This window comes from Procambarus clarkii, chromosome 16 (genome assembly GCF_040958095.1).
Source record: "Procambarus clarkii isolate CNS0578487 chromosome 16, FALCON_Pclarkii_2.0, whole genome shotgun sequence".
In the NCBI taxonomy this organism is placed as follows: domain Eukaryota; kingdom Metazoa; phylum Arthropoda; class Malacostraca; order Decapoda; family Cambaridae; genus Procambarus; species Procambarus clarkii.
In genome coordinates, this window is record NC_091165.1 from 36,453,571 (window position 1) to 36,504,765 (window position 51,195).

Below are 51,195 nucleotides of genomic sequence, written 5' to 3' on the forward strand. Positions count from 1 at the left end.
GTCAATAGATCAATTAGTGTCTTAGTGTTTACAATAGTTTGTTTACATTTTGAACGTTACAAATTAATATTTTTTGTATATTATAATTTCGTATCGATATATTTTCACTTGGTTGTAGTTATGTTATATTTTGACTAGGTTATAATTGACAAGAAAATATGCTGACCAGTGACTTTGGCTGTATTGAAACAGCTTTCATTAGTATTAGTTTTAATTAACATTGGTGTTATCAGTACGGTGGTTGGTGTTATTAGTACGGTGGTTGGTGTTATCAGTACGGTGGTTGGTGTTATTAGTACGGTGATTGGTGTTATTAGTACGGTGGTTGGTGTTATCAGTACGGTGGTTGGTGTTATCAGTACGGTGGTTGGTGTTATTAGTACGGTGATTGGTGTTATTAGTACGGTGGTTGGTGTTATTAGTACGGTGATTGGTGTTATCAGTACGGTGGTTGGTGTTATTAGTAAGGTGGTTGGTGTTATCAGTACGGTGGTTGGTGTTATTAGTACGGTGGATGGTGTTATTAGTACGGTGGATGGTGTTATCAGTACGGTGGTTGGTGTTATCAGTACGGTGGTTGGTGTTATTAGTAAGGTGGTTGGTGTTATCAGTACGGTGGTTGGTGTTATTAGTAAGGTGGTTGGTGTTATCAGTACGGTGGTTGGTGTTATCAGTACGGTGGTTGGTGTTATCAGTACGGTGGTTGGTGTTATTAGTAAGGTGGTTGGTGTTATTAGTAAGGTGGTTGGTGTTATCAGTACGGTGGTTGGTGTTATTAGTACGGTGGTTGGTGTTATTAGTACGGTGGCTGGTGTTATTAGTACGGTGGTTGGTGTTATCAGTAAGGTGGTTGGTGTTATTAGTACGGTGGATGGTGTTATCAGTACGGTGGTTGGTGTTATTAGTACGGTGGTTGGTGTTATTAGTACGGTGGTTGGTGTTATTAGTACGGTGGTTGGTGTTATTAGTACGGTGGTTGGTGTTATTAGTACGGTGGATGGTGTTATCAGTACGGTGGTTGGTGTTATCAGTACGGTGGATGGTGTTATTAGTACGGTGGTTGGTGTTATTAGTACGGTGGATGGTGTTATCAGTACGGTGGTTGGTGTTATTAGTACGGTGGTTGGTGTTATTAGTACGGTGGATGGTGTTATCATTACTTCTGTGATAACTGGACTTGTTCTGAGACAGAGAGACGGACAGATAGACAGACAGACGGACAGGCGGAAGTAGTTATCCTCTAACAATACCGTAGACAACGTTAACGATGCACATTGAGCGAGAATGCAATATTGACGGAAATTTCGTCTTGGTGATCGTGGTGTTCAGGGGCTTGGGTGCGCTGGCCGCTCCCACCAGCTGACACTTATGATATCAGGTATGATATCAGGTATTATGATATCATTTATGATATTATGATATATATTAGGGCAGCTGACAGTGTGTACCCACTGATAGGTGACTTGGTGATGTGAGTATCCACAGGGACAGTTTGGTGATGTGAGTATCCACAGGGACAGTTTGGTGATGTGAGTATCCACAGGGACAGTTTGGTGATGTGAGTATCCACAGGGACAGTTTGGTGATGTGAGTATCCACAGGGACAGTTAGGTGATGTGAGTATCCACAGGGACAGCTTGATGATGTGAGTATCCACAGGGACAGCTTGATGATGTGAGTATCCACAGGGACAGCTTGATGATGTGAGTATCCACAGGGACAGATTGATGATGTGAGTATCCACAGGGACAGATTGATGAAGTGAGTATCCACAGGGACAGCTTGATGATGTGAGTATCCACAGGGACAGATTGATGATGTGAGTATCCACAGGGACAGCTTGATGATGTGAGTATCCACAGGGACAGCTTGATGATGTGAGTATCCACAGGGACAGATTGATGATGTGAGTATCCACAGGGACAGCTTGATGATGTGAGTATCCACAGGGACAGCTTGATGATGTGAGTATCCACAGGGACAGATTGATGATGTGAGTATCCACATGGACAGCTTGATGATGTGAGTATCCACAGGGACAGCTTGGTGATGTGAGTATCCACAGGGATAAAATAAATGCTGGTATATAAAAATGTGTGTACCTGCAGGTATGTTGACGGCATTTTTACGCAGGTACCTGATGTCAGACGTCTGCAGCAGCTGGAGGAGGCATTTGAGCCGAATTCTGTATTAAGTTTCACTTACGAGATGGAGAAGGATGGGAAGCTGCCCTTTCTAGATGTAACAGTCATGGAAAGGAGCGGAGGTTTCCACACTGCAGTCTACACTAAGGAAACAAACATAGGAATGTGCCTCAATGCCAACAGTGACTGCCCGGACAGGTACAAGAGGAGTGTCGTTAACGCTTATGTCGACCGTGCTCTCAGCCACAGCTCAGGATGGAAGCAAGTCGATGAAGAACTCTGTAGGGTAAGGCAGGTCCTAGTCAACAACAGCTTCTCCAATGGTTTTGTTGAAGACATCATAAGAAGGAAGGTGAAACGCCATGCAACCTCTGAAGAGACAACTAATACAACACCTATACCCCTATTAGACTATTTTACAGGAACTTCTTTTCCACAGCTCATAAAATGGAAGAAGGGTTCTGAAAGATATTGCTAATAGAAACGTTATCCCTACAGACAAAAATCAGAGGATACAACTGACGATCTACTATAAAACCAAGAAAACGGCCAGCCTACTCATGAGAAACTCTCCAGACACAAGGCAGAACGATTTAAAAGAGACCAATGTCGTCTATGCCTTTAAATGTCCACTTGGGGACTGTGAGCCTCAAAGAATTCAGTATATAGTCAAGACAACAACATCTCTTTCCAGGCGATTAACGATGCATAAGCAACAGGGCTTCATTAAGGAACATATAATCTCTTCCCACAACCAGACCATCACCAGAGAAGTCTTAACAAAAATCACGGAAATCATCGATAGATACAGCGATAGCAGGCGGCTTGATATCTGCGAGGCACTACACATTAAGAAGTCGACACCAGCACAAGCACTCCGCACCAATATATAAGCATCAAGAAATATGGGCCAATAGGCCCTTTGCAGTTACTTCTATTCTTCCCTTTAACTTACAAAATATTATACCCATTGTTTCGTGTTCTGTCTTGTGTTGAAAGTTTGTTTTCACCTCATCCAAAACTGTTGTAACATATCACCTCACCCAAATGCAGGTATAAAATCGAAGCTGTTTGAACGCTGTTCAGTTAAAGTTGTGTGTGTGTAAACTAATGTCTACAGGAAAGAATGCTACCAAAATATACTAATATATATATATATATATATATATATATATATATGTGTGTGTGTGTGTGTGTGTGTGTGTGTGTGTGTGTGTGTGTGTGTGTGTGTGTGTGTGTGTGTGTGTGTGTGTGTGTGTGTGTGTGTGTGTGTGTGTGTGTGTGAGAAAGCTGCATGAACACGCAAGCCATATATCACTAAGAACTCTTTGACCCGGTCAGGATTCGAACCCATGCCGTCCAGGATCACCCTTAAACGTATACAGTACAGTGACCACTGATCATTGGTGCTTTGGTCACGGTGCTGTGTACGTTTAGGGGTGAACCTGGACGGCATGGGTTCGAATCCTGGCGGGTCAAAGAATTCTTAGTGATATATATATATATATATATATATATATATATATATATATATATATATATATATATGTGTGTGTGTGTGTGTGTGTGTGTGTGTGTGTGTGTGTGTGTGTGTGTGTGTGTGTGTGTGTGTGTGTGTGTGTGTGTGTGTGTGTGTGTGTGTGTGTGTGTACTCACCTAGTTGTGCTTGCGGGGGTTGAGCTCTGGCTCTTTGGTCCCGCCTCTCAACTGTCAATCAACAGGTGTACAGGTTCCGGTGCCTATTGGGCTCTATCATATCTACACTTGAAACTGTGTATGGAGTCAGCCTCCACCACATCACTTCCTAATGCATTCCATTTGTCAACCAATCTGACACTAAAAAAGTTCTTTCTAATATCTCTGTGGCTCATTTGGGCACTCAGTTTCCACCTGTGTCCCCTAGTGCGTGTGCCCCTTGTGTTAAACAGCCTGTCTTTATCAACCCTGTCAATTCCCTTGAGGATCTTGAATGTGGTGATCATGTCCCCCATGTGTGTGTGTGTGTGTGTGTGTGTGTGTGTGTGTGTGTGTGTGTGTGTGTGTGTGTGTGTGTGTGTGTGTGTGTGTGTGTGTGTGTGTGTGTGTGTGTGTGTGTGTGTGTGTTTTTGATGCATTATACATACAACGTTCTTTCTTGCCTGGAACATCTTGAGGTGAGGCATGGTGAGAGGGAATATATACTGGGGTAGTGGCGAGGTGGAGGCTAGGGGCTAGGGGCTAGGAGCTAGGGGCTAGGTGCGTCAATCCCAGGAGCTCAGGAGCTGGCCAATGGGCGGGGATTGTTTTGCCTTGACGTCGTCTTCCATTGGATGGGATCAAGACCTCAGTGTTGGTAGTGAGGCAAAGTCGTAGCTGTGTTGGTATATCTTAGATTTTTTCCTTCTCCTGCCCTTAGTTGCAGAATTAAGCATCTATGTGTGTTCCTCGAACCCTTGTCTAGTGTCACTTCGTGATTAGTTTATGTATGATTTCTTAGAGCTCCTGCTTGTTGGAGACTAGTCATCCAACCCGTTCTCGCAAATTCGTAAAGTCAATATTGACTTATTAAATTTGCGAGAACGGGTTGAGTCATCGTATGATGAATCACTCTTATATCAATAGGGGCACTCCGAGGACGTCCACACACCTGCCCATGTTTCTTGGTGTGGTGTAGACGTCAGTGGTGACGGTGACGTCTCTGGTCTTGACGTGTACGTCCAGGGAAGGGAGTGCACCGTCGATACCAAGTTCATGTGTCAACTGGAGTACCGAGGACTCGCTAAGCCACACTTAATCTTTTCCAGGTTTTGACGGTCCCGGACACAGATGAGAATGTCATCAATATACCAGCAATAATTCTGGGGTTTGGTCATAGTTCTGAAGATCTTCTCTTCCAGGGAGCCGATATAGAAATTAACAAGGAAGGAAGGAAGGAATTATCAAGGAAAAGCGCCAAGCCATTACGACTATATAGCACTGGGAAGGGGGTCAGGATAAGGATTTGGGATGGGACGGTGGAAAGGAATGGTGCCCAACCACTTGGACGGTCGGGGACTGAACGCCGATCTGCATGAAGCGAGTTCTTCTTCTTCTTCTTGAGAGTAGATGCAGTTTGCATGAAGGGTTTAACCTCCTGATGCCTGCATCAGGACAGATGTTGGGAGACACAGTGACGGCGAGGAGGATAAGACTGACAAAAGTGCCAGTAGCGTCGTGCCGTAGATAGAGGAGCGGCGACTAAAACAGTGGTGGATGGTAGAGGGAGACTTGTCGCACAGTAGGGCGGGACATCGAGTTCTTGACGTCAGCTGATCCATGGTATAGCGTTGTGTGTAAGACATCTACTAATATTTCTCCGGGAACTCCTTCACCCGCGGCACCCAGATAGTGGAAGACACGCGATCGGAAGCACCCGGGCATCCCGAGAACAACCCAACACCCGACCCTCAGGGGTCGGGTGTTGGGTTGTTCAACACAGGTCACGACCTCGGCAGCCGGGACAAGGCTCTCCCCAGACCGGGGCAACGAAGGAGGGGGACCCGCCGGGACGCAGGCGCGGCGTTGTCCCCTCCACTGGGCACAGGAGCCAAGGACCCCCGGGGCATATCTTTCTTCAGCACTACGATGAGATCCCGATCATCAGGGGGGCAACCCCCCCACTGCGGGGTTCCAACAGCAGGAGGGGCAGGTGAGGGGGGGCAGGTGATTAAGGAAGCAGGAAGCAATTCGGAGCCCCGCACAACCCCGTCATCTACGTGGGGGACGCGAACGCTTGGAGACAGGCCGCACCACACCACTCCCACCAGGCCCCACCGCAGGCACGGCACCACCTTCACACCCACACGGTCCACACAAGAGCCCATTGTTACTCCGTCGATGTGTGTGTACATGTCTCCCCAAGGGGGAAGGGCGGGGAGGAGAGAAGGGGAAGGGCCATCTTTGGGCACGTCTCCAAAAGGCTTCTAAGTGCAGTTTCTGGGATATCCCACTTTGGTGTCGAGTGATCTCGATAAACTTTGTCCATTCATATGTTGTTGACTGTAGTGTCTACAGCGACATTGGTGACTAAGGATTGAGCGTCAAGTGAGGCTATTAATCCCTCAGGTGTGTTGGCCTGAGGTCAGTGAGTGTTGGTGTCGGTCACAAGGGTATTGAGCCAGGTTGTTGTTGTTGGTGTAGGGGGTAATACTTGCTCTCAGGTTGTTCCCTTGTTTGTGAGTCTATACATTACCACAGACGTATACCAGGTGGTAATCATCTTGGAGGTTTAGCAGGTGCTTACCTCCTTGTGTTCAACTGACTGTGTCAACTATGCTCTTGACTTTCCTTTTACTCTCTTCGATTGGGCTGCAGGAGATTTTCTGGAACTTGGTCTCATCTTGAGAAATGTGATTCAGTTTAGCAGCGTATTCTTGGGTAGAGATGAGAACTAATGCGGCGATCTTTTCAGCTCTGCGTACGGTAATATCCTCCATGGACCTGAGGTGTCTTCATGCTTCTTCATAGTTGTGTTTAAGGATATTGATTTCCAAAATTCCCCTTTCCTTACTCACCTGTGCTAGAAAGTCTCCTTGCAAGGATGCAGCTGCACTTACCTTCATGTCGTCCAATAAAATGTCGATTTAAAACTGCTTCTGATAAGGTTTCAGGGAAAACGGAAAGTGGCAGGTTAGTGCAAAGTTGTGGAATTGTCTTTGTTTGGATGTGGAGTGATAGTTGGTGAGGTTGACGTAGCTATTGTTTGGTCGTGGAATTTTACGGTTGCACTTGTTAAAACTTGTTAACTTCCTCAAGGTTCTCCCTTCGGACTCTACATTATGCCTAGAACTAAGCATGGACAACTTCTCGTCTATATCTGCCCAGAGAGCGTCAGATACATCACAGCTTCTCTAACCGTCAGCGCTCCATCAAACTTTGATGTGGTAGACACTATAAAGGTTTGCGATGGTGGCAGAACATCCATTAAAGGTGATACAATGGTGCCAACCACAACCCGTCCAGTCACTCTGTTAAATGTAATAAAACTATAGCGAGCATCTGACCTCATCCTTGGGCAACACTCTCAGACACACTGACATCCTATTTTCTACATGTAGATTTATGTTCCAGGATTGTTCTAGTGTGTATATGTTCCAGGATTGTTCTAGTGTGTATATGTTCCAGGATTGTTCTAGTGTGTATATGTTCCAGGATTGTTCTAGTGTGTATATGTTCCAGGATTGTTCTAGTGTGTATATGTTCCAGGATTGTTCTAGTGTGTATATGTTCCAAGGTTGGTCTAGTGTGTATATGTTCCAGGATTGTTCTAGTGTGTATATGTTCCAGGATTGTTCTAGTGTGTATATGTTCCAAGGTTGGTCTAGAGTCTGGTATTTATACATTTCAATGCTGCTCCTCAATAGTAGATATATCGTCTGGAATATACCTTGAGTATATTGAGTATATCAATCTGTAAGATTTACCTTCCAAGCCTGGCCTGGAGGCCAGACCTGTCATCTGATAACTTGGTCTAACAGGCTGTTGGTAATACAATAAAATGCCGTGAGAGTGAGCAGTGAATACAGTGAGGAGCAGGAACTGGAAAAAAGGGTTTAAAGTCTAGGGACATTGTGCGCCGTGTTTGACTACTTGCCCCTGGCAGGACCAGAGTGGTGAGGGGCGAGGTGTGACCAGGACCCGCAGGTGTAGTGTGAGAGGAGAGTCATCACCTCACTACACGTCACGTTACACTTCACACTCAGTGGGTTGGTTCTTTGGTTCCTGATCGTAGACAGGTTACGTGTTGGAGGCGAAATGAGTTTCCATGCTGGGTATCCACTAATTACCAGTTAACAAGGGATTGGTGTGATTACAGTGGAAAGTTCTAATTCGATTAAGAGGTCCAGGCTCTGATCGTAAGGGGGGGGGGGGGTGGAAGCAGGGAGATGCTGGCGTGTTTGAGCGATAACGTTTGGTTAGTGACTGGTAGATTTCTCAAGTCTTAGGAGAGCCACACTGAAGTGTGGCTAAGTTAGAGTTTACTAGTAGACTAAGTTATAAATCTATTGGAGGAGATCATTTGTATATTAAGTGGTTAGTTCAGTGAATGATTTTGGAGCGTAAGAATTGGTACGTGTAACAATTTACCAAAATTTACTTAACGTCTACTAAGTAGTCTAATACCCTCGACGGGGACATGCAGCCGCCAGCTTGTCAACGGTCTCCTAACCCCCTTTTCTTGATAATTTTCACTAATTGCATTTCGAACTCTAATAATGTCATGGGATTTATGGTTTTGGCGGGTAGGCGGTTCCTTAGGGTTATAACCCTGTGGGTGAAAAAGCATCTCCTGTTTTCTTTACCATTGTCGCTTGTTGAGCGTGAAGCTGTTGCTCCTGTCGGTGGTACTTGATGTGACCTTGTAACAAGGCCATCTGGACTATTATCCTCCAATTTGTTCAGAATTTTATAAGTATGAGATCCATACTGTCATGTCTGTCATGTCTGTCACGTCTGTCACGTCTGTCATGTCTGTCACGTCTGTCACGTCTGTCACGTCTGTCATGTCTGTCACGTCTGTCACGTCCGTCACGTCTGTCACGTCTGTCACGTCTGTCACGTCTGTCATGTCTGTCACGTCTGTCACGTCCGTCACGTCTGTCACGTCTGTCACGTCTGTCACGTCTGTCATGTCTGGCACGTCTGTCATGTCTGTCACGTCTGTCACGTCAGTCACGTCTGTCACGTCTGTCACGTCTGTCACGTCTGTCATGTCTGTCATGTCCGTCATGTCTGTCACGTTTGTCACGTCTGTCACGTCTGTCATGTCTGTCATGTCTGTCACGTCCGTCACGTCTGTCATGTCCGTCACGTCTGTCACGTCTGTCACGTCTGTCATGTCCGTCACGTCTGTCACGTCCGTCATGTCTGTCACGTCTGTCACGTCTGTCATGTCTGTCATGTCCGTCACGTCTGTCACGTCTGTCACGTCTGTCCCGTCAGTCACGTCTGTCACGTCTGTCACGTCTGTCACGTCTGTCACGTCTGTCATGTCTGTCACGTCTGTCACGTCTGTCATGTCTGTCATGTCTGTCACGTCTGTCACGTCTGTCACGTCTGTCATGTCTGTCACGTCTGTCACGTCTGTCACGTCCGTCACGTCTGTCACGTCCGTCATGTCTTTCATGTCTGTCACGTCTGTCACGTCTGTCACGTCTGTCACGTCTGTCATGTCTGTCACGTCTGTCATGTCTGTCACGTCTGTCATGTCTGTCACGTCTGTCACGTCTGTCACGTCTGTCACGTCTGTCATGTCTGTCATGTCCGTCATGTCTGTCACGTCTGTCACGTCTGTCATGTCTGTCACGTCTGTCACGTCTGTCACGTCTGTCACGTCTGTCATGTCTGTCACGTCTGTCATGTCCGTCACGTCTGTCACGTCTGTCATGTCTGTCATGTCCGTCATGTCTGTCACGTCTGTCACGTCTGTCATGTCTGTCACGTCTGTCACGTCTGTCACGTCTGTCATGTCTGTCACGTCTGTCATGTCCGTCACGTCTGTCACGTCTGTCATGTCCGTCATGTCTGTCACGTCTGTCACGTCTGTCACGTCTGTCACGTCTGTCACGTCTGTCACGTCTGTCACGTCTGTCACGTCTGTCATGTCTGTCACGTCTGTCACGTCTGTCACGTCTGTCACGTCTGTCATGTCTGTCACGTCTGTCACGTCTGTCACGTCTGTCACGTCTGTCATGTCCGTCATGTCCGTCACGTCTGTCACGTCTGTCACGTCTGTCACGTCTGTCATGTCCGTCATGTCTGTCACGTCTGTCATGTCTCTCACGTCTCTCACGTCTCTCACGTCTGTCACGTCTGTCATGTCTGTCACGTCTGTCATGTCTGTCACGTCTGGACTTCACTGTTGACAGTCCTGGGGCCCTCATGAAGCACAGTCATCAACTGTTTATGACATGAGTAAAGAGAGTTATTTTCTGGCGTTGTCACCGACTTAGAGTAAGAGGCTCTAGGAGGCTCTGGTGTGACCATCAGTGTATAGTGAGCACATGTGTGTTAGAGCCGCCTCCTCTATCATGGTGACCTGCTGATGAGTCTAGAGCTAGAGACCTGGTGATGAGTCTAGAGCTAGAGACCTGGTGATGAGTCCAGAGCTAGAGACCTGGTGATGAGTCCAGAGCTAGAGACCTGCTGATGATTCCAGAGCTAGAGACCTGCTGATGAGTCCAGAGCTAGAGACCTGGTGATGAGTCCAGAGCTAGAGACCTGGTGATGAGTCCAGAGCTAGAGACCTGGTGATGAGTCCAGAGCTAGAGACCTGGTGATGAGTCCAGAGCTAGAGACCTGCTGATGAGTCCAGAGCTAGAGACCTGCTGATGAGTCCAGAGCTAGAGACCTGGTGATGAGTCCAGAGCTAGAGACCTGGTGATGAGTCCAGAGCTAGAGACCTGGTGATGAGTCCAGAGCTAGAGACCTGGTGATGAGTCCAGAGCTAGAGACCCGGTGATGAGTCCAGAGCTAGAGACCTGGTGATGAGTCCAGAGCTAGAGACCTGGTGATGAGTCCAGAGCTAGAGACTTGGTGATGAGTCCAGAGCTAGAGACCTGGTGATGAGTCCAGAGCTAGAGACCTGGTGATGAGTCCAGAGCTAGAGACCTGGTGATGAGTCCAGAGCTAGAGACCTGGTGATGAGTCCAGAGCTAGAGACCTGGTGATGAGTCCAGAGCTAGAGACCTGGTGATGAGTCCAGAGCTAGAGACCTGGTGATGAGTCCAGAGCTAGAGACCTGGTGATGAGTCCAGAGCTAGAGACCTGGTGATGAGTCCAGAACTAGGGACCTGGCGATGAGGCTTCCTTTGTACAGGCCTCGAGAAGACTCTTCAAGTGTGGCTCGAATATATCTAATCTGGGGGTGCTCTGGTCTCTGTTTACTCTGTCCAGTATCATCTCTATGGTGGTGTCGACTGGGACGTTGGTGAATAGGGATTCGACGATTATATTACAAATCCACCATGCACAGTGAACATAAAAAAGGAAGAAAGAATAATGACAGAAATAATCCGTAAAGGAGTAAAAAACATTACTGCTAACCAAAACATAAACCTGATAATATTCTACCAAACCAAGAAGACTTCCGAACTCCTTATCAAAAACAGCCCGAAGCCGACGGAGAACCCTCTACAGCAGTCAAGCGTTGTATACATGTACACTTGCCCCCACGAAGGATGTAACCTTCAATCTAAGTACGTAGGTATGACGTCGACCAAGCTGACGAGGCGTTTGACATGCCATCTTCATTCCGGTGCCCCTAGGAATCACATGAGACAAGCCCATGACATCACCCTAACAAGAGAAATGTTGAACAAGAATACTTGCATAATAGACAAAACCCAAGATGCAAGAAGATTACAAATTCTTGAGGCAATTCACATCAGAATAGAACAACCTACCATGAACACCCAAATCACGGAACTATTTACTCTACCCACCATGAGAGTAAGGACAAGACCAGAACATAACGATGCCAACACAGAAGACACTGTTCAACATAACAGGCCTATTTAATTTTTGTATGTTCTTCGTCCCCCCCATTTATCCCCCATTTATTTCCTATTTATCCAATATTTATCCCCCATTTATCTCCTATTTATCCCCTATTTATCCCCTATGTGTCCCATTGCCTTTTCGTTTATTGTACTTGTTTTATCACCTGACCCCGTACTGGTGTAAATTAACGAGCTCTGTAATTTCTTTTCTCTTGAGAATGAACCATGGAGGTTCGAAAAGTTGTGCAAATCGTATAAATAAGTGTAATACATTCTATAGTAATTCACTTTTTCTTCACCTTGAAATAACGAAAATGAGTTTTGGAGAACTCTTTCAGCTAAGCCGTGATGCTAGGAAAATAGTTAGGGGAATAGAAGCCCTAAATCAGAAGATAGTAAATACAGAATATGCGGTCATATTCAATGAAACATGTTTAAAAGAAAACCTGCTGCCAGTATACACCAATATATATATATATATATATATATATATATATATATATATATATATATATATATATATATATATATATATAATCCTCGGGGGATGATGGTAGCCAAGATGATATGTCTCCTGCCTCACTGTGGTTCTGGTGTGATACATCCTGAATCAACCCTGATACATGCTGTATCAGGGTTAATACATCCATCTCAGTAGTGTGTGTAAGGGGTGTACCCCCCCTAAACACATGTGATAAGGTAATCCTGGAAGCTCACGAAATGAGATATCGATTTCTTGTGGATTATTACATTATACCAGATTTATAAAGTAATCCCTCACATGTTGTTCAGTTGAGGAGCTTGGGTGGTATAAATGACCTCGTGGGTAATGTTACAGCAGTTATTTTTTTTTTAGTTTAGTTCATTTATTATGCACCCCATACCCATCTTGTGGGCGGTAGTGGAAAGGGTTACAGAGGCACATAATGGGCTCAGGGACTGAACCCCACAATTCATTTAGCCAAGCAAGTTACAATCTTGATCTTTTAAGAATGTTGTTGGGATTTAGTCGTTGTCCCGCTGGTCGTTAGTCACGCTGGTCGTTGTCCCGCTGGTCGTTAGTCACGCTGGTCGTTGTCCCGCTGGTCGTTGTCCCGCTGGTCGTTGTCCCGCTGGTCGTTGTCCCGCTGGTCGTTGTCCCGCTGGTCGTTAGTCACGCTGGTCGTTGTCCCGCTGGTCGTTAGTCACGCTGGTCGTTGTCCCGCTGGTCGTTGTCCCGCCGGTCGTTAGTCACGCTGGTCGTTGTCCCGCTGGCCGTTAGTCACGCTGGTCGTTGTCCCGCTGGTCGTTGTCTCGCTGGTCGTTGTCCCGCTGGTCGTTGTCCCGCTGGTCGTTGTCCCGCTGGTCGTTGTCCCGCTGGTCGTTGTCACGCTGGTCGTTAGTCACGCTGGTCGTTGTCCCGCTGGTCGTTGTCCCGCTGGTCGTTGTCCCGCTGGTCGTTAGTCACGCTGGTCGTTGTCCCGCTGGTCGTTAGTCACGCTGGTCGTTGTCCCGCTGGTCGTTGTCCCGCCGGTCGTTAGTCACGCTGGTCGTTGTCCCGCTGGTCGTTAGTCACGCTGGTCGTTGTCACGCTGGTCGTTGTCCCGCTGGTCGTTGTCCCGCTGGTCGTTGTCACGCTGGTCGTTGTCACGCTGGTCGTTGTGCCGCTGGTCGTTAGTCACGCTGGTCGTTGTCCCGCTGGTCGTTAGTCACGCTGGTCGTTAGTCACGCTGGTCGTTAGTCACGCTGGTCGTTAGTCACGCTGGTCGTTAGTCCCGCTGGTCGTTAGTCACGCTGGTCGTTAGTCACGCTGGTCGTTGTCCCGCTGGTCGTTAGTCACGCTGGTCGTTAGGCACGCTGGTCGTTAGTCCCGCTGGTCGTTGTCACGCTGGTCGTTGTCCCGCTGGTCGTTAGTCACGCTGGTTGTTGTCCCTCTGGTCGTTAGTCACGCTGGTCGTTAGTCCCGCTGGTCGTTAGTCACGCTGGTCGTTGTCACGCTGGTCGTTGTCCCGCTGGTCGTTAGTCACGCTGGTCGTTAGTCCCGCTGGTCGTTGTCCCGCTGGTCGTTGTCCCGCTGGTCGTTAGTCACGCTGGTCGTTAGTCACGCTGGTCGTTGTCACGCTGGTCGTTAGTCACGCTGGTCGTTAGTCACGCTGGTCGTTGTCCCGCTGGTCGTTAGTCACGCTGGTCGTTGTCACGCTGGTCGTTAGTCACGCTGGTCGTTGTCCCTCTGGTCGTTAGTCACGCTGGTCGTTGTCCCGCTGGTCGTTAGTCACGCTGGTCGTTAGTCACGCTGGTCAATGTCACGCTGGTCGTTAGTCACGCTGGTCAATGTCACGCTGGTCGTTAGTCACGCTGGTCGTTGTCCCGCTGGTCGTTAGTCCCGCTGGTCGTTAGTCACGCTGGTCGTTGTACCGCTGGTCGTTAGTCACGCTGGTCGTTAGTCCCGCTGGTCGTTGTCCCGCTGGTCGTTAGTCACGCTGGTCGTTAGTCCCGCTGGTCGTTAGTCCCGCTGGTCGTTGTCACGCTGGTCGTTAGTCACGCTGATCGTTAGTCACGCTGATCGTTAGTCACGCTGGTCGTTAGTCCCGCTGGTCGTTGTCCCGCTGGTCGTTAGTCACGCTGGTCGTTAGTCCCGCTGGTCGTTGTCACGCTGGTCGTTAGTCACGCTGATCGTTAGTCACGCTGATCGTTAGTCACGCTGATCGTTAGTCACGCTGGTCGTTAGTCACGCTGGTCGTTAGTCACGCTGGTCGTTAGTCACGCTGGTCGTTGTCACGCTGGTCGTGAGTATCGTCATTATTTGTGTCTTTAACTTTCATTACCTTCTTTGTTGAAGACGTTTACTAGATGAATATATCAGACTCAGCACTGTAATCCCCCCCTCCCCTCTCCTCCCCTCCCCTCTCCTCTCCTCCCCTCCCCTCCCCTCCCCTCTCCTCCCCCTCCCCTTCCCCCCCCTCCCCTCTCCTCCCCTCCCCTTCCCCCCCCTCCCCTCTCCTCCCCTCCCCACCACTCCCCTCCCCCCCCCTCCCCTCCCTCCCCTCCCCTTCCCCTCGCCAGGTATGACAGACTCCAGACAGTCTGTACTGCTGTGTTGCAGGTGTTCTACAGATGCTACACAACACCTGCAGATGCTACACAACATCTACAGATGCAACACAACATCTACAGATGCAACACAACACCTGCAGATGCAACACAACATCTGCAGATGCTACACAACATCTACAGATGCAACACAACATCTACAGATGCAACACAACATCTGCTGATGCAACACAACATCTACGGATGCAACACAACATCTGCTGATGCAACACAACATCTACAGATGCTACACAACATCTGCTGATGCAACACAACATCTACAGATGCAACTCAACATCTACAGATGCAACACAACACCTGCAGATGCTACACAACATCTGCTGATGCAACACAACATCTACAGATGCAACACAACATCTGCTGATGCAACACAACATCTACAGATGCAACACAACATCTACAGATGCTACACAACATCTACAGATGCTACACAACATCTACAGATGCAACACAACATCTGCTGATGCTACACAACATCTACAGATGCTACACAACATCTACAGATGCTACACAACATCTACAGATGCTACACAACATCTACAGATGCAACACAACATCTACAGATGCTACACAACATCTACAGATGCTACACAACATCTACAGATGCAACACACAACACCTGCAGATGCAACACAACATCTGCTGATGCTACACAACATCTACAGATGCTACACAACATCTACAGATGCAACTCAACATCTACAGATGCAACACACAACACCTGCAGATGCAACACAACATCTGCTGATGCTACACAACATCTACAGATGCAACACAACATCTACAGATGCTACACAACATCTACAGATGCTACACAACATCTACAGATGCAACACAACATCTACAGATGCTACACAACATCTGCTGATGCAACACAACATCTACAGATGCAACACAACATCTACAGATGCTACACAACATCTACAGATGCAACACAACATCTACAGATGCTACACAACATCTGCTGATGCAACTCAACATCTACAGATGCAACACACAACACCTGCAGATGCAACACAACATCTGCTGATGCTACACAACATCTACAGATGCTACACAACATCTACAGATGCTACACAACATCTGCTGATGCAACACAACATCTACAGATGCTACACAACATCTACAGATGCAACTCAACATCTACAGATGCAACACACAACACCTGCAGATGCTACACAACATCTACAGATGCAACACAACATCTACAGATGCTACACAACATCTGCTGATGCAACACAACATCTACAGATGCAACACACAACATCTGCTGATGCAACACAACATCTACAGATGCTACACAACATCTGCTGATGCTACACAACATCTGCTGATGCAACACAACATCTACAGATGCTACACAACATCTACAGATGCTACACAACATCTGCTGATGCTACACAACATCTACAGATGCTACACAACATCTACAGATGCAACTCAACATCTACAGATGCAACACACAACACCTGCAGATGCAACACAACATCTACAGATGCAACACAACATCTACAGATGCTACACAACATCTGCTGATGCAACACAACATCTACAGATGCAACACAACATCTACAGATGCTACACAACATCTACAGATGCAACACAACATCTACAGATGCTACACAACATCTGCTGATGCAACACAACATCTACAGATGCTACACAACATCTACAGATGCTACACAACATCTGCTGATGCTACACAACATCTGCTGATGCAACACAACATCTACAGATGCTACACAACATCTACAGATGCTACACAACATCTACAGAGGCAACACAACATCTGCTGATGCAACACAACATCTACAGATGCAACACAACATCTACAGATGCTACACAACATCTACAGATGCAACTCAACATCTGCTGATGCAACACAACATCTACAGATGCAACACAACATCTACAGATGCTACACAACATCTACAGATGCAACTCAACATCTGCTGATGCAACACAACATCTACAGATGCTACACAACATCTACAGATGCAACACAACATCTACAGATGCAACACAACATCTACAGATGCTACACAACATCTACAGATGCAACACAACATCTACACATGCAACACAACACCTGCAGATGCAACACACAACATCTACAGATGCAACTCAACATCTACACATGCAACACAACACCTGCAGATGCAACACACAACATCTGCTGATGCAACACAACATCTACAGATGCTACACAACATCTGCTGATGCAACACAACACCTGCAGATGCAACACACAACATCTGCTGATGCAACACAACATCTACAGATGCTACACAACATCTGCTGATGCAACACAACATCTGCTGATGCAACACAACATCTGCTGATGCAACACAACATCTGCTGATGCAACACAACATCTACAGATGCAACACAACACCTGCAGATGCAACACAACATCTACAGATGCTACACAACATCTGCTGATGCAACACAACATCTACAGATGCAACACAACATCTGCTGATGCAACACAACATCTACAGATGCTACACAACATCTGCTGATGCAACACAACATCTACAGATGCAACACAACACCTGCAGATGCAACACAACATCTACAGATGCTACACAACATCTACAGATGCAACACAACATCTACAGATGCAACACAACATCTACAGATGCAACACAACACCTGCAGATGCAACACAACATCTGCTGATGCAACACAACATCTACACATGCAACACAACACCTGCAGATGCAACACAACATCTGCTGATGCAACACAACATCTACAGATGCTACACAACATCTACAGATGCTACACAACATCTACAGATGCTACACAACATCTACAGATGCTACACAACATCTACAGATGCTACACAACATCTGCTGATGCAACACAACATCTACAGATGCTACACAACATCTACAGATGCTACACAACATCTACAGATGCTACACAACATCTACAGATGCTACACAACATCTACAGATGCTACACAACATCTGCTGATGCAACACAACATCTACAGATGCTACACAACATCTACAGATGCAACACAACATCTACAGATGCTACACAACATCTACAGATGCTACACAACATCTGCTGATGCTACACAACATCTACAGATGCTACACAACATCTACAGATGCTACACAACATCTACAGATGCTACACAACATCTACAGATGCTACACAACATCTGCTGATGCTACACAACATCTACAGATGCTACACAACATCTACAGATGCTACACAACATCTGCTGATGCAACACAACATCTACAGATGCTACACAACATCTACAGATGCAACACAACATCTACAGATGCTACACAACATCTACAGATGCAACACAACATCTACAGATGCTACACAACATCTACAGATGCAACACAACATCTGCTGATGCAACACAACATCTACAGATGCAACACAACATCTGCTGATGCAACACAACATCTACAGATGCAACACAACATCTGCAGATGCAACACAACATCTACAGATGCTACACAACATCTACAGATGCTACACAACATCTGCAGATGCTACACAACATCTGCTGATGCAACACAACATCTACAGATGCTACACAACATCTGCTGATGCAACACAACATCTACAGATGCAACACAACATCTACAGATGCTACACAACATCTACAGATGCTACACAACATCTGCTGATGCAACACAACATTTACAGATGCTACACAACATCTGCTGATGCAACACAACATCTACAGATGCTACACAACATCTACAGATGCTACACAACATCTGCTGATGCAACACAACATCTACAGATGCTACACAACATCTACAGATGCAACACAACATCTACAGATGCTACACAACATCTACAGATGCTACACAACATCTGCTGATGCAACACAACATCTACAGATGCTACACAACATCTACAGATGCTACACAACATCTACAGATGCTACACAACACCTGCAGATGCTACACAACATCTACAGATGCTACACAACATCTACAGATGCTACACAACACCTGCAGATGCTACACAACATCTACAGATGCAACACAACATCTACAGATGCTACACAACACCTGCAGATGCTACACAACATCTACAGATGCTACACAACATCTACAGATGCTACACAACATCTGCTGATGCAACACAACATCTACAGATGCTACACAACATCTGCTGATGCAACACAACATCTACAGATGCTACACAACATCTGCTGATGCAACACAACATCTACAGATGCTACACAACATCTGCTGATGCAACACAACATCTGCTGATGCAACACAACATCTACAGATGCAACACAACATCTACAGATGCAACACACAACATCTACAGATGCAACACAACATCTACACATGCAACACAACACCTGCAGATGCAACACACAACATCTACATAATATTGAAACAGATGGAGTCAACCATTTATGCAACACAATATCTCTCAGTCTCAACACAAATGCTGGAAGTATTTCACAGTTGTGTATTGTGCAAAATGCCGCGTGGAAACATTCTTAGTCTTATCTAAGTGATAAAAACTAATTATGGTTTAAACGTCATGAAATTATAATTGCCAATGTACACAGGGAATGTTGTCAACACAATTAGAGTTTAATTAGAGCAGCTGGGGACGCCTGTTGAAAACATGTAATAATATGTACAAATAAATGTTATTTTGGAGGAAATGATTCTGGATAAAGTATTAATTAACATATCATATATGTAACTCAACCCCTGTGTGTGTACTCACCTAGTTGTGCGTTCTATATCGGCTACGACTCTTTCGTGTCGCCTCTTAACTATCACTCAACTGATGCCCAGATCCCTAAGCCGGTTGGGCATTCTATTTGTAGTATAGAACATTGCCCAACCACTTCGACTGGACGGTAGAGCGACGGTCTTGCTTCATGCCGGTCGGCGTTCAATCCCCGACCGTCCAAGTGGTTGGGCACCATTCCTTCCCTCCCGTTCCATTCCAAATCCTTATCCTGACCCCTTCCAAGTGCTATATATTCGTAATGGCTTGGCGCTTTCCCCTGAAAGTTCCTTTTCCTTTCACTGCCGTTTCTGCGGCACAGTTGGGCAGTAAATTTCCAGCTATGTAACTGTTTCTGATCACCTCTGCTAATGAACAGTCTCTCCTCTGCACTATAAATTCTTCTGGTAAATTTGCATGGCGTAATCATGTCTCCCCTACATGTCTTTTCAGTGAGTGTGTGTGTGTGTAATTACCTAAGTGTAGTTACAGGGTGAGAGCTACGCTAGCGGTGTCCCGTCTTCCCAGCACTCTTTGTCGTATAACACTTCGAAACTACTGACGGTCTTGGCCTCCACCACCTTCTCACTTAACTTGTTCCAACCGTCTACCACTCTGTGTGCAAAGGAGAATTTTCTAATATTTTTTTCGGCACCTTTGTTTCCCTAGCTGAATGAATGTCCTCTTATTCTTGAAGTTGCAGGTTGCAACAATTCCTCTTTGTCAATTTTGTCGATTACTGTTAGTATTTTATATGTAGAGATCATATCACCTATTTTTCCTCTGTCTCTTTCCACATAATTTCTTGGTTGTGTGTGGCCCAAGTTTTCCTGTTCGTCATTCCATAACATGGCATATATTCACATTGAATTCCATTTGCCACGTGTTACTCCATAAGCTTATTTTGTTCAGGTCACCTTGAAGGAATATGACAAATCATCTAATTGTTCAACAATTATTGAGGAATTGTTCAACAGTGTCCGTGGTGTAGTGGTAAGACACTCGCCTGGCGTTCCGCGAGCGCTATGTCATGGGTTCGTATCCTGGCCGGGGAGGATTTACTGGGCGCAATTCCTTAACTGTAGCCTCTGTTTAACGCAACAGTAAAATGTGTACTTGGATGAAAAAACGATTCTTCGCGGCGGGGGATCGTATTCCAGGGACCATAGGATTAAGGACTTGCCCGAAACGCTACGCGTACTAGTGGCTGTACAAGAATGTAACAACTCTTGTATATATCTCAAAAAAAAAAAAAAAAAAAAAAAAAAAAAAAATCTAAGTTTCTAATCTTCTCTAGTTTCTTAGCATCATCATCAGCATGTTCATATAAATCTGTACTTATTGTGGGAGTTTGTTTGTATAGAGATAAACATTACTGGTACTAGAACAGAATCCTTTGGTACTCCGCTAGTACCACTCCCACAATCTGATACATTCCTTCTGATTACCGCTCTCATCTTTCTGGCAGATAGAAAATTGTTCAGACATGTTACCAGTCTACCTGTCACTCCTCCAGCATGTTCCAGTTTCTAAAACAACCTCTTGTGTGGGATTCTGTCGAAAGTGTTATTTTAGGTCCATATAGACAGTCATCTCAACCATCTCCTTCCTGTAGAATCACTCTGATTCTATCATAAAAGTTATCATAAAAGGTTCTATCATAACAAATTTGATTTGTTACACAGGATCTTCCTGTTCCAAAACCATACACTTAGGGATTTTATCCTCCTGGTGTTAACAATTGTTCTCGTGTTTTCACTAACACGCTGGAAGGGGGTGCAGGTTTAGACGGGACCTTGTTGCTACAGTTTTTGCAAATTGGAACTGTTTGAACTCTCCCATATATCTGCTAAGATTCCTGTACACAATGATGTCTGAAATATCAATTTCAGTGGAATGCTCAGCTCAGTTGCACATTCTCTCAGCACCCAAGGTGAAACTCAATCTGGTCCAACTATTTTATTTCATTCTAGTCACTTGAGTAATTTTTCATTTCGTCTTGAGGCATCTCTATTTACTCTATAGAGTTCTCTGGAGTATTGTGTCAGTTCTCTGAAAACCTCATTTTGCACAAACACACCTTGGAACTGTTCATTTAGTGTTTCACACATTTCCTTTTCATTCTCTGTGAATCTCTTAACCCATTTTCAGTCTCAGGATTTGATCCTTTTCATGCAGTTTGCTTTAAAAAATTTACAAAAAAGCTCAATTTTTTGTATAAATTTGTCTGCTGCCTTTCTCAAAGATTCTTGTTGCCTCTATGGTTACTATTGTGTGTTTGTTTCTTGCTTGTTTGTACTGCAGGTATGTTTGAAGGTTTGGACTCTCAATATATCGTACCCATTATCTTGTCTTTTCTCCGCTGCCGCTCGCAATGTCTGTTGAACCAATCTTGTTTTCTGGTTCAGCAACTCTGTTTAGCAATAAAGCAATCCCAGAGGAGAGAGTGGTGGGGGGGGGGGGAAGTTCTGTTGATTGGACTCCATAAATTCCCAGGTGACCTTTTCTGTAGATCACATTCCATAAATTCCACGGGACGTTTTCTGTTGATTAGACTCCATAAATTCTACCTGAGCCACAGGTGGCCATTAACTCTCTGTAGGAGAGACAGACTCGTCTTCAGACTGATGGCATAATGTCTTCAACTTCCCTTGATAAGATTTTGTGTTAACATCTGTGGGAGTTGGGGTCTGTGGGAGTTGGGGTCTGTGGGAGTTGGGGTCTGTGGGTGTTGGGATATGTGGGTGGTAAGATCTGTGGGTGTTGGCATATGTGGGTGTTGGGATATGTGGGTGTTGGGATCTGTGGGTGTTGGGATATGAGGGTGTTGGGATATGTGGGTGGTAAGATCTGTGGGTGTTGGGATCTGTGGGAGTTGGGGTCTGTGGGAGTTGGGGTCTGTGGGAGTTGGGGTCTGTGGGTGTTGGGGTCTGTGGGTGTTGGGGTCTGTGGGTGTTGGGGTCTGTGGGTGTTGGGGTCTGTGGGTGTTGGGGTCTGTGGGTGTTGGGGTCTGTGGGAGTTGGGGTCTGTGGGTGTTGGGGTCTGTGGGTGTTGGGGTCTGTGGGTGTTGGGGTCTGTGGGTGTTGGGGTCTGTGGGAGTTGGGGTCTGTGGGTGTTGGGGTCTGTGGGAGTTGGGGTCTGTGGGTGTTGGGGTCTGTGGGTGTTGGGGTCTGTGGGAGTTGGGGTCTGTGGGTGTTGGGGTCTGTGGGAGTTGGGGTCTGTGGGAGTTGGGGTCTGTGGGTGTTGGGGTCTGTGGGAGTTGGGGTCTGTGGGTGTTGGGGTCTGTGGGAGTTGGGGTCTGTGGGTGTTGGGGTCTGTGGGAGTTGGGGTCTGTGGGAGTTGGGGTCTGTGGGAGTTGGGGTCTGTGGGTGTTGGGATATGAGGGTGTTGGGATATGTGGGTGGTAAGATCTGTGGGTGTTGGGATCTGTGGGTGTTGGGATCTGTGGGTGGTAAGATCTGTGGGTGTTGGCATATGTGGGTGTTGGGATATGTGGGTGTTGGGATATGTGGGTGTTGGGATCTGTGGGTGTTGGGATATGTGGGTGTTGGGATCTGTGGGTGTTGGGGTCTGTGGGTGTTGGGGTCTGTGGGTGTTGGGATCTGTGGGTGTTGGGATCTGTGGGTGTTGGGGTCTGTGGGTGTTGGGATCTGTGGGTGTTGGGGTCTGTGGGTGTTGGGATATGTGGGTGTTGGGATGTGTGGGTGTTGGGATCTGTGGGTGTTGGGATATGTGGGTGTTGGGATATGTGGGTGTTGGGATCTGTGGGTGTTGGGATATGTGGGTGTTGGGATCTGTGGGTGTTGGGATTTGTGGGTGTTGGGATGTGTGGGTGTTGGGATCTGAGGGTGTTGGGATATGTGGGTGTTGGGATATGTGGGTGTTGGGATCTGTGGGTGTTGGGATATGTGGGTGTTGGGATCTGTGGGTGTTGGGATATGTGCGTGTTGGGATATGTGGGTGTTGGGATCTGTGGGTGTTGGGATATGTGCGTGTTGGGATCTGTGGGTGTTGGGATATGTGGGTGTTAGGATCTGAGGGTGTTGGGATGTGTGGGTGTTGGGAACTGTGGGTGTTGGGATCTGTGGGTGTTGGGATGTGTGGGTTGGTTGGGAAAGGTTAAGTGAGAACCGATCAATACTCAAGACGGGACTATTTGATGTAAATAGTATTACCATTGTTGTGGGGTCTCTGGATGTGAACGTTCTCACAATCCATCCTATCATTGTCCTGGCCGCCGCCGCCGCTATATTTGCTCGGTTATGTTCACTAAATGTCAGGTCGTCAGACATCATAATTCCCAGATCAATTACATGTTGCTTTCCTTCTATGTTGTGTTCTGAACCCTGTTCTGTAGGTCTAATTGTGTCCTGTATCCTGTAATTCGTTTAAGTTCCTCGTTTCCACCATACCTAAGAACCTGGAACTTGTCACCGTTAAACATCATGTTATTTTCAGTTGCCCAATCGAAGATTTTGTTAATATCTACCTGCAGTTTTTCAGTGTCTTCCACTGAGGAAATTTTCATGCTGATCTTTGTATCATCAGGAAAGGAAGACATTAAGCTGTGACTAGTATTTTTGCTCTGAATCTGAGATTAGAATGAGTAATTGCAGTACTGCTAGGGCTGTGTCTTGGGGTACAGAGCTTTTCACTGCACTTGGGCTTGATCTTATTTGACTGACCGTCACTCTCTCCATTTTGTTTGTCAGAAAGTTGAGAATTCAACGCCCAACTTTACCAGTTATTCCTATTGACTTCATTTTATGGGCTATCACCCCATGGTCACATTTGTCGAATGCCTTTGCAAAGTCTGTGTATACAACATCTGCATTTGGCTTTTCTTCAAATGCTTCGATGATGTAGTCTTAGTGGTTGAGTAACTGTGACAGACACGATCTTCCCGCTCTAAATCCTGGGTTGTGTAGCTCAATATTTTCCAAAATAATAGAAATTTGATTCCTAGTCACTCTTTCAAAAACTTTAATGTGTGATGTTAGTGCAACTGGTCTATAATTTTTTGCCAAGGCTTTACTCCCCCCCCCCCTCCTTGTGCAGCGGAGCTATATCTACAGATTTAAGTGCTGCTGGTATCTCCCCTGTATCCAGGCTCTTTCTCCATATTACGCTGAGTGCTCTCGCTACTGGTACTTTACGTTTCTTTATGAATATTGTATTCCATGAGTTAGGCCCAGGAGCTGAGTGCATGGGCATATTGTCAATTTATCTTTCAAAGTCTTCCGAGTTCATGTTAATATCCGTTATATAATCTGCAACTTGGATGTCATTCATAAAGAAGCTGTCTAGACTCACAGAAATCACAATAGCGTGATGCATCAAATGAACAAATTCACAAGGGCCGTGAAGAGGGTTCTAAGCTACATCCGAGAGGACCCCAGACGCTGCCTTAATCGACTGAGCTACGACATGGTATAAGAATTGCAACTGGGAAATCAACTTGACCTACCACAGATCCTGCAGCCTCTCCGAGACACAAACCAGGTTTTTTACACAATTCCCCCCATGCACCCGAGCTCTGTCAATAAGCTGTTCTACCTCTTTGCCCTTACTTTATTACTCACAGAAATCACAAAAACCTGGTTGGTATCTTGGAGAGGCTGCAGGATCCGTGGTAGGTCAAGTTGATTTCCCGGTTGCAATTCTTTTACCATGTCGTAGCTCAGTCGATTAAAGCGCGTCTGGGATGCTCTCGGACGTAGGTTCGAACCCTCGTCACGGCCCTTGTGGATTTGTTCATTAAGCTGTCTGGGTCATCAACTTTCATGTTGTTAATTGGTGTGCTAAACATAGCCTCATACTGGCTTCTTAGAATTTCACTAATCTCTTTGTTGTCCTCTGTGTACAAACCTTCATTTGTAATTAACGGTCCAATACTGGTCGAGGTTTTTGATATTGATTTTACGTATGTGAAAATAATATTTTGGATTATTCTTTATCTCTTGTATAGCTTTCTGCTCCAATTCCATTTCCTCAGACTCGTGTGATCGCTTCAACATTTGTTCTGTTTCTTCGATCTCCCTGCTTAGGCTTGTTTTCCTTCCTTGCTTGTGATAGTTGTGTCTGCTGAAACATTTCCGTTATTCTTTTCCTTCTCCTGTACAGTCGTCTGCGTTCTCTTTCTAGAGTGGTCCTCTTTCTGCCCCTCCTCACAGGCACGTGCTTCAAGCAGACCTTGTAAGCTTCAGCTGTCAGTTGAGCTATTCCCTGTGTGGGAGTTTTGTCGCTTAAGACCGTCTCCCATTGAATGGTTGCAAGGTCTACATTTATTTTGTCCCAGTCGATCCTCTTATTGTTGACATTGAATTGATTGAATATTCCTTCTCGCTTGTTGGGTCTCTTAGACCTACTACCGTTATTTATGATAGTTCGCACTTCAATGAGGTTATGGTCTGAGTATGAAGTATCTGAGATTGTAATGTTTCTGATTAGTTCATCATTGTTTGTGAATAACAAGTCTAGTGTGTTTTCGTTCCTAGTTGGTTCTGTAATCTGTTGATTGAGCGAGAATTTGTCGCAGAATCTCAAAAGTTCTCTGACCTGTGGTTGGCTATTTCCCGGGTCATTTCCTGCTAAGACAGTTTTGTTTGCCATTCTCCATCTTAGACTTGGTAAATTGAAGTCTCCAAGGAAGATAATATCTGGAGCTGGGTATGCTACATTATCAAGGATGTTTTCTATTTTGTACATCTGCTCTGTGAATTCCTCAACCGTTGTATCTGGCGATTTATATATATTAGAATAATAAAAAAAATTCTACCTTAATTCCAAGTACTTTTACCACCTCACTGGTTGAGTTTAGTAGCTCTGTGCATATCAGGTCCTCTTTAATATACAGACCTACTCCTCCAAATGACCTAGTTTCTCTATCACATCTATATAAATTATGATTTTGAATCCAGGTTTCACTATCCATGTAATCTTTTGTATGAGTTTCCGTGACTGCCCCAAATACCTTATTCTTAGTAGGGTGTTCAACACCATTCTTATCAAGAATAAGATAGTAATCTGACAACTGTAAACTGTGTAAGTGTAGTGATAACAAGAGCTGCTCTTGGGGGGTAACAAGAGGTATCCTCCACACTACACACTCTCACACGCTCAGGCACGTGGTGTTGTCTTACTCTAGCACACACTGGTCCCTGGTGTTAGGGGGACTATCACATCATAACACACTGGTCCCTGGTGTTAGGGGGGACTATCACACCATAACACACTGGTCCCTGGTGTTAGAGAGGACTATCACATCATAACACATTGGTCCCTGGTGTTAGAGAGGACTATCACACCATAACACACTGGTCCCTGGTGTTAGGGAGGACTATCACACCATAACACACTGGTCCCTGGTGTTAGGGGGACTATCTCACCATAACACACTGGTCCCTGGTGTTAGGGAGGACTATCACACCATAACACACTGGTCCCTGGTGTTAGGGAGGACTATCACACCATAACACACTGGTCCCTGGTGTTAGGGAGGACTATCACACCATAACACACTGGTCCCTGGTGTTAGGGAGGACTATCACACCATAACACACTGGTCCCTGGTGTTAGGGGGGCTATCACACCATAACACACTGGTCCCTGGTGTTAGGGGGGACTATCACACCATAACACACTGGTCCCTGGTGTTAGGGACGACTATCACACCATAACACACTGGTCCCTGGTGTTAGAGAGGACTATCACACCATAACACACTGGTCCCTGGTGTTAGGGGGGACTATCTCACCATAACACATTGGTCCCTGGTGTTAGAGAGGACTATCACATCATAACACATTGGTCCCTGGTGTTAGGGAGGACTATCACACCATAACACACTGGTCCCTGGTGTTAGAGAGGACTATCACACCATAACACACTGGTCCCTGGTGTTAGAAAGGACTATCACACCATAACACACTGGTCCCTGGTGTTAGAGAGGACTATCACACCATAACACACTGGTCCCTGGTGTTAGGGAGGACTATCACACCATAACACACTGGTCCCTGGTGTTAGGGAGGACTATCACACCATAACACACTGGTCCCTGGTGTTAGAGAGGACTATCACACCATAACACACTGGTCCCTGGTGTTAGGGAGGACTATCACACCATAACACACTGGTCCCTGGTGTTAGAGAGGACTATCACACCATAACACACTGGTCCCTGGTGTTAGGGAGGACTATCACACCATAACACACTGGTCCCTGGTGTTAGGGGGGACTATCACACCATAACACACTGGTCCCTGGCGTTAGGGGGGACTATCACACCATAACACACTGGTCCCTGGTGTTAGAGAGGACTATCACACCATAACACACTGGTCCCTGGTGTTAGGGGGGACTATCACACCATAACACCACACAATACCGAGCCCATCCCTGAACCCATGCTGGTGTTGCGTTACAAAGTTCCTTCGCCTCAGATGTTCCACTGTGAAGTTTTTCACCAAATGATGACTGCGTTTTTCGCACAATCTTCTCCATCAACTTGCATGGTATGCAGGTTAGGGCCACTGGCCTGTAGTTCAGTGCCTCCTGTCTATCCCCCTTCGGGATAGACAGGAGACGGGACGACATTAGCCGTCTTTCAAATTTTTGACAGTTCACCTGTTGCGAGTGATTTGTTATACACTATGGAGAGTGGCAGGCACAGTGCTTCTGCTCCTTCATTTAGTATCCAAGGGGAGATTCCATCTGGGCCTATCTTGAGAGGTTATCTTGAGATGATTTCGGGGCCTTAGTGTCCCCGCGGCTCGGTCCTCGACCAGGCCTCCACCCCCAGGAAGCAGCCCGTGACAGATGACTAACACCCAGGTACCTATTTTATTGCTAGGTAACAGGGTCATAGGGTGAAAGAAACTCTGTCCATTGTTTCTCGCCGGCGCCCGGGATCGAACCCGGGACCACAGGATCACAAGTCCAGCGTGCTGTCCGCTCGGCCGACCGGCTCCCTCCGACCGCTCGGCCGACCGGCCTATAGCCTTTGTCACATCCAACCCTAGCAAAAGCTTCCTTACATCTCCGCTGGTAATCCCAAATTCTTCTAGTGGCGCCTGGTTAACTATTCCCTCTCTTATCTCTGAAATTGCTCCTTGCTCTAATGTGAAGACCTCCTGGAATTTCATATTGAGTTCCTCGCAAACTTCCTTGTCGTTTGTAGTGAATCTGTCTGCCCCTAAACCTCAGTTTCATTACCTGTTCTCTATCTGTTGTTTTTCTCCTGATGTGGCTGTGCACTAATTTAGGTTGAGTCTGCATTGCTTGCTATGTCATTTTCGTATTGCCCTTCTGCATCCCTTCTCATCCTGACGTATTTATTCGTGATGTATGCGTATGTGTGTGTGTGTGTGTGTGTGTGTGTGTGTGTGTGTGTGTGTGTGTGTGTGTGTGTGTGTACTAACCTATTTGTGCTTGCGGAGGTTGAGCTTTGGCTCTTTGGTCCCGCCTCTCAACTGTCAATCAACTGGTGTACAGATTCCTGAACCTACTGGGGTCTATCATATCTACATTTGAAACTGTGTATGGAGTCAGCCTCCACCACATCACTGCCTAATGCATTCCATCCGTTAACTACACTGACATTGAAAAAGTACTTTCTAACGTCCCTGTGGCTGAGTACTTGTTAAGTCGGTCCCAATAGTTTAGATGTTTTACTGAGTGGATGGTGTTAGTAAAGGATCTCTGCACGCTCTCCATGTCAGCAATTTCTCCAGCTTTAAAAGGGGCTGTCATTTTGCAGCAGTACTCCACTCTAGAGAGCACAAGCGTTTTGAAAAGTATCATCATCGGTATAGCATCTCAAGTGTGAAAAGTTCTTGTTATCCAACCTGTCATTTTTCTTGCAGTTGTGACGGCTACTTTATTGTGTTCTTTAAAGGTAAGGTCTTCCGACATGAGTACACCCAGATCCTTTACATTGCCTTTTCGTTCTATGTTATGATTTGACTGAGTTTTGTACGTGGTTTCCGTTTTTATATTTTCATTTTTTCCATAGCGCATGAGCTGGAACTTATCTTCGTTAAACACCATATTATTTTCTGTAGCCCATTGAAAGACCTGATCAACATCTGATTGGAGGTTTGCCGTGTCCTCTATGTTGCCAACTCTCATGAAGATCCTAGTGTCATCTGCAAAGGATGATACAGTGCTATAGGTTGTGTTCTTGTCTATGTCCGATATGAGGATGAGAAAAAGTACTGGAGCAAGCACAGTACCCTGGGGGACTGAGCTCTTCACGGTTGATGGGCTGGATTTTATTTTGTTGACAATTACACATTGGGTTCTGTTAGTCAGGAATTTGTAGATCCATCTGCCTATTTTTCCGGTAATTCCTTTGGAACGCATTTTATGTGCAATAACACCATGGTCACATTTGTTGAAGACTTTTGCGAAATCTGTGTATATTACATCAGCGTTTTGTTTGTCTTCCATAGCATCTAATGCCATATCATAGTGGTCCAGCAACTGCGACAGGCAAGAGCGCCCTGTTCTGAAACCATGTTGTCCGGGGTTATGGAGATGCTGTGATTCCATGTATTTTGTGATCTTACTTCTTAGCACTCTCTCAAAAAAATTTATGATGTGCGATGTTAGTGCTATCGGTCTGTAATTTTTTGCCTCTGCCTTATTTCCTCCTTTATGGAGTGGTGCTATCTCTGCTGGTTTTAGTATGTCAGGGATAACGCCAGTATCTAGGCTTTGTCTTCACAGAATGTGTCACGCCTTCCCTCTGGAAGATCATTTACATATATAAGAAACAGTATGGGACAAAGGACTGAACCCTGCGGGACTCCACTGGTGACGTCTCGCCAATCTGAGACCTCACCCCTCACAGTGACTTGCTTCCTTCTGTTAATTAGGTACTCCCTTATCCAATGGAGTACCTTTCCTTTCACTCGTACCTGCATTTCCATGTTTCTCACTAGCCTCTGGTGTGGCACTGTGTCAAAATCTTTCTGGCAATCAAAAAATATGCAGTCTGCCCACCCCTCTCTTTCTTGTCTGATTCTTGTTGCCTGGTCGTGGAATTCAATTAATGCTGTGAGGCATGACTTGCCATCCCTGAAACCATGTTGGTGTTGTGACACAAAGTTCCTTCGCTCCAGATGTTCCACTAGCTTTTTACGCACAAATTTCTCCATTAGCTTTCTCCATTCAGGTTTGTTCGCTTATATATATATATATATATATATATATATATATATATATATATATATATATATATATATATATATATATATATATTATTAAATATGACCAAAAAAGTAAGATTAATAATTCTAACACGAATTTTCTCAATCTTTCGTACATTACGCTTCACTGTTGGAGGTAAATCAAAAATCAATTCTCCAAAATTAATTTTTATTTCTAGTCTGACGCGACACGGGCGCGTTTCGTAAAACTTATTACATTTTCAAAGACTTTAGTTCACAAATACACAACTGAATAGAACTTACGTATCTCCGATTTTATATCTACATTTGAGTGAGGTGGAAGGGGTGATGTGGCATTAACACAAGACAGAACAAAATGTGGTATTAATAGGGTATTAATTTCATCAACACAAGACAGAACAAGAGTATTAATAGGGTATTAATTTCATCAACACAAGACAGAACACGAAACAATGGATATTGAATAGAAGTGTTTGTAGAAAGCCTATTGGTCCATATTTCTTGATGCTTCTATATTGGAGCTGAGTCATGAGGTGGGTAGAATATAGTTGTGCAATAATTGGCTGTTGATTGCTGGTGTTGACTTCTTGATGTGTAGTGCCTCGCAAACGTCAAGCCGCCTGCTATCGCTGTATCTATCGATGATTTCTGTGTTGTTTACTAGGATTTCTCTGGCGATGGTTTGGTTGTGGGAAGAGATTATATGTTCCTTAATGGAGCCCTGTTGCTTATGCATCGTTAAACGCCTAGAAAGAGATGTTGTTGTCTTGCCTATATACTGGGTTTTTTGGAGCTTACAGTCCCCAAGTGGGCATTTGAAGGCATAGACGACGTTAGTCTCTTTTAAAGCGTTCTGTTTTGTGTCTGGAGAGTTTCTCATGAGTAGGCTGGCCGTTTTTCTGGTTTTATAGTAAATCGTCAGTTGTATCCTCTGATTTTTGTCTGTAGGGATAACGTTTCTATTAACAATATCTTTCAAGACCCTTTCCTCCGTTTTATGAGCTGTGGAAAAGAAGTTCCTGTAAAATAGTCTAATAGGGGGTATAGGTGTTGTGTTAGTTGTCTCTTCAGAGGTTGCATGGCTTTTCACTTTCCTTCTTATGATGTCTTCGATGAAACCATTGGAGAAGCCGTTACTGACTAGGACCTGCCTTACCCTACAGAGTTCTTCGTCGACTTGCTTCCATTCTGAGCTGTGGCTGAGAGCACGGTCGACATATGCATTAACAACACTCCTCTTGTACCTGTCTGGGCAGTCGCTGTTGGCATTTAGGCACATTCCTATGTTTGTTTCCTTAGTGTAGACTGCAGTGTGGAAACCTCCGCCCTTTTCCATGACTGTTACATCTAGAAAGGGCAGCTTCCCATCCTTTTCCATCTCGTAAGTGAAACGCAGCACGGAACTCTGCTCAAATGCCTCCTTCAGCTCCTGCAGATGTCTGACATCAGGTACCTGTGTAAAAATGTCGTCAACATACCTGCAGTATATGGCCGGTTTCAAGTTCATGTCGACTAAGACTTTTTGCTCGATGGTACCCATGTAGAAGTTTGCAAACAGGACACCTAGGGGAGAACCCATGGCGACCCCATCTACTTGCTTATACATGTGCCCATCCGGGCTCAAGAAGGGTGCCTCTTTAGTACAAGCTTGGAGTAGTTTCCTCAGAATATTTTCTGGTACGTCAAGAGGAGCACAGGCTGGATCACGATACACTCTGTCGGCTATCATTCCGATTGTCTCGTCCACAGAATGAATGAATGTCGGCTATCACTCTGTCGGATTTAAGTTTTTCAGACTCATATTACAACAAGCCGCAGGTACTGGTAATCCTCAGGTGTTATTGAGAATTTATCTATATTTATGAAATTAATGCGAGTCTTCAGAACAACAAACCATTTTTATAATGGCAACACTCACGGCGGACTGAGGTGTTGTGATCCCAGCACCCCCCCCCCCACCCCCCACCCCCACTCCCCCCCCAACCCCCCCTGCCACACTGTTGCACAACCTTCATGTTGCACTCAACGTGGCAAACTTGTATGAGTAATGTTGCATTTAAGATTCCGAATAAGTTAAAAGATTTATGAAGGTGAAGGAGAGACTCATTTTATGTTGATGTCTATTAAGTGCTTTATATTGGCAGTCTTTGGCACCCTCGACTGTTTCTTGGGTAGTCCCTGGGAGTCCTTGGAGAGTCTCTGGGAGTCCCTAGGAGCCCTGGGAGTCCCTATAGGAGCCCCTAGGAACCCATGGGAGTCCCTAGGATTCTCTGGGAGTCCTTGGAGAGTCCCTGGGAGTCCCTGGGAGTCTCTAGGTAGTCCCTGGGAGTCCCTAGAAGTCTCTGGGAAGTCTCTAGGAGTTCGTGGGAGTCCCTGGAGAGTCCCTGAGAGTCCCTGGGGAGTCTCTAAGAGTCCCTGGGGAGGCCCTGGGAGATTATGGGAAGTCCCTGGGGAGTCTCTGGGAGTCCCTGGGAGTCTCTGGGGAGTCTCTGGGAGTCCCTGGGGAGTCCCTGGGAGTCCCTTGGGAGTCCCTGGGAGTCCCTGGGGAGTCTCGGGGAGTCTCTGGGAGTCCCTGGGGAGTCTCTGGGAGTCCCTGGGAGTCTCTGGGAGTCCCTGGGAGTCTCTGGGAGTCCCTGGGAGTCTCTGGGAGTCCCTGGGAGTCTCTGGGAGTCTCTGGTGAGTCTCTGGGAGTCCCTGGGGAGTCCCTGGGAGTCCCTGGGGAGTCCCTGGGAGTCCCTGGGGAGTCCCTGGGAGTCCCTGGGGAGTCCCTGGGGAGTCCCTGGGAGTCCCTGGGGAGTCCCTGGGAGTCCCTGGGGAGTCCCTGGGAGTCCCTGGGGAGTCCCTGGGAGTCCCTGGGGAGTCCCTGGGGAGTCCCTGGGAGTCCCTGGGGAGTCCCTGGGAGTCCCTGGGGAGTCCCTGGGAGTCCCTGGGGAGTCTCTGGGAGTCTCTGGGAGTACCTGGAGAGTCCCTGGGAGTCTCTGAGAGTCCCTGGGAGTCTCTGGGAGTCCCTGGGAGTCTCTGGGAGTCCCTTGGAGTCTCTGGGAGTCCCTGGGAGTCTCTGAGAGTCTCTGGGAGTCCCTGGGAGTCCCTGGGGAGTCCCTGGGAGTCCCTGGGGAGTCCCTGGGAGTCCCTGGGGAGTCCCTGGGAGTCCCTGGGGAGTCCCTGGGGAGTCCCTGGGAGTCCCTGAGTGTCCCATGGGAGCATAATAACAACGTCAAGTGATGGCCGCCAGGTGAGGATCTCTGCCACACCTGTCATCACCCACACCTGTCATCACAACCTCCTACACAACGTCCACAACACTGTACACAACACCTTCACCAAGGACGTAACTTACATCCGTAAATTTGCTTTTTACTACACTTATACTTATATTTAGGGACTCTCCTTCACTTAACACAAGCCCTTCCTCACTGTAGTAGGTTTCGACAAAAGATATATTTTCACAGAACAGTTTCTAATACCTGGAGTGTTTACAAAGTTCAAAACATGTGATCGAGTTTACATTGGCCAGACTGGAAAGTATTTTTTTTAAATTGTGTGTAAACAGGTCAGGCGACAACTTCATTGTTTACACACGTGAGTGATAATGATCAAGTTGATTAGAATAATGTTGTAAAAATAGTCTCTGCGTATCATTCATGGAGATAACAAAAATAGATGAATAAAGTTCAATCCAACTTCAGAATAATATTTTAAATATTAGCCTTTGATTATTTCTGTTGGACTCGTTATTAGTGAACATGAAGGAACAATTAAAAAGAATGATTAATGTTTTATTGTTCAGCTTCAGTGGGATCCAGTGCCTAATTGAGCAGTAACGTCACGTGCTGGAGACAAAGGATCGGATCCAACATTGATCCACATATCCACCACCACCCCCCCCACCCACAACACCCCCCACCCCACTTGTTCATACTCCCTTCCCCTAGTGTGTGTGTGTGTGAGAGAGAGAGAGAGAGAGAGAGAGAGAGAGAGAGAGAGAGAGAGAGAGAGAGAGAGAGAGAGAGAGAGAGAGAGAGAGAGAGAGAGAGAGAGAGAGAGAGAGAGAGAGAGAGAGAGAGGGCGAGAGAGACAGAGAAAGAGAGAGAGAAAGTGAGAAAGAGAGAGAGTGAGAGAAAGAGAGACAACTATGTGTCTATCTAAACACATACTTGAGAGCAATGACAAAGTGAGTAGAGAGAACACGTACTCCAGGAGTTGATCTGGGAGATCAGGGTCATGTCTCCTTTCTCCCACAACAGACCCATAGCAATACCTGCCACAAGCCTCTAAGATCCTGTTTAAAGACGTCATTTACAAATCAATCAACGACATACAGCTCATTGTTATCATTCACATACACAATATACTTATATTTAATATGCTCTTGCAATGGGTGAGTGACGAACGCATTAAATATATAAAATAATTAATCTGGTTTAAATCAACTAGCCAGAAGGAAGAGGGTGAGGAACAAGATTAAACACGACCATTCTTCTCCTTGAGACTCTCTCCACCACAAACGGTACGACTTGAAGGAGATGAATGTCGTCACAGCCTTCACACGCACACGAGGGGCGGGTCTCTGCCTTCAGCACCAGTACGCAGGCAAGATCAACACAGCCTTCCCAAGCCCTATAACCCTATAACATGGTACAAAGACCAAGGCTGTGATAAGATGCATTCATTTATTAACACACTCCTAGACCTGACCAGCAACACACTCCTAGACCTTCTGACCAGCAACACACTCCTAGACCTGACCAGCAACACACTCCTAGACCTTCTGACCAGCAACACACTCCTAGACCTGACCAGCAACACACTCCTAGACCTTCTGACCAGCAACACACTCCTAGACCTGACCAGCAACACACTGCTAGACCTGACCAGCAACACACTCCTAGACCTGACCAGCAACACACTCCTAGACCTGACCAGCAACACACTCCTAGACCTCCTGACCAGCAACACACTCCTAGACCTCCTGACCAGCAACACACTCCTAGACCTGACCAGCAACACACTCCTAGACCTCCTGACCAGCAACACACTCCTAGACCTCCTGACCAGCAACACACTCCTAGACCTCCTGACCAGCAACACACTCCTAGACCTCCTGACTAGCAACACACTCCTAGACCTCTTGACCAGCAACACACTCCTAGACCTCCTGACCAGCAACATACTCCTAGACCTCCTGACTAGCAACACACTCCTAGACCTGACCAGCAACATACTCCTAGACCTCCTGACTAGCAACACACTCCTAGACCTGACCAGCAACATACTCCTAGACCTCCTGACTAGCAACACACTCCTAGACCTCCTGACCAGCAACACACTCCTAGACCTCCTGACCAGCAACACACTCCTAGACCTCCTGACCAGCAACACCAAACTAATTAATAAATACATCGAGAATAGTAAATTAAGACACAGCTGAAGCACTATATACCAAACACTGTCAGTAACCACCCTCCGCTAAAGTGTCTGGAACTCATCAGAGCGCGGGTTCTAGTCACTCCATTGTCTCAAAATGGTTTTCAATGATATATCGCGCAATTGTAATTTCAATGCTATCTGTTTCCATATATTTATGTTCCCTGTGCCTCCGCAGATGTTGAAGAGAGCTTCAGGGAAACGCGACCTTCAGCAACATTCAGAGGAACAATAAAAATTGTAAAAATGAATTTCAAGAGTTAATTTTAAATGCCATGTATGAACGAGCTGTTTCACACTACAATACGGCCATTAATACTATTTAAAGAAGACCGTGTGGTCCGACATACACAATACACGGTGGCGTGTACACACAGCTCAACATACACCACCAAACATACACAATACACTCCCTACTCCTCCCCGCTCCCCCACAAATACCGTCCACAGGAGCCTAGTTACAAATGCATCGTTTAAAACTTAGCGAAACTCGGTAAGAAGGGGTGACTCCTCGCCACCACGCAGCCATTATCCAGGGTTCGTCTCCCGGATCCGGTGATGTGTCACTGACATCTTAAATGGCTGAGAAACGAGGGTCACTCCTCAAAGCTTTCTGGGAATCACCTTCGTTGGTTTCCCTGCAGTGATCTTTCCTTTTTCACTTCCTCCTGTTGCTTTCTCAACAGTTCGAGCCTTGTCTAGGGAGGCAAAGATAAGTTGCTTGGTTATCCTTGCAATGTTATCACGGTGGGTTATTAGACCACTGGGAGTTATCACTAGGAACTGTTGTTATCCTGGTGGGTTATTAGACTCCTGGCAGTTATCATCAGCAGCCTATAATGATCCTACTTGACAGTCAGGATACTGTGACAGTTCACCGTAGGTCAAGGCGTCTTCTTGACAGCCAAGTCACTATAGAATCACAGTATTACCCTACACTTCACTGCAGGACTTAATTAATAGTTTACGCTTAACTGTAAAATTACGTTTCAAGTTTACAGTTAACTGTTAACGCTAACCTTAGTAGATTATAGTTAACTGTACGCTTACCTGTTAAGTGTAGGCTTACTTTACTAGATTACAGTTAAGTGTAGGCCTACGGAAATAAAAGTAGGACTCTGTAAGACTCAGTTCCTTCATGGAAGTCAGGTCACTGAAGGACTAAAACCTTCCCCGACAATGAGCTCATTATAAGCCAAGGATTCTGGCGGAATGTCAAACATCTGCAGACCACGAGACATCTCCCAATGATGTCCGTGGGAGACTTCTGACGAAAAAAAGCCTTTACCTGCCTCCCAAGAGAACACATTTAGCGCCATTGGTCACGACGAGCGGAGGGGAGATTGTCTTAAACACAAGAAGACGTTCACAGAAGGCAACGTGTCCAGCCATACCTGCGACAGTTTCCGACCACACTCACAAACAACGAAGTCACCCCCACAAAAAAATTACCCCTTCCGTTCTTTTCTTCTCCGCCAACTCGTCGTGGGAGAGGAAAGGCATTAAAACAAAGTTGGCATACATTTTCTTTTTACCCCGGGGACCATTACAGAACGTGAACTGTAAAATATTGCTCGACTTAATATTCTTTGGCTAAATGCGGGGGGAAAACTTAGGCATAATCTGGTCGCTTAAGTTGGGGCTTCGTCCCCAACTGGTCGGAACTTGACGCTGAAATCATTACTTATGTAATCTGATACCTGAACTTTAGCCTCGTATGACCAACTTTTATCTGGAACATTTAGAAATACATATTTCTTTTGTACCAGGACGTGAGGGTTAGTGTACCAGGTGGTGAGGGTTAGTGTACCAGGACGTGAGGGTTAGTGTACCAGGTGGTGAGGGTTAGTGTACCAGGACGTGAGGGTTAGTGTACCAGGTGGTGAGGGTTAGTGTACCAGGACGTGAGGGTTAGTGTACCAGGACGTGAGGGTTAGTGTACCAGGTGGTGAGGGTTAGTGTACCAGGACGTGAGGGTTAGTGTACCAGGTGGTGAGGGGTAGTGTACCAGGACGTGAGGGTTAGTGTACCAGGTGGTGAGGGTTAGTGTGCCAGGACGTGAGGGTAGTGTACCAGGACGTGAGGGTAGTGTACCAGGACGTGAGGGTTAGTGTACCAGGTGGTGAGGGTTAGTGTACCAGGACGTGAGGGTAGTGTACCAGGACGTGAGGGTAGTGTACCAGGTGGTGAGGGTTAGTGTACCAGGACGTGAGGGTTAGTGTACCAGGACGTGAGGGTAGTGTACCAGGACGTGAGGGTTAGTGTACCAGGTGGTGAGGGTTAGTGTACCAGGACGTGAGGGTAGTGTACCAGGACGTGAGGGTAGTGTACCAGGTGGTGAGGGTTAGTGTACCAGGACGTGAGGGGTACTGTACCAGGACGTGAGGGTTAGTGTACCAGGTGGTGAGGGTTAGTGTACCAGGACGTGAGGGTTAGTGTAGCAGGTGGTGAGGGTTAGTGTACCAGGACGTGAGGGGTAGTGTACCAGGACGTGAGGGTAGTGTACCAGAACGTGAGGGGTAGTGTACCAGGACGTGAGGGTTAGTGTACCAGGTGGTGAGGGTTAGTGTACCAGGACGTGAGGGTTAGTGTACCAGGTGGTGAGGGGTAGTGTACCAGGACGTGAGGGTTAGTGTACCAGGTGGTGAGGGTTAGTGTACCAGGACGTGAGGGTAGTGTACCAGGACGTGAGGGTAGTGTACCAGGACGTGAGGGTTAGTGTACCAGGTGGTGAGGGTTAGTGTACCAGGACGTGAGGGTAGTGTACCAGGACGTGAGGGTAGTGTACCAGGTGTTGAGGGTTAGTGTACCAGGACGTGAGGGTTAGTGTACCAGGTGGTGAGGGGTAGTGTACCAGGACGTGAGGGTTAGTGTACCAGGTGGTGAGGGTTAGTGTACCAGGACGTGAGGGTAGTGTACCAGGTGGTGAGGGTTAGTGTACCAGGACGTGAGGGTAGTGTACCAGGACGTGAGGGGTAGTGTACCAGGACGTGAGGGTTAGTGTACCAGGTGATGAGGGTTAGTGTACCAGGACGTGAGGGTTAGTGTACCAGGTGGTGAGGGGTAGTGTACCAGGACGTGAGGGTTAGTGTACCAGGTGGTGAGGGGTACTGTACCAGGACGTGAGGGGTAGTGTACCAGGACGTGAGGGTAATGTACCAGGACGTGAGGGGTAGTGTACCAGGACGTGAGGGTAGTGTACCAGGACGTGAGGGGTAGTGTACCAGGACGTGAGGGTAGTGTACCAGGACGTGAGGGGTAGTGTACCAGGACGTGAGGGTAGTGTACCAGGACGTGAGGGGTATTGTACCAGGACGTGAGGGTAGTGTACCAGGACGTGAGGGGTAGTGTACCAGGACGTGAGGGGTAGTGTACCAGGACGTGAGGGGTAGTGTAACAGGACGTGAAGGGTAGTGTACCAGGACGTGAAGGGTAGTGTACCAGGACGTGAAGGGTAGTGTACCAGGACGTGAAGGGTAGTGTACCAGGACGTGAGGGGTAGTGTACCAGGACGTGAGGGTAGTGTACCAGGACGTGAGGGTAGTGTACCAGGACGTGAGGGTAGTGTACCAGGACGTGAGGGGTAGTGTACCAGGACGTGAGGGTAGTGTACCAGGACGTGAGGGTAGTGTACCAGGACGTGAGGGTAGTGTACCAGGACGTGAGGGTAGTGTACCAGGACGTGAGGGTTAGTGTACCAGGTGATGAGGGTTAGTGTACCAGGACGTGAGGGTTAGTGTACCAGGTGGTGAGGGGTAGTGTACCAGGACGTGAGGGTTAGTGTACCAGGTGGTGAGGGTTAGTGTACCAGGACGTGAGGGGTACTGTACCAGGACGTGAGGGGTAGTGTACCAGGACGTGAGGGTAGTGTACCAGGACGTGAGGGGTAGTGTACCAGGACGTGAGGGTAGTGTACCAGGACGTGAGGGGTAGTGTACCAGGACGTGAGGGGTAGTGTACCAGGACGTGAGGGTAGTGTACCAGGACGTGAGGGGTAGTGTACCAGGACGTGAGGGTAGTGTACCAGGACGTGAGGGGTAGTGTACCAGGACGTGAGGGGTAGTGTACCAGGACGTGAGGGGTAGTGTAACAGGACGTGAAGGGTAGTGTACCAGGACGTGAAGGGTAGTGTACCAGGACGTGAAGGGTAGTGTACCAGGACGTGAAGGGTAGTGTACCAGGACGTGAGGGTAGTGTACCAGGACGTGAGGGGTAGTGTACCAGGACGTGAGGGTAGTGTACCAGGACGTGAGGGTAGTGTACCAGGACGTGAGGGTAGTGTACCAGGACGTGAGGGTAGTGTACCAGGACGTGAGGGGTAGTGTACCAGGACGTGAGGGTAGTGTACCGGGACGTGAGGGTAGTGTACCGGGACGTGAGGGTAGTGTACCAGGACGTGAGGGTAGTGTACCAGGACGTGAGGGGTAGTGTACCAGGACGTGAGGGTAGTGTACCAGGACGTGAGGGTAGTGTACCAGGACGTGAGGGGTAGTGTACCAGGACGTGAGGGTAGTGTACCAGGACGTGAGGGTAGTGTACCAGGACGTGAGGGTAGTGTACCAGGACGTGAGGGTAGTGTACCAGGACGTGAGGGGTAGTGTACCAGGACGTGAGGGTAGTGTACCGGGACGTGAGGGTAGTGTACCAGGACGTGAGGGTAGTGTACCAGGACGTGAGGGGTAGTGTACCAGGACGTGAGGGGTAGTGTACCAGAACGTGAGGGGTAGTGTACCAGGACGTGAGGGGTAGTGTACCAGGACGTGAAGGGTAGTGTACCAGGACGTGAGGGTAGTGTACCAGGACGTGAGGGGTAGTGTACCAGGACGTGAGGGGTAGTGTACCAGGACGTGAAGGGTAGTGTACCAGGACGTGAGGGTAGTGTACCAGGACGTGAGGGGTAGTGTACCAGGACGTGAGGGTAGTGTACCAGGACGTGAGGGGTAGTGTACCAGGACGTGAGGGGTAGTGTACCAGGACGTGAGGGGTAGTGTACCAGGACGTGAAGGGTAGTGTACCAGGACGTGAGGGGTAGTGTACCAGGACGTGAGGGTAGTGTACCAGGACATGAGGGGTAGTGTACCAGGACGTGAGGGGTAGTGTACCAGGACGTAAGGGGTAGTGTACCAGGACGTGAGGGGTAGTGTACCAGGACGTGAGGGGTAGTGTACCAGGTCGTGAGGGTAGTGTACCAGGACGTGAGGGGTAGTGTACCAGGACGTGAGGGTAGTGTACCAGGACGTGAGGGGTAGTGTACCAGGTCGTGAGGGGTAGTGTACCAGGACGTGAGGGGTAGTGTACCAGGACGTGAGGGGTAGTGTACCAGGACGTGAGGGTAGTGTACCAGGACGTGAGGGTAGTGTACCAGGGCGTGAGGGGTAGTGTACCAGGACGTGAGGGTAGTGTACCAGGACGTGAGGGTAGTGTACCAGGACATGAGGGGTAGTGTACCAGGACGTGAGGGGTAGTGTACCAGGACGTAAGGGTAGTGTACCAGGGCGTGAGGGGTAGTGTACCAGGACGTGAGGGTAGTGTACCAGGACGTGAGGGGTAGTGTACCAGGACGTGAGGGGTAGTGTACCAGGACGTGAGGGTAGTGTACCAGGACGTGAGGGTAGTGTACCAGGACGTGAGGGGTAGTGTACCAGGACGTGAGGGTAGTGTACCAGGACGTGAGGGGTAGTGTACCAGGACGTGAGGGGTAGTGTACCAGGACGTGAGGGTAGTGTACCAGGACGTGAGGGTAGTGTACCAGGACGTGAGGGGTAGTGTACCAGGACGTGAGGGGTAGTGTACCAGGACGTGAGGGGTAGTGTACCAGGACGTGAGGGGTAGTGTACCAGGACAACTTCGAGATGATGGCCAAAAAATAATGTATTCCTGTGATAGGTTAATCAGTTCTCTTCCAAAACTCTCACTTGGGCCAACAAGACATGTTAGATGGGACAAGCTTTTTACATCTCGGGTTAATTGCTTGTCGGTGTTTTGAAGACGTCGTTCAGAACCCATACTTCTCCCCCCCTCCTTAGAACTATCTCTCCCCCCCCCTCCTTAGAACCCATACTTCCCCCCTCCTTAGAACTATCCCTCCCCCCCCTCCTTAGAACCCCCCCACCTCCCCCCTCCCCCCCTCCTTGTATGGATATATAACTCTCTCTTTTTTAAAACATGATTTGGATTCATTACGAGTTGTATAGATAATGTTAATTAGACTACATGTTAAGAGTTGTTCAGGGCAGGGGCGCCGTCATCTCTCGCCGGGGTTGATATCTTTGATGCCCAGAACATGTCAATACTGGAGATTGCTTTTACTTCATGCGTCTTCCAGAAAACGCATGAAGAAAACGCATGTTTTTTCCAGAAAACGGACAAGAAGAATAGACAGGACATGAAGGAAAATGGGACACACTCATGGTGGAGGCGAATTTGATTTTCATTTTAAGATTTTCCAACCGCTGCTGACGAGAAGGTTGACGATGCCTTGCAGGGCTGGTTGTGGCTTGACACCTTGTTGGCCCGGGTCAGTACCTGGGTTATTATGGTCACTGAAGAGTTGATGTCCAAGATGTTGCTTTCAGTACTGAGAACCGGTTAGTCTGTCCGTATGTCTCTCTCTCTCTCTCTCTCTCTCTCTCTCTCTCTCTCTCTCTCTCTCTCTCTCTCTCTCTCTCTCTCTCTCTCTCTCTCTCTCTCTCTCTCTCTCTCTCTCTCTCTCTCTCTCTCTCTCTCTCTCTCACTCTCTCTTTGCCATCGCAACATGGGTACACACCTCCCAGGACGCAACACGGGTACACACCTCCCAGGACGCAACACGGGTACACACCTCCCAGGACACAACACGGGTACACACCTCCCAGGACGCAACACGGGTACACACCTCCCAGGACGCAACATGGGTACACACCTCCCAGGACGCAACATGGGTACACACCTCCCAGGACGCAACATGGGTACACACCTCCCAGGACGCAACACGGGTACACACCTCCCAGGACGCAACACGGGTACACACCTCCCAGGACACAACATGGGTACACACCTCCCAGGACGCAACACGGGTACACACCTCCCAGGACGCAACATGGGTACACACCTCCCAGGACACAACATGGGTACACACCTCCCAGGACACAACACGGGTACACACCTCCCAGGACGCAACATGGGTACACACCTCCCAGGACACAACATGGGTACACACCTCCCAGGACGCAACATGGGTACACACCTCCCAGGACACAACATGGGTACACACCTCCCAGGACGCAACACGGGTACACACCTCCCAGGACGCAACACGGGTACACACCTCCCAGGACGCAACACGGGTACACACCTCCCAGGACGCAACACGGGTACACACCTCCCAGGACACAACATGGGTACACACCTCCCAGGACGCAACACGGGTACACACCTCCCAGGACACATGGGTACACACCTCCCAGGACGCAACACGGGTACACACCTCCCAGGACGCAACACGGGTACACACCTCCCAGGACACAACATGGGCACACACCTCCCAGGACGCAACACGGGTACACACCTCCCAGGACGCAACACGGGTACACACCTCCCAGGACGCAACACGGGTACACACCTCCCAGGACACAACACGTGTACACACCTCCCAGGACGCAACACGGGTACACACCTCCCAGGACACAACACGGGTACACACCTCCCAGGACGCAACACGGGTACACACCTCCCAGGACACAACACGGGTACACACCTCCCAGGACGCAACACGGGTACACACCTCCCAGGACACAACAACACAAACACGTGACATGTATGGAACAACACAAACACGTGACATGTATGGAACAACACAAACACGTGACATGTATGGAACAACACAAACATGTGACATGTATGGAACAACACAAACACGTGACATGTATGGAACAACACAAACACGTGACATGTATGGAACAACACAAACACGTGACATGTATGGAACAACACAAACACGTGACATGTATGGAACAACACAAACACGTGACCTGTATGGAACAACACTAAGATCTCATTGTTCAGACATTAATGCCACCTTCTACAGGCGGGTTTTAGGGTCGGAGGCCTGGTCGACGACCGGGCCGCGGGGACGCTAAGCCCCGGAAGCACCTCAAGGTAGGAGAGAAATGTCCATGTATGCCCCCCCCCCCCCTCTCCCCCCCTCTCTCTCTCTCTCTCTCTCTCTCTCTCTCTCTCTCTCTCTCTCTCTCTCTCTCTCTCTCTCTCTCTCTCTCTCTCTCCTCTCTCTCTCTCTCTCTCTCTCTCTCTCTCTCTCTCTCTCTCTCTCTCTCTCTCTCTCTCTCTCTCTCTCTCTCTCTCTCTCCCTCTCCCTCTCTCTCTCTCCCTCTCTCCCTCTCTCCCTCTCTCCCTCTCTCTCTCTCTCTCTCTCTCTCTCTCTCTCTCTCTCCCTCTCTCTCTCTCCCTCTCTCTGTCTCCCTCTCCCTCTCCCTCTCCCTCTCCCTCTCTCCATTACTTCCTCCTAGAACACGACCCACGAATTGTTTTACAACCAGGAATGAAATTACAGCTGAGTAAACAGAGACGTTAAGGTAAGTATTGGAGCTTGGTCAATCCTCCCCGGCCAGGATGCGAACTAGGACCAAATCACTGGCGAAGTGCGGGTCGAGTGTGTTACTACTGCGCCACGGGGTCTCTATCTCTTACAGGGTGAACAAAGGCATCAGGTAAAAGAGGTGAGTGAACCGTAAGGGTAGTGTACCGGGACCACTCCTGTGTACCACCTGTCACTGTTTAACAGTGTGCCACCTGTCACTGTTTAACAGTGTTCCACCTGTCCTTCCTTAACAGTGTACCACCTGTCACTGTTTAACAGTGTTCCACCTGTCCTTCCTTAACAGTGTACCACCTGTCACTGTTTAACAGTGTACCACCTGTCACTGTTTAACAGTGTTCCACCTGTCACTGTTTAACAGTGTTCCACCTGTCACTGTTTAACAGTGTTCCACCTGTCACTGTTTAACAGTGTTCCACCTGTCACTGTTTAACAGTGTTCCACCTGTCACTGTTTAACAGTGTTCCACCAGTCACTGTTTAACAGTGTTCCACCTGTCACTGTTTAACACTGTACCACCTGTCACTGTTTAACACTGTACCACCTGTCGCTGTTTAACACTGTACCACCTGTCACTGTTTAACACTGTACCACCTGTCACTGTTTAACACTGTACCACCTGTCACTGTTTAACACTGTACCACCTGTCACTGTTTAACACTGTACCACCTGTCACTGTTTAACACTGTACCACCTGTCACTGTTTAACACTGTACCACCTGTCACTGTTTAACACTGTACCACCTGTCACTGTTTAACACTGTACCACCTGTCACTGTTTAACACTGTACCACCTGTCACTGTTTAACACTGTACCACCTGTCACTGTTTAACACTGTACCACCTGTCACTGTTTAACACTGTACCACCTGTCACTGTTTAACACTGTACCACCTGTCACTGTTTAACACTGTACCACCTGTCACTGTTTAACACTGTACCACCTGTCACTGTTTAACACTGTACCACCTGTCACTGTTTAACACTGTACCACCTGTCACTGTTTAACACTGTACCACCTGTCACTGTTTAACACTGTACCACCTGTCACTGTTTAACACTGTACCACCTGTCACTGTTTAATACTGTACCACCTGTCACTGTTTAACACTGTACTACCTGTCACTGTTTAACACTGTACCACCTGTCACTGTTTAACACTGTACCACCTGTCACTGTTTAACACTGTACTACCTGTCACTGTTTAACACTGTACCACCTGTCACTGTTTAACACTGTACCACCTGTCACTTTAACAGTGTACCACCTGTCACTGTTTAACACTGTACCACCTGTCACTGTTTAACACTGTACCACCTGTCACTGTTTAACACTGTACCACCTGTCACTGTTTAACACTGTACCACCTGTCACTGTTTAACACTGTACCACCTGTCACTGTTTAACACTGTACCACCTGTCACTGTTTAACACTGTACCACCTGTCACTGTTTAACACTGTACCACCTGTCACTGTTTAACACTGTACCACCTGTCACTGTTTAATACTGTACCACCTGTCACTGTTTAACACTGTACTACCTGTCACTGTTTAACACTGTACCACCTGTCACTGTTTAACACTGTACCACCTGTCACTGTTTAACACTGTACTACCTGTCACTGTTTAACACTGTACCACCTGTCACTGTTTAACACTGTACCACCTGTCACTTTAACAGTGTACCACCTGTCACTGTTTAACACTGTACCACCTGTCACTGTTTAACACTGTACCACCTGTCACTGTTTAACACTGTACCACCTGTCACTGTTTAACACTGTACCACCTGTCACTGTTTAACACTGTACCACCTGTCACTGTTTAACACTGTACCACCTGTCACTGTTTAACACTGTACCACCTGTCACTGTTTAACACTGTACCACCTGTCACTGTTTAACACTGTACCACCTGTCACTGTTTAACACTGTACTACCTGTCACTGTTTAACACTGTACCACCTGTCACTGTTTAACACTGTACCACCTGTCACTTTAACAGTGTACCACCTGTCACTGTTTAACACTGTACCACCTGTCACTGTTTAACACTGTACCACCTGTCACTGTTTAACACTGTACCACCTGTCACTGTTTAACACTGTACCACCTGTCACTGTTTAATACTGTACCACCTGTCACTGTTTAACACTGTACTACCTGTCACTGTTTAACACTGTACCACCTGTCACTGTTTAACACTGTACCACCTGTCACTGTTTAACACTGTACTACCTGTCACTGTTTAACACTGTACCACCTGTCACTGTTTAACACTGTACCACCTGTCACTTTAACAGTGTACCACCTGTCACTGTTTAACACTGTACCACCTGTCACTGTTTAACACTGTACCACCTGTCACTGTTTAACACTGTACCACCTGTCACTGTTTAACACTGTACCACCTGTCACTGTTTAACACTGTACCACCTGTCACTGTTTAACACTGTACCACCTGTCACTGTTTAACACTGTACCACCTGTCACTGTTTAACACTGTACCACCTGTCACTGTTTAACACTGTACCACCTGTCACTGTTTAACACTGTACTACCTGTCACTGTTTAACACTGTACCACCTGTCACTGTTTAACACTGTACCACCTGTCACTTTAACAGTGTACCACCTGTCACTGTTTAACACTGTACCACCTGTCACTGTTTAACACTGTACCACCTGTCACTGTTTAACACTGTACCACCTGTCACTGTTTAACACTGTACTACCTGTCACTGTTTAACACTGTACCACCTGTCACTGTTTAACACTGTACCACCTATCACTGTTTAACACTGTACCACCTGTCACGGTTTAACACTGTACCACCTGTCACTGTTTAACACTGTACCACCTGTCACTGTTTAACACTGTACCACCTGTCACTGTTTAACACTGTACCACCTGTCACTGTTTAACACTGTACCACCTGTCTTTGCTTAAACTTTGAACTTGCTACTCAATCTTTTTCATGAAAATAAAAGCTATAATGGACAAGGTAGTCAGGTGAGCCTGATGTCATCTCAAGATGATTGATGATGATTTATTGATGAGTTAATCGTTGATGAGGCAGGCCGGGAGGTCCATCTATGTAATGTTAATTACACATTCACATACGCGTTTAATGTGATGAAGCTGAATATTTTCATACACAGCATACTGATGCTGTATACTGTGTTAAGTGAAGCATTACGGTCATACCCAGCTGATGGTCTGACGTACGTTGTATATAAATAACAAAAGGTAGCATTATACTTCATTGTCAACCTGGGCAAGAGGAGAAAGTCAAAAGGTTAAAAAAAACTAGTTAAAGTTCATGAAACAAAATAAAAGTTCCTTTAACACCAGCAAATAAACTTTGAACTGTTTGAACAGTCTTTGAACACGTAATTTATTAGTCAAAAAAAAAAAGTATGAACACTAATTTCAAGTCAGAGACCCGGACGCCGAAATGGGTACAAATAGAGTGGTATACAAGATACAATACCTAACACTGTAGTTCATACTGAGCTGCCTCATGATAACACATGATAACATGTGTCATCAGCAGACACATGTTAACCCAACAGAGCGCCTGAGCAGACTGCCTAGATCGTCTGGACCCAGATTCACGAAGCAGTTACGCAAGCACTTACGAACGTGTACATCTTTCCTCAATCTTTGACACCTTTGGTTACATTTATTAAGCAGTTTACAAGCATGAAAACTTGCCAATCAACTGTTGTTATTGTTATAAACAGCCTCCTGGTGCTTCGGAGCTCATTAACTGTTTAATAATCGTAAACAAAGCAGCCAAAGACTGAGAAAAGATGGACAGGTTCGTAACTGCTTTCGTGAATCTGGCCCCTGGTTTCTGACAGACATCAACTAGCAACAAGTAATTATGTGACAATATTGTCATATGCAGCACATTGATGCTGTGTATACTATCATACGCAGCATAATGATGCTGTGTATACTATCATACACAGCATACTGATGCTGTGTATACTATCATACACAGCATACTGATGCTGTGTATACTATCATACACAGCATACTGATGCTGTGTATACTATCATACACAGCATACTAATGCTGTGTATACTATCACACACAGCACACTGATGCTGTGTATACTATCATACACAGCATACTAATGCTGTGTATACTATCATACACAGCATACTAATGCTGTGTATACTATTATACACAGCATACTGATGCCGTGTATACTGTCATACACAGCACACTGATGCTGTGTATACTATCATACACAGCACACTGATGCTGTGTATACTATCATACACAGCATACTGATGCTGTGTATACTATCATACACAGCATACTGATGCTGTGTATACTATCATACACAGCATACTAGTGCTGTGTATACTATCACACACAGCACACTGATGCTGTGTATACTATCACACACAGCACACTGATGCTGTGTATACTATCATACGCAGCATACTGATGCTGTGTATACTATCATACACAGCATACTAATGCTGTGTATACTATGATACACAGCATACTAATGCTTATATATATTTCATTATGTATTTCCAATCTCTTACGATTTCTAAAAATATTTACTTTCCTGATATAGTTAAAGAAATATATCCACTACGCTCCTTTAATATTATTTAAGGAGAATATGATCCATTGGCATATTCCTCCAATGACCTTGAGGTTACCTTAAGGTGTTTCCGGGGCTTAGCGTCCCCGCGGCCCGGTCGTCGACCAGGCCTCCTTACCAGGATGACAGGTAGAATCCCGTCTTAAAAATATGTCATACTGTCTGTGTACAGGTGATAATGAGGAGGGCACGAGGTAATGGTGTGTGTTATTACCTGTCTGGGAAGACGGATCTCCTGTTTCAGCTGTTTTAGAGATTGTGGCTCCAAGTTGTTCTCAACACACATACCAGTTTGGAACCGGTTTAGGGCTGATTGTTTGAATGTTTATCCCCCTGACACCTGGTTGGGTGCTGGTTGGGGGTTGCCCACTCCCTGACACCTGGTTGGGTGTTGGTTGGGGGTTGTCCACTCCCTGACACCTGGTTGGGTGCTGGTTGGGGGTTGTCCACTCCCTGACACCTGGTTGGGTGTTGGTTGGGGGTTGTCCACTCCCTGACACCTGGTTGGGTGTTGGTTGGGGGTTGTCCAATCCCTGACACCTGGTTGGGTGTTGGTTGGGGGTTGCCCACTCCCTGACACCTGGTTGGGTGCTGGTTGGGGGTTGCCCACTCCCTGACACCTGGTTGGGTGTTGGTTGGGGGTTGTCCACTCCCTGACACCTGGTTGGGTGCTGGTTGGGAGTTGCCCACTCCCTGACACCTGGTTGAGGGCTGGTTGGGGGTTGCCCACTCCCTGACACCTGGTTGGGTGTTGGTTGGGGGTTGTCCACTCCCTGACACCTGGTTGGGTGCTGGTTGGGAGTTGCCCACTCCCTGACACCTGGTTGAGGGCTGGTTGGGGGTTGCCCACTCCCTGACACCTGGTTGGGTGCTGGTTGGGGGTTGCCCACTCCCTGACACCTGGTTGGGTGTTGGTTGGGGGTTGTCCACTCCCTGACACCTGGTTGGGTGTTGGTTGGGGGTTGTCCACTCCCTGACACCTGGTTGGGTGCTGGTTGGGGGTTGTCCACTCCCTGACACCTGGTTGAGGGCTGGTTGGGGGTTGCCCACTCCCTGACACCTGGTTGGGTGCTGGTTGGGGGTTGCCCACTCCCTGACACCTGGTTGGGTGCTGGTTGGGGGTTGCCCACTCCCTGACACCTGGTTGGGTGCTGGTTGGGGGTTGCCCACTCCCTGACACCTGGTTGAGGGCTCGCCGTCACTTCTGAGGCGTGAATCACGGTGCGACTTACCTGAAAAGAGAAAATATTTGGCTACTAATAAAGATATATATAATTATAAGTCCACCACATAAGACAACAAGAAAGTGGACCTCTTAATACAGCCAGAAACTCCACCACATAATGCAGGAAGAGTGACACTACAAGACTGTACACGAAGCAGCAAGGTTACTCAAGGAACAATGCGAACATTGAAGTAATATATTAGAGGTAATATGGGTCCTTTAAGGCAAGTTGTTCTTAATAAACTCCTTTACCCGTCGTGTGTCTGTGTTCTGCTTCATGCGGTCTTAGACCGTCTCCTCGAAATCTATCTTTGAACAAGATAAATATTCGTTTTTCTGCCTGTCCAAGGATAGAGGCCTCACGCTGGGGCCTGTCTTTACAGGGGTAACCTTTGCAGGGTAACTGATGGGTGGTAGGGGCCTGTCGTAGGCGTGTCGAGATTGGTCCAAATGCCCACCTTTTTAAAGTAAAGTGGGCTCCTATTCCGACCACCTCGAGCTGTGACTTGGTGTGGGTTATTTTATACACATTATATGCAGCCATTGGGTACTATAAGAGATATTGACATGCTAAATGCATGTTCTGATGGTCAATTTTTATTCTGAGGAGCCCACACCTCAAAGGTTTAACCTT

At 47.1% G+C, this 51,195-nt stretch overlaps 4 protein-coding genes across 4 annotated transcripts; 1 reads left to right on the top strand and 3 right to left on the bottom strand.

Annotated features, from left to right (window-relative positions):
- Nucleotides 1-210: 210 nt before the first annotated feature.
- On the bottom strand, nucleotides 211-6,598 carry LOC123760187 (GATA zinc finger domain-containing protein 14-like). The gene is made up of 2 exons (XM_045745695.2): nucleotides 6,425-6,598; nucleotides 211-1,182 (listed from the first exon to the last, which is right to left on the bottom strand). The coding sequence occupies exons 1-2, from the start codon at nucleotides 6,596-6,598 to the stop codon at nucleotides 211-213; spliced, it is 1,146 nt and encodes a 381-aa protein (XP_045601651.2).
- Nucleotides 6,599-8,568: 1,970 nt separating this feature from the next.
- On the bottom strand, nucleotides 8,569-9,999 carry LOC138365343 (cysteine-rich, acidic integral membrane protein-like). Its single transcript, XM_069325642.1, has one exon. The coding sequence runs from the start codon at nucleotides 9,997-9,999 to the stop codon at nucleotides 8,569-8,571; it is 1,431 nt and encodes a 476-aa protein (XP_069181743.1).
- Nucleotides 10,000-32,793: 22,794 nt separating this feature from the next.
- On the bottom strand, nucleotides 32,794-33,948 carry LOC123760188 (proline-rich protein HaeIII subfamily 1-like). Its single transcript, XM_045745696.2, has one exon. The coding sequence runs from the start codon at nucleotides 33,946-33,948 to the stop codon at nucleotides 32,794-32,796; it is 1,155 nt and encodes a 384-aa protein (XP_045601652.2).
- A 905-nt stretch (nucleotides 33,949-34,853) lies between these two features.
- Nucleotides 34,854-35,799, top strand: LOC138365344 (RNA-binding protein 12B-like). The gene is made up of 2 exons (XM_069325643.1): nucleotides 34,854-34,861; nucleotides 35,379-35,799. Exons 1-2 carry the CDS (start codon nucleotides 34,854-34,856, stop codon nucleotides 35,797-35,799), a joined length of 429 nt encoding a protein of 142 aa, XP_069181744.1.
- Nucleotides 35,800-51,195: the final 15,396 nt, after the last annotated feature.

Excerpts from the sequence above, each read along its gene's own strand:
- LOC138365343 (XM_069325642.1), bottom strand. The coding sequence starts at position 9,999 with ATGACAGACGTGACAGACATGACAGACGTGACAGACGTGAGAGACGTG.
- LOC123760188 (XM_045745696.2), bottom strand. The coding sequence starts at position 33,948 with ATGACAGGTGTGGCAGAGATCCTCACCTGGCGGCCATCACTTGACGTT.
- LOC123760187 (XM_045745695.2), bottom strand. The coding sequence starts at position 6,598 with ATGGAGGATATTACCGTACGCAGAGCTGAAAAGATCGCCGCATTAGTT. Across the intron at positions 1,183-6,424 it reads TCAAGAGCATAGTTGACACA|AACAAGTCCAGTTATCACAG; the intron begins GTCAGTTGAACA and ends TCTCTGTCTCAG.